We start from the raw sequence: 72,089 nt of genomic DNA on the forward strand, positions 1-72,089 counted from the left end.
AGTCTACCTGATTTGCTATTTAACCTGTAAATGGCTAAATATGCTTCTAGAAACCCCATATATTTTTAGGATGAATTTATCACTTTAATACATGGTCATCGCTTCACCTTTTTGAGTGTCAGTCTGTCATGTTTAATATTTTTCCCATACTTGCAACCTTAATGTTATTTTGAAATCACCATATCGAACACATTTTAAATTCATTTACCTACATCTTACTGTTTTCTAGAATCAAGTGAGACATGTTATATCTTTTCAGGTCTAACATTGTATCTGGAACAAAATGTTAGAGTTGGATCAGTTTGGAAGCTCTCCAGTAGTCCGGTGGTGATAGCAAGGTTTCATAAGGACATGTGAAGTGTACTGTCATAAGTGACCATGATTAGTTCATATCACCACACTGATATATAGCACCACAAAGACATGGCTTAGGTCTTCATGAGAGAGAATAACACCATTTTTCAGTAAGGTAGAGCCTCCCTAGAAACTGTATTTTCCTATCCCATTGTCACCTTTTGTAGTTATTGACATTGAAATGGAATGCATTTTTGCTATACAACATGGTAGTGGTCCCATCCGAACTTTAAATCTGAGTGCGCTATTACTTATACAAACAACTGCCTACGTACCTGACACAATATGTGGAACATAGCACCTGTCACTGTTTCTTTAGTGTCTACACCTATATGCATCTGGACAGGCATATTGCGGTTTGCTGCCAAAATCACTATGAGCTGTGTTGCTTCACTAACCCTGGGAAAAATGATATCACTTGTACAGACTTAAGCTACCATTTGTTTTAAATACCATGTATTAGTCAACTTTGCTGTCTAAAATTTGTCAAACTGAATTTTAAAACTTGTAGGAAAATTTATATTTTCAATAAAATGTAGTTTTTAAAATTTAAATGTTTATTTAAATTTCCTTTATCAATAATTTCAAATTGTAAACATATTCTCAGAGAGGCCTTGTACATTCAGGTTTTCATTGCATTGAAAAATTCTTATAATTAAGGAAGATATAGCAAATTAAGTTTTGGTTTCTCAAGAGCACTTGGACCAAAACTTGCACCCTGTGGAACACCAGCACTACACACTTTCTGAAAGGTGTCACGTGTCTTGTTTGTAATAAAATTCAAAAAGACTTCATGTATAAAATTGAAATAGGTGTGGCATGCAAATATAAAAGTTTGACTAAAATTGGCCATAACAAATTGGACCTGTCAGGAATCAGGTCACAATTAGTACATCCAGTTCAGTACCAATAGATGTAGTTCAAGTCTATTTTTAGAATATTTCTTCCTCTCATTTTGGTGGTGACAGAAGAGTTATATTTATGCATTTTTTAGGGATTTAAGAAGTATTGAGAAACAAATGTAGAGAACATAGAGTAAAATTAATTGTGTTCTATGTCCTTATGGATCTGACCTTGTTCGATTTATTGACAAATGGAGTTTATCAGGAATATTATGTTCCCTGAATATTACTGGACCAGAAGTATGTTAGTTATCACGTCACTTTCTCGCATCATACCTTCTATTTTGTCCTCTTTATCTCACATGTATATGGTATGCATGTGTGTTTGGAAGTAAGTAACATTATCTTATGTTTATGAATTTAGCATTTGATGTGATCTTATTCAAATACATGTATGTAGATGCACGTTTGCTTTTTAGACCAACAAGTAGATCTCCGCCTTTTCTTCTTTTTTCTCCCCTGACATTACCGGTAGTGTCAGAAAAAAACAAAAGAAGCGATGATCTACTTGCTGGTCTAGTTTGCGTGGAATATGTATGCAAATGTATGTACAAGTATTATATTTGCATATGGTCATCCAAAGTGTATCAATTTAGCGTTCATATATATACCAATCATGTGCTGCAAAATGGCATTAAACCCAGTAAAACCAATCTGAATAATCAATCCGCTAATAAAAAGAGGCGTGATCTAACGATTGTGGACTATATGTATCAAAGTTTTGGAAATTAAGATCTGTTAAGTGTATATTTGAAACTCGTCTGCAGTAAAAACGCCCTGTGTATATACATGCACGAGTGTGTGTGTGTGTGTGTGTGTGTGTGTGTGTGTGTGTGTGTGTGTTTTGACTGAAAATCAAAGAACCGAAGGTACTGTAATATTAATTGCATTTGAAAGATGCAAGTTGTTTTTTTTCTTGTTATTGTTGGAAAATGGCGTCAAACTCACAACATCACGCTGAATATGAGTAAACAGTGTGTGTGTGTGTGTGTGTGTGTGTCTAATATCAACGAACCTAAAGCACCATAAGCTTACGTCCATGTGCAAGTGGCAACATGGTTGGGGTTTTTTGTTTGTTTGTTGTGATCTGTTCATTATTTTTTTCTCTACCTATGAGCATGTGCCATGGTATATTTCATCTTCGAACTAATTCTAAGAAATTAATAAATTCTTTGGGAAAGGCTTATTACATCGGCTTTACAATTTCATTAATGATCAAAGCTGCTCAGATTTGCTCCTTGAGGCATCTAACGAAACCAAATTAAAGCAAAACAGACGAAATAACATTAAGGAAATTTTTTTGACTATGGCTGCCTAAAAATAATTCAAAAAGAACAATCTTAAAACCATTCACATGTCACAGAGTACCAGCAAGTTTTAATATGCAACTTTGGAGGCCTCGTATTTCTAGCTACTTTTATGTATTTGTGATTGAAAATCTCTAACGAAATCTGAGTTGTTACTTACATAAACTTTGTATTACTATTATTTTTGATGGATAGTAACACCGGCTGCATTCATTTAAACTCAAAACATACAAATCTATGAAAACGGCATGACACGTTTCCGACAGAAAATAATTTTCAATGCTGGCGATGTATCACAGCAGGTGACATATCTTAAAAGAAATGAAGAATTTACACGTAAGTATTAAGGTTTTAAATGCTAATTTTAAACTACATGGAATTAAACGGGAACCCGGATGGCCGAGTGTTCTAAAGCGCTCGACTTTACCAATCACTGCCATCTCATCTCGATCCACGTGGTTCGGGTCTCGGGGTCGGTCTATGTGTGTATATGAGAAAGGTTGCCATTAGCCTCTCGTGAGTCGGTGGCTCTTCCCGAGGTTTTCTCCAGTTTCTTATGCCACTATTTATACTGGCCGCCATGTATAGCCTATCACGTGCTGAAAAATGGCGTTATTCCCACAACAACAACATGGGAATATGTTATGCGCCTTTTTCGCGAGTTGGATCTAACAGAGAAGCAGTTTTAGCAGTAGGAAGAGAAACTCATTGATGCTCATTTTACAAAGAGTTTTCAATTTAATTTTCCTGAAATCTATACCTCAAAAGCCGAAATCTAAGCTGCGTACCACTACCGAAACGAGAGAGGAAACAATGCTCTAAATATAGACTGGGACTACTTTTGTGGGTACTGATCCGGAAGTAATAATTGCGACTCAATTTCATTAACGGCAGCCTAAACATGTCTGAATCTTTACTTAACCATGTGTGGACCACCTATTGGAATTGTACCAAACGCAATAAAGACAGTTAATGGTCTAAGCTTGGTATAACATACCCTAGTTTGCTAGTACATATGCCAGGTTTAAGGTCTACATTGCTCTCCTCGGAGAAGACAGATGATATCCCAAACATCTGAAACATCCACACGTTGCATTAATCTAAAATGGAATTTTTTTTCTTCAAGTAAATTTTGATTTCCTATATGAATAAAACACCTGTTATTTTTTTCCAAATTAGTAATCTTTTCCTGATGTATAAATAGGTAGTTATAATCCATCTCGATAACTCGAACATCTAACGAATGTGGATTACATCCCTTTTACTGTCAAATTAACTCCCCCTGCCTTTTCCACGACAAGAAATATAGAAATATTAATTAGTATCCTTTCTACCAGTATAAAGAAAATAAATGGGTTTCACTGAAATTCAAAATAGCCAATAGCAAAATGACACTGTATATTGAAAACTATGACCCTTTTGGATCTTTGTAGACATAACCATTCCACTATCGTCTTTACAAAAGCATTTGGAAAGTTCAAACTATTTCTCTTCAAAATAAAGCGTGAAAGTATAATGATTACTCTGGTTTCTCTTCACATCGTATTAATCTTTCGCCTTTTACTAAAGATTACCGTGGAGAGGAACATTTAATGAGTCTATAGACCATTCTTTGAAGCCTCACTTTGGTGAGGTACCAATTCAATTAAAGTAAACCTCTAGTTCAAATTTAGCATTTTGTTCTCTTTTCTTCTAACCAGATCCAAATGGAAGATAGTAACCGATGATTATATAATCAGGTCTCAGTACTTCCAGTTCGGTACTCACAAAGGTAGTTCTAGTCTATTGTTAGAACATTTATTCCTCTCTCATTGTCATGGTGATAGAAGAGTTATATTTATGCGATTTTGATAGGGATTTAAAGGTCATTGTTTATTCTTGAGAATATGAGCTCAGGTGTGGTTTTCCATGTGTATTTCCGCGATAGTGCATAGTCAGTAATAAGGCCATGGTGATGATCCGGAAGTGAAATATGTGTTCTGTTTACATACTGCTCTGTTGACAGTCCAGCCTCTCAAAAAAACCTTTGGCAAGAACTTCACCGTGAAGGTATTTTTAGATTAACATATGATTTGTACTGATTGTCACACAGTGGAAATGTCAGTCTCGAGAACCAAATGTAGAGAACATATAACAAAATTAATTGTGCTATGTCCTGTCAGTGCAGTATTTGAGTAAAGATTAAACTGGTATTAAATCTTTATTATTAATGAACGACACATGAAATTTCAATATGTTATGTATATTGACTTTGAAAAACAGTAGAATGAAATTAGAAATAAAAAGTTAAGTTTTATTTTGAAAAATTTAAATGAAATTTAAAAAGAAGTATAAAAAATTAAAACATTTACTCCAAAATATATAATATTTGTTGAAATGATATTAAATGATATCAGCATGTAAATATTCCTACACCATATATAAGTTCCAATGTTGGATATTTGTCAAATTTTGTCAGAGAAAATATCTTTGTAAGTCAAAATGAGACCATCATTTAAAATACACGAAGACAAAATTCCAATTTGTATTGGTCATTCAAAGTATTTATTAGGGGTCCAAGCAGTTAATTTATGTGTTTATCATGGGGTCACTTCCTGAGTAACACATATCTGCTTGTATGGCCTTCAGTAATTTTTTACAAACATAGTTATAGGGTATTTAGTGAGAGGACAGAGATGAAAACTTTATACTAGAACCTAGTCAAGTTCTCTACTAAATCATTTTAAACTGTCCCAGAATGAAATACAGTTCAAAGGGATAAAATATACTTTCCCCATGTATATTACCCTTGGATGTAAGAAAACAGCAAAATAATATAAGCTGAACACAAAATGCATTCCATTGTATTGTTCAGTTTGGTTACGATATTGATTGGTGTAGTGCAGCATTGTGGCCTATATGATGTTATGGGAATGCTGATGATCCATCTTGCTTTATGCATTATTAATTACTAATAATATTTGTTAACTGACACTCTAAAGATTGCATAAGAAATATTCAAACAGATTATTTGAATTTAACTTTGTACAACTGATTTTGCGATAGCTACATATCCCACATGAACAAATATTCATATATTTTAGAATGTTTGGGATCAAACGTTCACATTCAGTACATCATATAGGCTGACATTGTACATATAGTGAATCTGTAAGGCCCATTTCTGGCTGTGTGCGCTGAAAATATCCCAAAATGTTATTTTCATCATGAGTAGGCCTATGTATGATAACATATTTCAATTTAGTACTATGACAGTGTGCAGTATTGTAGCATCAGCTGATATCTGATTCCATTGAATCATTGAGTTTAATAATTGGTAACCAACACTCTTAATGATAAATGTTGAAACAGATCATTTGAATTTTGTTTGCACATTTGATCTTAACAAGTACATTGTATATGTCCCACATATGTAAATGTCCATCCTGGTTTTCACGTTTTGGGGATCAGAATTTCACATTTAGTTGACGATATAGGATTTATTGGTATCTATAGTTGATCTGTGTGGCCACATTTTGCTGTATTCATCTGCAATATCCAAAATTGTTATTTCCCTCATGAATAAGATCGCTTATAGTCATATATTTTAATTTATTACATTGTCGATTGACCTTCCTGTATACTGGTATGTACTAATGTTTGCACCAATGATCAAACCTCACCGCCCCAACATTGCCTTAAACTGTATGATACATAGTCTACCTGATTTGCTATTTAACCTGTAAATGGCTAAATATGCTTCTAGAAACCCCATATATTTTTAGGATGAATTTATCACTTTAATACATGGTCATCGCTTCACCTTTTTGAGTGTCAGTCTGTCATGTTTAATATTTTTCCCATGCTTGCAACCTTAATGTTATTTTGAAATCACCATATCGAACACATTTTAAATTCATTTACCTACATCTTACTGTTTTCTAGAATCAAGTGAGACATGTTATATCTTTTCAGGTCTAACATTGTATCTGGAACAAAATGTTAGAGTTGGATCAGTTTGGAAGCTCTCCAGTAGTCCGGTGGTGATAGCAAGGTTTCATAAGGACATGTGAAGTGTACTGTCATAAGTGACCATGATTAGTTCATATCACCACACTGATATATAGCACCACAAAGACATGGCTTAGGTCTTCATGAGAGAGAATAACACCATTTTTCAGTAAGGTAGAGCCTCCCTAGAAACTGTATTTTCCTATCCCATTGTCACCTTTTGTAGTTATTGACATTGAAATGGAATGCATTTTTGCTATACAACATGGTAGTGGTCCCATCCGAACTTTAAATCTGAGTGCGCTATTACTTATACAAACAACTGCCTACGTACCTGACACAATATGTGGAACATAGCACCTGTCACTGTTTCTTTAGTGTCTACACCTATATGCATCTGGACAGGCATATTGCGGTTTGCTGCCAAAATCACTATGAGCTGTGTTGCTTCACTAACCCTGGGAAAAATGATATCACTTGTACAGACTTAAGCTACCATTTGTTTTAAATACCATGTATTAGTCAACTTTGCTGTCTAAAATTTGTCAAACTGAATTTTAAAACTTGTAGGAAAATTTATATTTTCAATAAAATGTAGTTTTTAAAATTTAAATGTTTATTTAAATTTCCTTTATCAATAATTTCAAATTGTAAACATATTCTCAGAGAGGCCTTGTACATTCAGGTTTTCATTGCATTGAAAAATTCTTATAATTAAGGAAGATATAGCAAATTAAGTTTTGGTTTCTCAAGAGCACTTGGACCAAAACTTACACCCTGTGGAACACCAGCACTACACACTTTCTGAAAGGTGTCACGTGTCTTGTTTGTAATAAAATTCAAAAAGACTTCATGTATAAAATTGAAATAGGTGTGGCATGCAAATATAAAAGTTTGACTAAAATTGGCCATAACAAATTGGGCCTGTCAGGAATCAGGTCACAATTAGTACATCCAGTTCAGTACCAATAGATGTAGTTCAAGTCTATTTTTAGAATATTTTTTCCTCTCATTTTGGTGGTGACAGAAGAGTTATATTTATGCATTTTTTAGGGATTTAAGAAGTATTGAGAAAGAAATGTAGAGAACATAGAGTAAAATTAATTGTGTTCTATGTCCTTATGGATCTGACCTTGTTCGATTTATTGACAAATGGAGTTTATCAGGAATATTATGTTCCCTGAATATTACTGGACCAGAAGTATGTTAGTTATCACGTCACTTTCTCGCATCATACCTTCTATTTTGTCCTCTTTATCTCACATGTATATGGTATGCATGTGTGTTTGGAAGTAAGTAACATTATCTTATGTTTATGAATTTAGCATTTGATGTGATCTTATTCAAATACATGTATGTAGATGCACGTTTGCTTTTTAGACCAACAAGTAGATCTCCGCCTTTTCTTCTTTTTTCTCCCCTGACATTACCGGTAGTGTCAGAAAAAAACAAAAGAAGCGATGATCTACTTGCTGGTCTAGTTTGCGTGGAATATGTATGCAAATGTATGTACAAGTATTATATTTGCATATGGTCATCCAAAGTGTATCAATTTAGCGTTCATATATATACCAATCATGTGCTGCAAAATGGCATTAAACCCAGTAAAACCAATCTGAATAATCAATCCGCTAATAAAAAGAGGCGTGATCTAACGATTGTGGACTAGATGTATCAAAGTTTTGGAAATTAAGATCTGTTAAGTGTATATTTGAAACTCGTCTGCAGTAAAAACGCCCTGTGTATATACATGCACGAGTGTGTGTGTGTGTGTGTGTGTGTGTGTGTGTGTTTTGACTGAAAATCAAAGAACCGAAGGTACTGTAATATTAATTGCATTTGAAAGATGCAAGTTGTTTTTTTCTTGTTATTGTTGGAAAATGGCGTCAAACTCACAACATCACGCTGAATATGAGTAAACAGTGTGTGTGTGTGTGTGTGTGTGTGTCTAATATCAACGAACCTAAAGCACCATAAGCTTACGTCCATGTGCAAGTGGCAACATGGTTGGGGTTTTTTGTTTGTTTGTTGTGATCTGTTCATTATTTTTTTCTCTACCTATGAGCATGTGCCATGGTATATTTCATCTTCGAACTAATTCTAAGAAATTAATAAATTCTTTGGGAAAGGCTTATTACATCGGCTTTACAATTTCATTAATGATCAAAGCTGCTCAGATTTGCTCCTTGAGGCATCTAACGAAACCAAATTAAAGCAAAACAGACGAAATAACATTAAGGAAATTTTTTTGACTATGGCTGCCTAAAAATAATTCAAAAAGAACAATCTTAAAACCATTCACATGTCACAGAGTACCAGCAAGTTTTAATATGCAACTTTGGAGGCCTCGTATTTCTAGCTACTTTTATGTATTTGTGATTGAAAATCTCTAACGAAATCTGAGTTGTTACTTACATAAACTTTGTATTACTATTATTTTTGATGGATAGTAACACCGGCTGCATTCATTTAAACTCAAAACATACAAATCTATGAAAACGGCATGACACGTTTCCGACAGAAAATAATTTTCAATGCTGGCGATGTATCACAGCAGGTGACATATCTTAAAAGAAATGAAGAATTTACACGTAAGTATTAAGGTTTTAAATGCTAATTTTAAACTACATGGAATTAAACGGGAACCCGGATGGCCGAGTGTTCTAAAGCGCTCGACTTTACCAATCACTGCCATCTCATCTCGATCCACGTGGTTCGGGTCTCGGGGTCGGTCTATGTGTGTATATGAGAAAGGTTGCCATTAGCCTCTCGTGAGTCGGTGGCTCTTCCCGAGGTTTTCTCCAGTTTCTTATGCCACTATTTATACTGGCCGCCATGTATAGCCTATCACGTGCTGAAAAATGGCGTTATTCCCACAACAACAACATGGGAATATGTTATGCGCCTTTTTCGCGAGTTGGATCTAACAGAGAAGCAGTTTTAGCAGTAGGAAGAGAAACTCATTGATGCTCATTTTACAAAGAGTTTTCAATTTAATTTTCCTGAAATCTATACCTCAAAAGCCGAAATCTAAGCTGCGTACCACTACCGAAACGAGAGAGGAAACAATGCTCTAAATATAGACTGGGACTACTTTTGTGGGTACTGATCCGGAAGTAATAATTGCGACTCAATTTCATTAACGGCAGCCTAAACATGTCTGAATCTTTACTTAACCATGTGTGGACCACCTATTGGAATTGTACCAAACGCAATAAAGACAGTTAATGGTCTAAGCTTGGTATAACATACCCTAGTTTGCTAGTACATATGCCAGGTTTAAGGTCTACATTGCTCTCCTCGGAGAAGACAGATGATATCCCAAACATCTGAAACATCCACACGTTGCATTAATCTAAAATGGAATTTTTTTTCTTCAAGTAAATTTTGATTTCCTATATGAATAAAACACCTGTTATTTTTTTCCAAATTAGTAATCTTTTCCTGATGTATAAATAGGTAGTTATAATCCATCTCGATAACTCGAACATCTAACGAATGTGGATTACATCCCTTTTACTGTCAAATTAACTCCCCCTGCCTTTTCCACGACAAGAAATATAGAAATATTAATTAGTATCCTTTCTACCAGTATAAAGAAAATAAATGGGTTTCACTGAAATTCAAAATAGCCAATAGCAAAATGACACTGTATATTGAAAACTATGACCCTTTTGGATCTTTGTAGACATAACCATTCCACTATCGTCTTTACAAAAGCATTTGGAAAGTTCAAACTATTTCTCTTCAAAATAAAGCGTGAAAGTATAATGATTACTCTGGTTTCTCTTCACATCGTATTAATCTTTCGCCTTTTACTAAAGATTACCGTGGAGAGGAACATTTAATGAGTCTATAGACCATTCTTTGAAGCCTCACTTTGGTGAGGTACCAATTCAATTAAAGTAAACCTCTAGTTCAAATTTAGCATTTTGTTCTCTTTTCTTCTAACCAGATCCAAATGGAAGATAGTAACCGATGATTATATAATCAGGTCTCAGTACTTCCAGTTCGGTACTCACAAAGGTAGTTCTAGTCTATTGTTAGAACATTTATTCCTCTCTCATTGTCATGGTGATAGAAGAGTTATATTTATGCGATTTTGATAGGGATTTAAAGGTCATTGTTTATTCTTGAGAATATGAGCTCAGGTGTGGTTTTCCATGTGTATTTCGGCGATAGTGCATAGTCAGTAATAAGGCCATGGTGATGATCCGGAAGTGAAATATGTGTTCTGTTTACATACTGCTCTGTTGACAGTCCAGCCTCTCAAAAAAACCTTTGGCAAGAACTTCACCGTGAAGGTATTTTTAGATTAACATATGATTTGTACTGATTGTCACACAGTGGAAATGTCAGTCTCGAGAACCAAATGTAGAGAACATATAACAAAATTAATTGTGCTATGTCCTGTCAGTGCAGTATTTGAGTAAAGATTAAACTGGTATTAAATCTTTATTATTAATGAACGACACATGAAATTTCAATATGTTATGTATATTGACTTTGAAAAACAGTAGAATGAAATTAGAAATAAAAAGTTAAGTTTTATTTTGAAAAATTTAAATGAAATTTAAAAAGAAGTATAAAAAATTAAAACATTTACTCCAAAATATATAATATTTGTTGAAATGATATTAAATGATATCAGCATGTAAATATTCCTACACCATATATAAGTTCCAATGTTGGATATTTGTCAAATTTTGTCAGAGAAAATATCTTTGTAAGTCAAAATGAGACCATCATTTAAAATACACGAAGACAAAATTCCAATTTGTATTGGTCATTCAAAGTATTTATTAGGGGTCCAAGCAGTTAATTTATGTGTTTATCATGGGGTCACTTCCTGAGTAACACATATCTGCTTGTATGGCCTTCAGTAATTTTTTACAAACATAGTTATAGGGTATTTAGTGAGAGGACAGAGATGAAAACTTTATACTAGAACCTAGTCAAGTTCTCTACTAAATCATTTTAAACTGTCCCAGAATGAAATACAGTTCAAAGGGATAAAATATACTTTCCCCATGTATATTACCCTTGGATGTAAGAAAACAGCAAAATAATATAAGCTGAACACAAAATGCATTCCATTGTATTGTTCAGTTTGGTTACGATATTGATTGGTGTAGTGCAGCATTGTGGCCTATATGATGTTATGGGAATGCTGATGATCCATCTTGCTTTATGCATTATTAATTACTAATAATATTTGTTAACTGACACTCTAAAGATTGCATAAGAAATATTCAAACAGATTATTTGAATTTAACTTTGTACAACTGATTTTGCGATAGCTACATATCCCACATGAACAAATATTCATATATTTTAGAATGTTTGGGATCAAACGTTCACATTCAGTACATCATATAGGCTGACATTGTACATATAGTGAATCTGTAAGGCCCATTTCTGGCTGTGTGCGCTGAAAATATCCCAAAATGTTATTTTCATCATGAGTAGGCCTATGTATGATAACATATTTCAATTTAGTACTATGACAGTGTGCAGTATTGTAGCATCAGCTGATATCTGATTCCATTGAATCATTGAGTTTAATAATTGGTAACCAACACTCTTAATGATAAATGTTGAAACAGATCATTTGAATTTTGTTTGCACATTTGATCTTAACAAGTACATTGTATATGTCCCACATATGTAAATGTCCATCCTGGTTTTCACGTTTTGGGGATCAGAATTTCACATTTAGTTGACGATATAGGATTTATTGGTATCTATAGTTGATCTGTGTGGCCACATTTTGCTGTATTCATCTGCAATATCCAAAATTGTTATTTCCCTCATGAATAAGATCGCTTATAGTCATATATTTTAATTTATTACATTGTCGATTGACCTTCCTGTATACTGGTATGTACTAATGTTTGCACCAATGATCAAACCTCACCGCCCCAACATTGCCTTAAACTGTATGATACATAGTCTACCTGATTTGCTATTTAACCTGTAAATGGCTAAATATGCTTCTAGAAACCCCATATATTTTTAGGATGAATTTATCACTTTAATACATGGTCATCGCTTCACCTTTTTGAGTGTCAGTCTGTCATGTTTAATATTTTTCCCATGCTTGCAACCTTAATGTTATTTTGAAATCACCATATCGAACACATTTTAAATTCATTTACCTACATCTTACTGTTTTCTAGAATCAAGTGAGACATGTTATATCTTTTCAGGTCTAACATTGTATCTGGAACAAAATGTTAGAGTTGGATCAGTTTGGAAGCTCTCCAGTAGTCCGGTGGTGATAGCAAGGTTTCATAAGGACATGTGAAGTGTACTGTCATAAGTGACCATGATTAGTTCATATCACCACACTGATATATAGCACCACAAAGACATGGCTTAGGTCTTCATGAGAGAGAATAACACCATTTTTCAGTAAGGTAGAGCCTCCCTAGAAACTGTATTTTCCTATCCCATTGTCACCTTTTGTAGTTATTGACATTGAAATGGAATGCATTTTTGCTATACAACATGGTAGTGGTCCCATCCGAACTTTAAATCTGAGTGCGCTATTACTTATACAAACAACTGCCTACGTACCTGACACAATATGTGGAACATAGCACCTGTCACTGTTTCTTTAGTGTCTACACCTATATGCATCTGGACAGGCATATTGCGGTTTGCTGCCAAAATCACTATGAGCTGTGTTGCTTCACTAACCCTGGGAAAAATGATATCACTTGTACAGACTTAAGCTACCATTTGTTTTAAATACCATGTATTAGTCAACTTTGCTGTCTAAAATTTGTCAAACTGAATTTTAAAACTTGTAGGAAAATTTATATTTTCAATAAAATGTAGTTTTTAAAATTTAAATGTTTATTTAAATTTCCTTTATCAATAATTTCAAATTGTAAACATATTCTCAGAGAGGCCTTGTACATTCAGGTTTTCATTGCATTGAAAAATTCTTATAATTAAGGAAGATATAGCAAATTAAGTTTTGGTTTCTCAAGAGCACTTGGACCAAAACTTGCACCCTGTGGAACACCAGCACTACACACTTTCTGAAAGGTGTCACGTGTCTTGTTTGTAATAAAATTCAAAAAGACTTCATGTATAAAATTGAAATAGGTGTGGCATGCAAATATAAAAGTTTGACTAAAATTGGCCATAACAAATTGGGCCTGTCAGGAATCAGGTCACAATTAGTACATCCAGTTCAGTACCAATAGATGTAGTTCAAGTCTATTTTTAGAATATTTTTTCCTCTCATTTTGGTGGTGACAGAAGAGTTATATTTATGCATTTTTTAGGGATTTAAGAAGTATTGAGAAAGAAATGTAGAGAACATAGAGTAAAATTAATTGTGTTCTATGTCCTTATGGATCTGACCTTGTTCGATTTATTGACAAATGGAGTTTATCAGGAATATTATGTTCCCTGAATATTACTGGACCAGAAGTATGTTAGTTATCACGTCACTTTCTCGCATCATACCTTCTATTTTGTCCTCTTTATCTCACATGTATATGGTATGCATGTGTGTTTGGAAGTAAGTAACATTATCTTATGTTTATGAATTTAGCATTTGATGTGATCTTATTCAAATACATGTATGTAGATGCACGTTTGCTTTTTAGACCAACAAGTAGATCTCCGCCTTTTCTTCTTTTTTCTCCCCTGACATTACCGGTAGTGTCAGAAAAAAACAAAAGAAGCGATGATCTACTTGCTGGTCTAGTTTGCGTGGAATATGTATGCAAATGTATGTACAAGTATTATATTTGCATATGGTCATCCAAAGTGTATCAATTTAGCGTTCATATATATACCAATCATGTGCTGCAAAATGGCATTAAACCCAGTAAAACCAATCTGAATAATCAATCCGCTAATAAAAAGAGGCGTGATCTAACGATTGTGGACTAGATGTATCAAAGTTTTGGAAATTAAGATCTGTTAAGTGTATATTTGAAACTCGTCTGCAGTAAAAACGCCCTGTGTATATACATGCACGAGTGTGTGTGTGTGTGTGTGTGTGTGTTTTGACTGAAAATCAAAGAACCGAAGGTACTGTAATATTAATTGCATTTGAAAGATGCAAGTTGTTTTTTTCTTGTTATTGTTGGAAAATAGCGTCAAACTCACAACATCACGCTGAATATGAGTAAACAGTGTGTGTGTGTGTGTGTGTGTGTGTCTAATATCAACGAACCTAAAGCGCCATAAGCTTACGTCCATGTGCAAGTGGCAACATGGTTGGGGTTTTTTGTTTGTTTGTTGTGATCTGTTCATTCTTTTTTTCTCTACCTATGAGCATGTGCCATGGTATATTTCATCTTCGAACTAATTCTAAGAAATTAATAAATTCTTTGGGAAAGGCTTATTACATCGGCTTTACAATTTCATTAATGATCAAAGCTGCTCAGATTTGCTCCTTGAGGCATCTAACGAAACCAAATTAAAGCAAAACAGACGAAATAACATTAAGGAAATTTTTTTGACTATGGCTGCCTAAAAATAATTCAAAAAGAACAATCTTAAAACCATTCACATGTCACAGAGTACCAGCAAGTTTTAATATGCAACTTTGGAGGCCTCGTATTTCTAGCTACTTTTATGTATTTGTGATTGAAAATCTCTAACGAAATCTGAGTTGTTACTTACATAAACTTTGTATTACTATTATTTTTGATGGATAGTAACACCGGCTGCATTCATTTAAACTCAAAACATACAAATCTATGAAAACGGCATGACACGTTTCCGACAGAAAATAATTTTCAATGCTGGCGATGTATCACAGCAGGTGACATATCTTAAAAGAAATGAAGAATTTACACGTAAGTATTAAGGTTTTAAATGCTAATTTTAAACTACATGGAATTAAACGGGAACCCGGATGGCCGAGTGTTCTAAAGCGCTCGACTTTACCAATCACTGCCATCTCATCTCGATCCACGTGGTTCGGGTCTCGGGGTCGGTCTATGTGTGTATATGAGAAAGGTTGCCATTAGCCTCTCGTGAGTCGGTGGCTCTTCCCGAGGTTTTCTCCAGTTTCTTATGCCACTATTTATACTGGCCGCCATGTATAGCCTATCACGTGCTGAAAAATGGCGTTATTCCCACAACAACAACATGGGAATATGTTATGCGCCTTTTTCGCGAGTTGGATCTAACAGAGAAGCAGTTTTAGCAGTAGGAAGAGAAACTCATTGATGCTCATTTTACAAAGAGTTTTCAATTTAATTTTCCTGAAATCTATACCTCAAAAGCCGAAATCTAAGCTGCGTACCACTACCGAAACGAGAGAGGAAACAATGCTCTAAATATAGACTGGGACTACTTTTGTGGGTACTGATCCGGAAGTAATAATTGCGACTCAATTTCATTAACGGCAGCCTAAACATGTCTGAATCTTTACTTAACCATGTGTGGACCACCTATTGGAATTGTACCAAACGCAATAAAGACAGTTAATGGTCTAAGCTTGGTATAACATACCCTAGTTTGCTAGTACATATGCCAGGTTTAAGGTCTACATTGCTCTCCTCGGAGAAGACAGATGATATCCCAAACATCTGAAACATCCACACGTTGCATTAATCTAAAATGGAATTTTTTTTCTTCAAGTAAATTTTGATTTCCTATATGAATAAAACACCTGTTATTTTTTTCCAAATTAGTAATCTTTTCCTGATGTATAAATAGGTAGTTATAATCCATCTCGATAACTCGAACATCTAACGAATGTGGATTACATCCCTTTTACTGTCAAATTAACTCCCCCTGCCTTTTCCACGACAAGAAATATAGAAATATTAATTAGTATCCTTTCTACCAGTATAAAGAAAATAAATGGGTTTCACTGAAATTCAAAATAGCCAATAGCAAAATGACACTGTATATTGAAAACTATGACCCTTTTGGATCTTTGTAGACATAACCATTCCACTATCGTCTTTACAAAAGCATTTGGAAAGTTCAAACTATTTCTCTTCAAAATAAAGCGTGAAAGTATAATGATTACTCTGGTTTCTCTTCACATCGTATTAATCTTTCGCCTGTACACGGACAACATAGAGGATAAAAACTTATATGATGAGATAATTCAATACATAAATAATATCGTGCAAATTAGAAACGATAAAATATGGACTACCAAGCCATCCGAATAACATCCAACATGTACAAAGAACTAACACATACACACACGCATACATTAAAACAGTAGGCAGAAGGGGCAGCGGGCATAACTCTATTAAAGAGTTTATCCCAACGGAAACCCAAAACCCCATCCTGCGATCACAAACTAACTATAATCAGGACTGTCTACCATTATATATAAAATTCACCACCAAAACCATTCAACCAATTACGAAATTAAACAACACAGAAACAGTACACAGAGGAGGCGGTAGGCAAAAACCCTATTAAGGAGTTTATCCCAATGGAAACCCACCATCTCCAGCTGTGACTGTCTTATTTTGTGCAGATCCAATCCCTCCACCTATACATGTACGGTAAACCTGGCCATACTACAAAAACAACTATTTCATCCCGACTAGCGAATATAGCTCTAGGCATATAACAGAAACAGATGTGAGGGCTAGAGAATTAACTCTCTTCAAGGGTTTATCCCAAGGGAATCTCAGTCAACACATCTGTAACTGATACCCCCTCCCCCCTAAACACAAAATAAACAAAGACCCACCAGAATATACAACGCTCGCTAAACAGATATGGCCTGCTGGATAAAGTCGAGGAAAGAGACTGTCTAAATAGAGTCCATGAAGGTCCTGTCTGTACAAAATCCCACCGAAAACAACAATACAATAACCTAACCAGCCCACACACATAATTTCTATCTATAGGAACCCAACAATAAGCAGATAAGTATGCACAACAACAAAGTAAACTGCGTACATGCATACACAAACACAAAAAACCACACAAAATAAAAATAAAACAAAACTACAAAGTCCAATTTTTTAAAAGAATACATCTATTTTCATTTTTATATATAAGAAAAACAAACAAAAAAAGGAAGAAATTATAACTAAATATGATTAACCTCCTAAACAATACATCATATAATGAACCTGAATCCAAACTATCCCAGTAAAACCCTTTCTAGCTGATGTTCACACGAATCTTGGAACAATGACTACCAATGATTAATTACACCCCAGCCGGGATATCAATCAAACAATTCTCCAAGTACAGATAGACCTACACCACAGGGACTAAAACCAAGACTACCGTGCCACTAGTGAAAACTAGATAGTTAACCCAAAACTCTTAAGATATGATCTAGATATTGCCAGTCTATACACAAAATCAAATGCAGTTACAACACAACACACACAAACAGCACCACACCGGACTTTAATGACTATGGCAAGTCACTCAAAAATAATAACGATAACGAAATGGGGATGGGAACGGAAACTTTTACCCTGAACTTTCGTAAAGGGAAAACGAGTACGATCCTAAGTTTCATGCATGTCGGGTTCAAGGCAAGAAAACAATCACGAGCACTAGTGTTTGCAAGTATTGACCTGAGAATGGAAACCGACCTGCCTACCGAGTGGGAACGCAGTACAACTCAGAACCCGCATGCAGGGACAACTCGAGATATATGGCGAAACGAAACAAAGATCAACCCTGACGAAAAAAAGAGATAAATAAATAAATAAAAAACAAAACCAAACAAAAAAAAGAAAAAAAAAATATACAAATAAAATAAAAAAAATAATAAAATTAAAACTTTTATATAAAACGAAATGAATACAAAAAAAGCAATATCACATATGGAATCTACATATGGGAGGACGGGGGATACAAAAATCACAAACCATGACTTTTACAAACGAAAAACAGGGTGACACCTCCAACTCTTTACCAGCATCTGCTGGAACGGAGTCATGGGGTGCCAACATAAGTTACTAAAGATTACCGTGGAGAGGAACATTTAATGAGTCTATAGACCATTCTTTGAAGCCTCACTTTGGTGAGGTACCAATTCAATTAAAGTAAACCTCTAGTTCAAATTTAGCATTTTGTTCTCTTTTCTTCTAACCAGATCCAAATGGAAGATAGTAACCGATGATTATATAATCAGGTCTCAGTACTTCCAGTTCGGTACTCACAAAGGTAGTTCTAGTCTATTGTTAGAACATTTATTCCTCTCTCATTGTCATGGTGATAGAAGAGTTATATTTATGCGATTTTGATAGGGATTTAAAGGTCATTGTTTATTCTTGAGAATATGAGCTCAGGTGTGGTTTTCCATGTGTATTTCGGCGATAGTGCATAGTCAGTAATAAGGCCATGGTGATGATCCGGAAGTGAAATATGTGTTCTGTTTACATACTGCTCTGTTGACAGTCCAGCCTCTCAAAAAAACCTTTGGCAAGAACTTCACCGTGAAGGTATTTTTAGATTAACATATGATTTGTACTGATTGTCACACAGTGGAAATGTCAGTCTCGAGAACCAAATGTAGAGAACATATAACAAAATTAATTGTGCTATGTCCTGTCAGTGCAGTATTTGAGTAAAGATTAAACTGGTATTAAATCTTTATTATTAATGAACGACACATGAAATTTCAATATGTTATGTATATTGACTTTGAAAAACAGTAGAATGAAATTAGAAATAAAAAGTTAAGTTTTATTTTGAAAAATTTAAATGAAATTTAAAAAGAAGTATAAAAAATTAAAACATTTACTCCAAAATATATAATATTTGTTGAAATGATATTAAATGATATCAGCATGTAAATATTCCTACACCATATATAAGTTCCAATGTTGGATATTTGTCAAATTTTGTCAGAGAAAATATCTTTGTAAGTCAAAATGAGACCATCATTTAAAATACACGAAGACAAAATTCCAATTTGTATTGGTCATTCAAAGTAATTATTAGGGGTCCAAGCAGTTAATTTATGTGTTTATCATGGGGTCACTTCCTGAGTAACACATATCTGCTTGTATGGCCTTCAGTAATTTTTTACAAACATAGTTATAGGGTATTTAGTGAGAGGACAGAGATGAAAACTTTATACTAGAACCTAGTCAAGTTCTCTACTAAATCATTTTAAACTGTCCCAGAATGAAATACAGTTCAAAGGGATAAAATATACTTTCCCCATGTATATTACCCTTGGATGTAAGAAAACAGCAAAATAATATAAGCTGAACACAAAATGCATTCCATTGTATTGTTCAGTTTGGTTACGATATTGATTGGTGTAGTGCAGCATTGTGGCCTATATGATGTTATGGGAATGCTGATGATCCATCTTGCTTTATGCATTATTAATTACTAATAATATTTGTTAACTGACACTCTAAAGATTGCATAAGAAATATTCAAACAGATTATTTGAATTTAACTTTGTACAACTGATTTTGCGATAGCTACATATCCCACATGAACAAATATTCATATATTTTAGAATGTTTGGGATCAAACGTTCACATTCAGTACATCATATAGGCTGACATTGTACATATAGTGAATCTGTAAGGCCCATTTCTGGCTGTGTGCGCTGAAAATATCCCAAAATGTTATTTTCATCATGAGTAGGCCTATGTATGATAACATATTTCAATTTAGTACTATGACAGTGTGCAGTATTGTAGCATCAGCTGATATCTGATTCCATTGAATCATTGAGTTTAATAATTGGTAACCAACACTCTTAATGATAAATGTTGAAACAGATCATTTGAATTTTGTTTGCACATTTGATCTTAACAAGTACATTGTATATGTCCCACATATGTAAATGTCCATCCTGGTTTTCACGTTTTGGGGATCAGAATTTCACATTTAGTTGACGATATAGGATTTATTGGTATCTATAGTTGATCTGTGTGGCCACATTTTGCTGTATTCATCTGCAATATCCAAAATTGTTATTTCCCTCATGAATAAGATCGCTTATAGTCATATATTTTAATTTATTACATTGTCGATTGACCTTCCTGTATACTGGTATGTACTAATGTTTGCACCAATGATCAAACCTCACCGCCCCAACATTGCCTTAAACTGTATGATACATAGTCTACCTGATTTGCTATTTAACCTGTAAATGGCTAAATATGCTTCTAGAAACCCCATATATTTTTAGGATGAATTTATCACTTTAATACATGGTCATCGCTTCACCTTTTTGAGTGTCAGTCTGTCATGTTTAATATTTTTCCCATGCTTGCAACCTTAATGTTATTTTGAAATCACCATATCGAACACATTTTAAATTCATTTACCTACATCTTACTGTTTTCTAGAATCAAGTGAGACATGTTATATCTTTTCAGGTCTAACATTGTATCTGGAACAAAATGTTAGAGTTGGATCAGTTTGGAAGCTCTCCAGTAGTCCGGTGGTGATAGCAAGGTTTCATAAGGACATGTGAAGTGTACTGTCATAAGTGACCATGATTAGTTCATATCACCACACTGATATATAGCACCACAAAGACATGGCTTAGGTCTTCATGAGAGAGAATAACACCATTTTTCAGTAAGGTAGAGCCTCCCTAGAAACTGTATTTTCCTATCCCATTGTCACCTTTTGTAGTTATTGACATTGAAATGGAATGCATTTTTGCTATACAACATGGTAGTGGTCCCATCCGAACTTTAAATCTGAGTGCGCTATTACTTATACAAACAACTGCCTACGTACCTGACACAATATGTGGAACATAGCACCTGTCACTGTTTCTTTAGTGTCTACACCTATATGCATCTGGACAGGCATATTGCGGTTTGCTGCCAAAATCACTATGAGCTGTGTTGCTTCACTAACCCTGGGAAAAATGATATCACTTGTACAGACTTAAGCTACCATTTGTTTTAAATACCATGTATTAGTCAACTTTGCTGTCTAAAATTTGTCAAACTGAATTTTAAAACTTGTAGGAAAATTTATATTTTCAATAAAATGTAGTTTTTAAAATTTAAATGTTTATTTAAATTTCCTTTATCAATAATTTCAAATTGTAAACATATTCTCAGAGAGGCCTTGTACATTCAGGTTTTCATTGCATTGAAAAATTCTTATAATTAAGGAAGATATAGCAAATTAAGTTTTGGTTTCTCAAGAGCACTTGGACCAAAACTTGCACCCTGTGGAACACCAGCACTACACACTTTCTGAAAGGTGTCACGTGTCTTGTTTGTAATAAAATTCAAAAAGACTTCATGTATAAAATTGAAATAGGTGTGGCATGCAAATATAAAAGTTTGACTAAAATTGGCCATAACAAATTGGGCCTGTCAGGAATCAGGTCACAATTAGTACATCCAGTTCAGTACCAATAGATGTAGTTCAAGTCTATTTTTAGAATATTTTTTCCTCTCATTTTGGTGGTGACAGAAGAGTTATATTTATGCATTTTTTAGGGATTTAAGAAGTATTGAGAAAAAAATGTAGAGAACATAGAGTAAAATTAATTGTGTTCTATGTCCTTATGGATCTGACCTTGTTCGATTTATTGACAAATGGAGTTTATCAGGAATATTATGTTCCCTGAATATTACTGGACCAGAAGTATGTTAGTTATCACGTCACTTTCTCGCATCATACCTTCTATTTTGTCCTCTTTATCTCACATGTATATGGTATGCATGTGTGTTTGGAAGTAAGTAACATTATCTTATGTTTATGAATTTAGCATTTGATGTGATCTTATTCAAATACATGTATGTAGATGCACGTTTGCTTTTTAGACCAACAAGTAGATCTCCGCCTTTTCTTCTTTTTTCTCCCCTGACATTACCGGTAGTGTCAGAAAAAAACAAAAGAAGCGATGATCTACTTGCTGGTCTAGTTTGCGTGGAATATGTATGCAAATGTATGTACAAGTATTATATTTGCATATGGTCATCCAAAGTGTATCAATTTAGCGTTCATATATATACCAATCATGTGCTGCAAAATGGCATTAAACCCAGTAAAACCAATCTGAATAATCAATCCGCTAATAAAAAGAGGCGTGATCTAACGATTGTGGACTAGATGTATCAAAGTTTTGGAAATTAAGATCTGTTAAGTGTATATTTGAAACTCGTCTGCAGTAAAAACGCCCTGTGTATATACATGCACGAGTGTGTGTGTGTGTGTGTGTGTGTTTTGACTGAAAATCAAAGAACCGAAGGTACTGTAATATTAATTGCATTTGAAAGATGCAAGTTGTTTTTTTCTTGTTATTGTTGGAAAATGGCGTCAAACTCACAACATCACGCTGAATATGAGTAAACAGTGTGTGTGTGTGTGTGTGTGTGTGTCTAATATCAACGAACCTAAAGCACCATAAGCTTACGTCCATGTGCAAGTGGCAACATGGTTGGGGTTTTTTGTTTGTTTGTTGTGATCTGTTCATTCTTTTTTTCTCTACCTATGAGCATGTGCCATGGTATATTTCATCTTCGAACTAATTCTAAGAAATTAATAAATTCTTTGGGAAAGGCTTATTACATCGGCTTTACAATTTCATTAATGATCAAAGCTGCTCAGATTTGCTCCTTGAGGCATCTAACGAAACCAAATTAAAGCAAAACAGACGAAATAACATTAAGGAAATTTTTTTGACTATGGCTGCCTAAAAATAATTCAAAAAGAACAATCTTAAAACCATTCACATGTCACAGAGTACCAGCAAGTTTTAATATGCAACTTTGGAGGCCTCGTATTTCTAGCTACTTTTATGTATTTGTGATTGAAAATCTCTAACGAAATCTGAGTTGTTACTTACATAAACTTTGTATTACTATTATTTTTGATGGATAGTAACACCGGCTGCATTCATTTAAACTCAAAACATACAAATCTATGAAAACGGCATGACACGTTTCCGACAGAAAATAATTTTCAATGCTGGCGATGTATCACAGCAGGTGACATATCTTAAAAGAAATGAAGAATTTACACGTAAGTATTAAGGTTTTAAATGCTAATTTTAAACTACATGGAATTAAACGGGAACCCGGATGGCCGAGTGTTCTAAAGCGCTCGACTTTACCAATCACTGCCATCTCATCTCGATCCACGTGGTTCGGGTCTCGGGGTCGGTCTATGTGTGTATATGAGAAAGGTTGCCATTAGCCTCTCGTGAGTCGGTGGCTCTTCCCGAGGTTTTCTCCAGTTTCTTATGCCACTATTTATACTGGCCGCCATGTATAGCCTATCACGTGCTGAAAAATGGCGTTATTCCCACAACAACAACATGGGAATATGTTATGCGCCTTTTTCGCGAGTTGGATCTAACAGAGAAGCAGTTTTAGCAGTAGGAAGAGAAACTCATTGATGCTCATTTTACAAAGAGTTTTCAATTTAATTTTCCTGAAATCTATACCTCAAAAGCCGAAATCTAAGCTGCGTACCACTACCGAAACGAGAGAGGAAACAATGCTCTAAATATAGACTGGGACTACTTTTGTGGGTACTGATCCGGAAGTAATAATTGCGACTCAATTTCATTAACGGCAGCCTAAACATGTCTGAATCTTTACTTAACCATGTGTGGACCACCTATTGGAATTGTACCAAACGCAATAAAGACAGTTAATGGTCTAAGCTTGGTATAACATACCCTAGTTTGCTAGTACATATGCCAGGTTTAAGGTCTACATTGCTCTCCTCGGAGAAGACAGATGATATCCCAAACATCTGAAACATCCACACGTTGCATTAATCTAAAATGGAATTTTTTTTCTTCAAGTAAATTTTGATTTCCTATATGAATAAAACACCTGTTATTTTTTTCCAAATTAGTAATCTTTTCCTGATGTATAAATAGGTAGTTATAATCCATCTCGATAACTCGAACATCTAACGAATGTGGATTACATCCCTTTTACTGTCAAATTAACTCCCCCTGCCTTTTCCACGACAAGAAATATAGAAATATTAATTAGTATCCTTTCTACCAGTATAAAGAAAATAAATGGGTTTCACTGAAATTCAAAATAGCCAATAGCAAAATGACACTGTATATTGAAAACTATGACCCTTTTGGATCTTTGTAGACATAACCATTCCACTATCGTCTTTACAAAAGCATTTGGAAAGTTCAAACTATTTCTCTTCAAAATAAAGCGTGAAAGTATAATGATTACTCTGGTTTCTCTTCACATCGTATTAATCTTTCGCCTTTTACTAAAGATTACCGTGGAGAGGAACATTTAATGAGTCTATAGACCATTCTTTGAAGCCTCACTTTGGTGAGGTACCAATTCAATTAAAGTAAACCTCTAGTTCAAATTTAGCATTTTGTTCTCTTTTCTTCTAACCAGATCCAAATGGAAGATAGTAACCGATGATTATATAATCAGGTCTCAGTACTTCCAGTTCGGTACTCACAAAGGTAGTTCTAGTCTATTGTTAGAACATTTATTCCTCTCTCATTGTCATGGTGATAGAAGAGTTATATTTATGCGATTTTGATAGGGATTTAAAGGTCATTGTTTATTCTTGAGAATATGAGCTCAGGTGTGGTTTTCCATGTGTATTTCGGCGATAGTGCATAGTCAGTAATAAGGCCATGGTGATGATCCGGAAGTGAAATATGTGTTCTGTTTACATACTGCTCTGTTGACAGTCCAGCCTCTCAAAAAAACCTTTGGCAAGAACTTCACCGTGAAGGTATTTTTAGATTAACATATGATTTGTACTGATTGTCACACAGTGGAAATGTCAGTCTCGAGAACCAAATGTAGAGAACATATAACAAAATTAATTGTGCTATGTCCTGTCAGTGCAGTATTTGAGTAAAGATTAAACTGGTATTAAATCTTTATTATTAATGAACGACACATGAAATTTCAATATGTTATGTATATTGACTTTGAAAAACAGTAGAATGAAATTAGAAATAAAAAGTTAAGTTTTATTTTGAAAAATTTAAATGAAATTTAAAAAGAAGTATAAAAAATTAAAACATTTACTCCAAAATATATAATATTTGTTGAAATGATATTAAATGATATCAGCATGTAAATATTCCTACACCATATATAAGTTCCAATGTTGGATATTTGTCAAATTTTGTCAGAGAAAATATCTTTGTAAGTCAAAATGAGACCATCATTTAAAATACACGAAGACAAAATTCCAATTTGTATTGGTCATTCAAAGTATTTATTAGGGGTCCAAGCAGTTAATTTATGTGTTTATCATGGGGTCACTTCCTGAGTAACACATATCTGCTTGTATGGCCTTCAGTAATTTTTTACAAACATAGTTATAGGGTATTTAGTGAGAGGACAGAGATGAAAACTTTATACTAGAACCTAGTCAAGTTCTCTACTAAATCATTTTAAACTGTCCCAGAATGAAATACAGTTCAAAGGGATAAAATATACTTTCCCCATGTATATTACCCTTGGATGTAAGAAAACAGCAAAATAATATAAGCTGAACACAAAATGCATTCCATTGTATTGTTCAGTTTGGTTACGATATTGATTGGTGTAGTGCAGCATTGTGGCCTATATGATGTTATGGGAATGCTGATGATCCATCTTGCTTTATGCATTATTAATTACTAATAATATTTGTTAACTGACACTCTAAAGATTGCATAAGAAATATTCAAACAGATTATTTGAATTTAACTTTGTACAACTGATTTTGCGATAGCTACATATCCCACATGAACAAATATTCATATATTTTAGAATGTTTGGGATCAAACGTTCACATTCAGTACATCATATAGGCTGACATTGTACATATAGTGAATCTGTAAGGCCCATTTCTGGCTGTGTGCGCTGAAAATATCCCAAAATGTTATTTTCATCATGAGTAGGCCTATGTATGATAACATATTTCAATTTAGTACTATGACAGTGTGCAGTATTGTAGCATCAGCTGATATCTGATTCCATTGAATCATTGAGTTTAATAATTGGTAACCAACACTCTTAATGATAAATGTTGAAACAGATCATTTGAATTTTGTTTGCACATTTGATCTTAACAAGTACATTGTATATGTCCCACATATGTAAATGTCCATCCTGGTTTTCACGTTTTGGGGATCAGAATTTCACATTTAGTTGACGATATAGGATTTATTGGTATCTATAGTTGATCTGTGTGGCCACATTTTGCTGTATTCATCTGCAATATCCAAAATTGTTATTTCCCTCATGAATAAGATCGCTTATAGTCATATATTTTAATTTATTACATTGTCGATTGACCTTCCTGTATACTGGTATGTACTAATGTTTGCACCAATGATCAAACCTCACCGCCCCAACATTGCCTTAAACTGTATGATACATAGTCTACCTGATTTGCTATTTAACCTGTAAATGGCTAAATATGCTTCTAGAAACCCCATATATTTTTAGGATGAATTTATCACTTTAATACATGGTCATCGCTTCACCTTTTTGAGTGTCAGTCTGTCATGTTTAATATTTTTCCCATGCTTGCAACCTTAATGTTATTTTGAAATCACCATATCGAACACATTTTAAATTCATTTACCTACATCTTACTGTTTTCTAGAATCAAGTGAGACATGTTATATCTTTTCAGGTCTAACATTGTATCTGGAACAAAATGTTAGAGTTGGATCAGTTTGGAAGCTCTCCAGTAGTCCGGTGGTGATAGCAAGGTTTCATAAGGACATGTGAAGTGTACTGTCATAAGTGACCATGATTAGTTCATATCACCACACTGATATATAGCACCACAAAGACATGGCTTAGGTCTTCATGAGAGAGAATAACACCATTTTTCAGTAAGGTAGAGCCTCCCTAGAAACTGTATTTTCCTATCCCATTGTCACCTTTTGTAGTTATTGACATTGAAATGGAATGCATTTTTGCTATACAACATGGTAGTGGTCCCATCCGAACTTTAAATCTGAGTGCGCTATTACTTATACAAACAACTGCCTACGTACCTGACACAATATGTGGAACATAGCACCTGTCACTGTTTCTTTAGTGTCTACACCTATATGCATCTGGACAGGCATATTGCGGTTTGCTGCCAAAATCACTATGAGCTGTGTTGCTTCACTAACCCTGGGAAAAATGATATCACTTGTACAGACTTAAGCTACCATTTGTTTTAAATACCATGTATTAGTCAACTTTGCTGTCTAAAATTTGTCAAACTGAATTTTAAAACTTGTAGGAAAATTTATATTTTCAATAAAATGTAGTTTTTAAAATTTAAATGTTTATTTAAATTTCCTTTATCAATAATTTCAAATTGTAAACATATTCTCAGAGAGGCCTTGTACATTCAGGTTTTCATTGCATTGAAAAATTCTTATAATTAAGGAAGATATAGCAAATTAAGTTTTGGTTTCTCAAGAGCACTTGGACCAAAACTTGCACCCTGTGGAACACCAGCACTACACACTTTCTGAAAGGTGTCACGTGTCTTGTTTGTAATAAAATTCAAAAAGACTTCATGTATAAAATTGAAATAGGTGTGGCATGCAAATATAAAAGTTTGACTAAAATTGGCCATAACAAATTGGGCCTGTCAGGAATCAGGTCACAATTAGTACATCCAGTTCAGTACCAATAGATGTAGTTCAAGTCTATTTTTAGAATATTTTTTCCTCTCATTTTGGTGGTGACAGAAGAGTTATATTTATGCATTTTTTAGGGATTTAAGAAGTATTGAGAAACAAATGTAGAGAACATAGAGTAAAATTAATTGTGTTCTATGTCCTTATGGATCTGACCTTGTTCGATTTATTGACAAATGGAGTTTATCAGGAATATTATGTTCCCTGAATATTACTGGACCAGAAGTATGTTAGTTATCACGTCACTTTCTCGCATCATACCTTCTATTTTGTCCTCTTTATCTCACATGTATATGGTATGCATGTGTGTTTGGAAGTAAGTAACATTATCTTATGTTTATGAATTTAGCATTTGATGTGATCTTATTCAAATACATGTATGTAGATGCACGTTTGCTTTTTAGACCAACAAGTAGATCTCCGCCTTTTCTTCTTTTTTCTCCCCTGACATTACCGGTAGTGTCAGAAAAAAACAAAAGAAGCGATGATCTACTTGCTGGTCTAGTTTGCGTGGAATATGTATGCAAATGTATGTACAAGTATTATATTTGCATATGGTCATCCAAAGTGTATCAATTTAGCGTTCATATATATACCAATCATGTGCTGCAAAATGGCATTAAACCCAGTAAAACCAATCTGAATAATCAATCCGCTAATAAAAAGAGGCGTGATCTAACGATTGTGGACTAGATGTATCAAAGTTTTGGAAATTAAGATCTGTTAAGTGTATATTTGAAACTCGTCTGCAGTAAAAACGCCCTGTGTATATACATGCACGAGTGTGTGTGTGTGTGTGTGTGTGTGTGTGTGTGTTTTGACTGAAAATCAAAGAACCGAAGGTACTGTAATATTAATTGCATTTGAAAGATGCAAGTTGTTTTTTTCTTGTTATTGTTGGAAAATAGCGTCAAACTCACAACATCACGCTGAATATGAGTAAACAGTGTGTGTGTGTGTGTGTGTGTGTGTGTCTAATATCAACGAACCTAAAGCACCGTAAGCTTACGTCCATGTGCAAGTGGCAACATGGTTGGGGTTTTTTGTTTGTTTGTTGTGATCTGTTCATTCTTTTTTTCTCTACCTATGAGCATGTGCCATGGTATATTTCATCTTCGAACTAATTCTAAGAAATTAATAAATTCTTTGGGAAAGGCTTATTACATCGGCTTTACAATTTCATTAATGATCAAAGCTGCTCAGATTTGCTCCTTGAGGCATCTAACGAAACCAAATTAAAGCAAAACAGACGAAATAACATTAAGGAAATTTTTTTGACTATGGCTGCCTAAAAATAATTCAAAAAGAACAATCTTAAAACCATTCACATGTCACAGAGTACCAGCAAGTTTTAATATGCAACTTTGGAGGCCTCGTATTTCTAGCTACTTTTATGTATTTGTGATTGAAAATCTCTAACGAAATCTGAGTTGTTACTTACATAAACTTTGTATTACTATTATTTTTGATGGATAGTAACACCGGCTGCATTCATTTAAACTCAAAACATACAAATCTATGAAAACGGCATGACACGTTTCCGACAGAAAATAATTTTCAATGCTGGCGATGTATCACAGCAGGTGACATATCTTAAAAGAAATGAAGAATTTACACGTAAGTATTAAGGTTTTAAATGCTAATTTTAAACTACATGGAATTAAACGGGAACCCGGATGGCCGAGTGTTCTAAAGCGCTCGACTTTACCAATCACTGCCATCTCATCTCGATCCACGTGGTTCGGGTCTCGGGGTCGGTCTATGTGTGTATATGAGAAAGGTTGCCATTAGCCTCTCGTGAGTCGGTGGCTCTTCCCGAGGTTTTCTCCAGTTTCTTATGCCACTATTTATACTGGCCGCCATGTATAGCCTATCACGTGCTGAAAAATGGCGTTATTCCCACAACAACAACATGGGAATATGTTATGCGCCTTTTTCGCGAGTTGGATCTAACAGAGAAGCAGTTTTAGCAGTAGGAAGAGAAACTCATTGATGCTCATTTTACAAAGAGTTTTCAATTTAATTTTCCTGAAATCTATACCTCAAAAGCCGAAATCTAAGCTGCGTACCACTACCGAAACGAGAGAGGAAACAATGCTCTAAATATAGACTGGGACTACTTTTGTGGGTACTGATCCGGAAGTAATAATTGCGACTCAATTTCATTAACGGCAGCCTAAACATGTCTGAATCTTTACTTAACCATGTGTGGACCACCTATTGGAATTGTACCAAACGCAATAAAGACAGTTAATGGTCTAAGCTTGGTATAACATACCCTAGTTTGCTAGTACATATGCCAGGTTTAAGGTCTACATTGCTCTCCTCGGAGAAGACAGATGATATCCCAAACATCTGAAACATCCACACGTTGCATTAATCTAAAATGGAATTTTTTTTCTTCAAGTAAATTTTGATTTCCTATATGAATAAAACACCTGTTATTTTTTTCCAAATTAGTAATCTTTTCCTGATGTATAAATAGGTAGTTATAATCCATCTCGATAACTCGAACATCTAACGAATGTGGATTACATCCCTTTTACTGTCAAATTAACTCCCCCTGCCTTTTCCACGACAAGAAATATAGAAATATTCATTAGTATCCTTTCTACCAGTATAAAGAAAATAAATGGGTTTCACTGAAATTCAAAATAGCCAATAGCAAAATGACACTGTATATTGAAAACTATGACCCTTTTGGATCTTTGTAGACATAACCATTCCACTATCGTCTTTACAAAAGCATTTGGAAAGTTCAAACTATTTCTCTTCAAAATAAAGCGTGAAAGTATAATGATTACTCTGGTTTCTCTTCACATCGTATTAATCTTTCGCCTTTTACTAAAGATTACCGTGGAGAGGAACATTTAATGAGTCTATAGACCATTCTTTGAAGCCTCACTTTGGTGAGGTACCAATTCAATTAAAGTAAACCTCTAGTTCAAATTTAGCATTTTGTTCTCTTTTCTTCTAACCAGATCCAAATGGAAGATAGTAACCGATGATTATATAATCAGGTCTCAGTACTTCCAGTTCGGTACTCACAAAGGTAGTTCTAGTCTATTGTTAGAACATTTATTCCTCTCTCATTGTCATGGTGATAGAAGAGTTATATTTATGCGATTTTGATAGGGATTTAAAGGTCATTGTTTATTCTTGAGAATATGAGCTCAGGTGTGGTTTTCCATGTGTATTTCGGCGATAGTGCATAGTCAGTAAAAAGGCCATGGTGATGATCCGGAAGTGAAATATGTGTTCTGTTTACATACTGCTCTGTTGACAGTCCAGCCTCTCAAAAAAACCTTTGGCAAGAACTTCACCGTGAAGGTATTTTTAGATTAACATATGATTTGTACTGATTGTCACACAGTGGAAATGTCAGTCTCGAGAACCAAATGTAGAGAACATATAACAAAATTAATTGTGCTATGTCCTGTCAGTGCAGTATTTGAGTAAAGATTAAACTGGTATTAAATCTTTATTATTAATGAACGACACATGAAATTTCAATATGTTATGTATATTGACTTTGAAAAACAGTAGAATGAAATTAGAAATAAAAAGTTAAGTTTTATTTTGAAAAATTTAAATGAAATTTAAAAAGAAGTATAAAAAATTAAAACATTTACTCCAAAATATATAATATTTGTTGAAATGATATTAAATGATATCAGCATGTAAATATTCCTACACCATATATAAGTTCCAATGTTGGATATTTGTCAAATTTTGTCAGAGAAAATATCTTTGTAAGTCAAAATGAGACCATCATTTAAAATACACGAAGACAAAATTCCAATTTGTATTGGTCATTCAAAGTAATTATTAGGGGTCCAAGCAGTTAATTTATGTGTTTATCATGGGGTCACTTCCTGAGTAACACATATCTGCTTGTATGGCCTTCAGTAATTTTTTACAAACATAGTTATAGGGTATTTAGTGAGAGGACAGAGATGAAAACTTTATACTAGAACCTAGTCAAGTTCTCTACTAAATCATTTTAAACTGTCCCAGAATGAAATACAGTTCAAAGGGATAAAATATACTTTCCCCATGTATATTACCCTTGGATGTAAGAAAACAGCAAAATAATATAAGCTGAACACAAAATGCATTCCATTGTATTGTTCAGTTTGGTTACGATATTGATTGGTGTAGTGCAGCATTGTGGCCTATATGATGTTATGGGAATGCTGATGATCCATCTTGCTTTATGCATTATTAATTACTAATAATATTTGTTAACTGACACTCTAAAGATTGCATAAGAAATATTCAAACAGATTATTTGAATTTAACTTTGTACAACTGATTTTGCGATAGCTACATATCCCACATGAACAAATATTCATATATTTTAGAATGTTTGGGATCAAACGTTCACATTCAGTACATCATATAGGCTGACATTGTACATATAGTGAATCTGTAAGGCCCATTTCTGGCTGTGTGCGCTGAAAATATCCCAAAATGTTATTTTCATCATGAGTAGGCCTATGTATGATAACATATTTCAATTTAGTACTATGACAGTGTGCAGTATTGTAGCATCAGCTGATATCTGATTCCATTGAATCATTGAGTTTAATAATTGGTAACCAACACTCTTAATGATAAATGTTGAAACAGATCATTTGAATTTTGTTTGCACATTTGATCTTAACAAGTACATTGTATATGTCCCACATATGTAAATGTCCATCCTGGTTTTCACGTTTTGGGGATCAGAATTTCACATTTAGTTGACGATATAGGATTTATTGGTATCTATAGTTGATCTGTGTGGCCACATTTTGCTGTATTCATCTGCAATATCCAAAATTGTTATTTCCCTCATGAATAAGATCGCTTATAGTCATATATTTTAATTTATTACATTGTCGATTGACCTTCCTGTATACTGGTATGTACTAATGTTTGCACCAATGATCAAACCTCACCGCCCCAACATTGCCTTAAACTGTATGATACATAGTCTACCTGATTTGCTATTTAACCTGTAAATGGCTAAATATGCTTCTAGAAACCCCATATATTTTTAGGATGAATTTATCACTTTAATACATGGTCATCGCTTCACCTTTTTGAGTGTCAGTCTGTCATGTTTAATATTTTTCCCATGCTTGCAACCTTAATGTTATTTTGAAATCACCATATCGAACACATTTTAAATTCATTTACCTACATCTTACTGTTTTCTAGAATCAAGTGAGACATGTTATATCTTTTCAGGTCTAACATTGTATCTGGAACAAAATGTTAGAGTTGGATCAGTTTGGAAGCTCTCCAGTAGTCCGGTGGTGATAGCAAGGTTTCATAAGGACATGTGAAGTGTACTGTCATAAGTGACCATGATTAGTTCATATCACCACACTGATATATAGCACCACAAAGACATGGCTTAGGTCTTCATGAGAGAGAATAACACCATTTTTCAGTAAGGTAGAGCCTCCCTAGAAACTGTATTTTCCTATCCCATTGTCACCTTTTGTAGTTATTGACATTGAAATGGAATGCATTTTTGCTATACAACATGGTAGTGGTCCCATCCGAACTTTAAATCTGAGTGCGCTATTACTTATACAAACAACTGCCTACGTACCTGACACAATATGTGGAACATAGCACCTGTCACTGTTTCTTTAGTGTCTACACCTATATGCATCTGGACAGGCATATTGCGGTTTGCTGCCAAAATCACTATGAGCTGTGTTGCTTCACTAACCCTGGGAAAAATGATATCACTTGTACAGACTTAAGCTACCATTTGTTTTAAATACCATGTATTAGTCAACTTTGCTGTCTAAAATTTGTCAAACTGAATTTTAAAACTTGTAGGAAAATTTATATTTTCAATAAAATGTAGTTTTTAAAATTTAAATGTTTATTTAAATTTCCTTTATCAATAATTTCAAATTGTAAACATATTCTCAGAGAGGCCTTGTACATTCAGGTTTTCATTGCATTGAAAAATTCTTATAATTAAGGAAGATATAGCAAATTAAGTTTTGGTTTCTCAAGAGCACTTGGACCAAAACTTGCACCCTGTGGAACACCAGCACTACACACTTTCTGAAAGGTGTCACGTGTCTTGTTTGTAATAAAATTCAAAAAGACTTCATGTATAAAATTGAAATAGGTGTGGCATGCAAATATAAAAGTTTGACTAAAATTGGCCATAACAAATTGGGCCTGTCAGGAATCAGGTCACAATTAGTACATCCAGTTCAGTACCAATAGATGTAGTTCAAGTCTATTTTTAGAATATTTCTTCCTCTCATTTTGGTGGTGACAGAAGAGTTATATTTATGCATTTTTTAGGGATTTAAGAAGTATTGAGAAACAAATGTAGAGAACATAGAGTAAAATTAATTGTGTTCTATGTCCTTATGGATCTGACCTTGTTCGATTTATTGACAAATGGAGTTTATCAGGAATATTATGTTCCCTGAATATTACTGGACCAGAAGTATGTTAGTTATCACGTCACTTTCTCGCATCATACCTTCTATTTTGTCCTCTTTATCTCACATGTATATGGTATGCATGTGTGTTTGGAAGTAAGTAACATTATCTTATGTTTATGAATTTAGCATTTGATGTGATCTTATTCAAATACATGTATGTAGATGCACGTTTGCTTTTTAGACCAACAAGTAGATCTCCGCCTTTTCTTTTTTTTTCTCCCCTGACATTACCGGTAGTGTCAGAAAAAAACAAAAGAAGCGATGATCTACTTGCTGGTCTAGTTTGCGTGGAATATGTATGCAAATGTATGTACAAGTATTATATTTGCATATGGTCATCCAAAGTGTATCAATTTAGCGTTCATATATATACCAATCATGTGCTGCAAAATGGCATTAAACCCAGTAAAACCAATCTGAATAATCAATCCGCTAATAAAAAGAGGCGTGATCTAACGATTGTGGACTATATGTATCAAAGTTTTGGAAATTAAGATCTGTTAAGTGTATATTTGAAACTCGTCTGCAGTAAAAACGCCCTGTGTATATACATGCACGAGTGTGTGTGTGTGTGTGTGTGTGTGTGTTTTGACTGAAAATCAAAGAACCGAAGGTACTGTAATATTAATTGCATTTGAAAGATGCAAGTTGTTTTTTTCTTGTTATTGTTGGAAAATGGCGTCAAACTCACAACATCACGCTGAATATGAGTAAACAGTGTGTGTGTGTGTGTGTGTGTGTGTCTAATATCAACGAACCTAAAGCACCATAAGCTTACGTCCATGTGCAAGTGGCAACATGGTTGGGGTTTTTTGTTTGTTTGTTGTGATCTGTTCATTATTTTTTTCTCTACCTATGAGCATGTGCCATGGTATATTTCATCTTCGAACTAATTCTAAGAAATTAATAAATTCTTTGGGAAAGGCTTATTACATCGGCTTTACAATTTCATTAATGATCAAAGCTGCTCAGATTTGCTCCTTGAGGCATCTAACGAAACCAAATTAAAGCAAAACAGACGAAATAACATTAAGGAAATTTTTTTGACTATGGCTGCCTAAAAATAATTCAAAAAGAACAATCTTAAAACCATTCACATGTCACAGAGTACCAGCAAGTTTTAATATGCAACTTTGGAGGCCTCGTATTTCTAGCTACTTTTATGTATTTGTGATTGAAAATCTCTAACGAAATCTGAGATGTTACTTACATAAACTTTGTATTACTATTATTTTTGATGGATAGTAACACCGGCTGCATTCATTTAAACTCAAAACATACAAATCTATGAAAACGGCATGACACGTTTCCGACAGAAAATAATTTTCAATGCTGGCGATGTATCACAGCAGGTGACATATCTTAAAAGAAATGAAGAATTTACACGTAAGTATTAAGGTTTTAAATGCTAATTTTAAACTACATGGAATTAAACGGGAACCCGGATGGCCGAGTGTTCTAAAGCGCTCGACTTTACCAATCACTGCCATCTCATCTCGATCCACGTGGTTCGGGTCTCGGGGTCGGTCTATGTGTGTATATGAGAAAGGTTGCCATTAGCCTCTCGTGAGTCGGTGGCTCTTCCCGAGGTTTTCTCCAGTTTCTTATGCCACTATTTATACTGGCCGCCATGTATAGCCTATCACGTGCTGAAAAATGGCGTTATTCCCACAACAACAACATGGGAATATGTTATGCGCCTTTTTCGCGAGTTAGATCTAACAGAGAAGCAGTTTTAGCAGTAGGAAGAGAAACTCATTGATGCTCATTTTACAAAGAGTTTTCAATTTAATTTTCCTGAAATCTATACCTCAAAAGCCGAAATCTAAGCTGCGTACCACTACCGAAACGAGAGAGGAAACAATGCTCTAAATATAGACTGGGACTACTTTTGTGGGTACTGATCCGGAAGTAATAATTGCGACTCAATTTCATTAACGGCAGCCTAAACATGTCTGAATCTTTACTTAACCATGTGTGGACCACCTATTGGAATTGTACCAAACGCAATAAAGACAGTTAATGGTCTAAGCTTGGTATAACATACCCTAGTTTGCTAGTACATATGCCAGGTTTAAGGTCTACATTGCTCTCCTCGGAGAAGACAGATGATATCCCAAACATCTGAAACATCCACACGTTGCATTAATCTAAAATGGAATTTTTTTTCTTCAAGTAAATTTTGATTTCCTATATGAATAAAACACCTGTTATTTTTTTCCAAATTAGTAATCTTTTCCTGATGTATAAATAGGTAGTTATAATCCATCTCGATAACTCGAACATCTAACGAATGTGGATTACATCCCTTTTACTGTCAAATTAACTCCCCCTGCCTTTTCCACGACAAGAAATATAGAAATATTAATTAGTATCCTTTCTACCAGTATAAAGAAAATAAATGGGTTTCACTGAAATTCAAAATAGCCAATAGCAAAATGACACTGTATATTGAAAACTATGACCCTTTTGGATCTTTGTAGACATAACCATTCCACTATCGTCTTTACAAAAGCATTTGGAAAGTTCAAACTATTTCTCTTCAAAATAAAGCGTGAAAGTATAATGATTACTCTGGTTTCTCTTCACATCGTATTAATCTTTCGCCTTTTACTAAAGATTACCGTGGAGAGGAACATTTAATGAGTCTATAGACCATTCTTTGAAGCCTCACTTTGGTGAGGTACCAATTCAATTAAAGTAAACCTCTAGTTCAAATTTAGCATTTTGTTCTCTTTTCTTCTAACCAGATCCAAATGGAAGATAGTAACCGATGATTATATAATCAGGTCTCAGTACTTCCAGTTCGGTACTCACAAAGGTAGTTCTAGTCTATTGTTAGAACATTTATTCCTCTCTCATTGTCATGGTGATAGAAGAGTTATATTTATGCGATTTTGATAGGGATTTAAAGGTCATTGTTTATTCTTGACAATATGAGCTCAGGTGTGGTTTTCCATGTGTATTTCGGCGATAGTGCATAGTCAGTAATAAGGCCATGGTGATGATCCGGAAGTGAAATATGTGTTCTGTTTACATACTGCTCTGTTGACAGTCCAGCCTCTCAAAAAAACCTTTGGCAAGAACTTCACCGTGAAGGTATTTTTAGATTAACATATGATTTGTACTGATTGTCACACAGTGGAAATGTCAGTCTCGAGAACCAAATGTAGAGAACATATAACAAAATTAATTGTGCTATGTCCTGTCAGTGCAGTATTTGAGTAAAGATTAAACTGGTATTAAATCTTTATTATTAATGAACGACACATGAAATTTCAATATGTTATGTATATTGACTTTGAAAAACAGTAGAATGAAATTAGAAATAAAAAGTTAAGTTTTATTTTGAAAAATTTAAATGAAATTTAAAAAGAAGTATAAAAAATTAAAACATTTACTCCAAAATATATAATATTTGTTGAAATGATATTAAATGATATCAGCATGTAAATATTCCTACACCATATATAAGTTCCAATGTTGGATATTTGTCAAATTTTGTCAGAGAAAATATCTTTGTAAGTCAAAATGAGACCATCATTTAAAATACACGAAGACAAAATTCCAATTTGTATTGGTCATTCAAAGTATTTATTAGGGGTCCAAGCAGTTAATTTATGTGTTTATCATGGGGTCACTTCCTGAGTAACACATATCTGCTTGTATGGCCTTCAGTAATTTTTTACAAACATAGTTATAGGGTATTTAGTGAGAGGACAGAGATGAAAACTTTATACTAGAACCTAGTCAAGTTCTCTACTAAATCATTTTAAACTGTCCCAGAATGAAATACAGTTCAAAGGGATAAAATATACTTTCCCCATGTATATTACCCTTGGATGTAAGAAAACAGCAAAATAATATAAGCTGAACACAAAATGCATTCCATTGTATTGTTCAGTTTGGTTACGATATTGATTGGTGTAGTGCAGCATTGTGGCCTATATGATGTTATGGGAATGCTGATGATCCATCTTGCTTTATGCATTATTAATTACTAATAATATTTGTTAACTGACACTCTAAAGATTGCATAAGAAATATTCAAACAGATTATTTGAATTTAACTTTGTACAACTGATTTTGCGATAGCTACATATCCCACATGAACAAATATTCATATATTTTAGAATGTTTGGGATCAAACGTTCACATTCAGTACATCATATAGGCTGACATTGTACATATAGTGAATCTGTAAGGCCCATTTCTGGCTGTGTGCGCTGAAAATATCCCAAAATGTTATTTTCATCATGAGTAGGCCTATGTATGATAACATATTTCAATTTAGTACTATGACAGTGTGCAGTATTGTAGCATCAGCTGATATCTGATTCCATTGAATCATTGAGTTTAATAATTGGTAACCAACACTCTTAATGATAAATGTTGAAACAGATCATTTGAATTTTGTTTGCACATTTGATCTTAACAAGTACATTGTATATGTCCCACATATGTAAATGTCCATCCTGGTTTTCACGTTTTGGGGATCAGAATTTCACATTTAGTTGACGATATAGGATTTATTGGTATCTATAGTTGATCTGTGTGGCCACATTTTGCTGTATTCATCTGCAATATCCAAAATTGTTATTTCCCTCATGAATAAGATCGCTTATAGTCATATATTTTAATTTATTACATTGTCGATTGACCTTCCTGTATACTGGTATGTACTAATGTTTGCACCAATGATCAAACCTCACCGCCCCAACATTGCCTTAAACTGTATGATACATAGTCTACCTGATTTGCTATTTAACCTGTAAATGGCTAAATATGCTTCTAGAAACCCCATATATTTTTAGGATGAATTTATCACTTTAATACATGGTCATCGCTTCACCTTTTTGAGTGTCAGTCTGTCATGTTTAATATTTTTCCCATGCTTGCAACCTTAATGTTATTTTGAAATCACCATATCGAACACATTTTAAATTCATTTACCTACATCTTACTGTTTTCTAGAATCAAGTGAGACATGTTATATCTTTTCAGGTCTAACATTGTATCTGGAACAAAATGTTAGAGTTGGATCAGTTTGGAAGCTCTCCAGTAGTCCGGTGGTGATAGCAAGGTTTCATAAGGACATGTGAAGTGTACTGTCATAAGTGACCATGATTAGTTCATATCACCACACTGATATATAGCACCACAAAGACATGGCTTAGGTCTTCATGAGAGAGAATAACACCATTTTTCAGTAAGGTAGAGCCTCCCTAGAAACTGTATTTTCCTATCCCATTGTCACCTTTTGTAGTTATTGACATTGAAATGGAATGCATTTTTGCTATACAACATGGTAGTGGTCCCATCCGAACTTTAAATCTGAGTGCGCTATTACTTATACAAACAACTGCCTACGTACCTGACACAATATGTGGAACATAGCACCTGTCACTGTTTCTTTAGTGTCTACACCTATATGCATCTGGACAGGCATATTGCGGTTTGCTGCCAAAATCACTATGAGCTGTGTTGCTTCACTAACCCTGGGAAAAATGATATCACTTGTACAGACTTAAGCTACCATTTGTTTTAAATACCATGTATTAGTCAACTTTGCTGTCTAAAATTTGTCAAACTGAATTTTAAAACTTGTAGGAAAATTTATATTTTCAATAAAATGTAGTTTTTAAAATTTAAATGTTTATTTAAATTTCCTTTATCAATAATTTCAAATTGTAAACATATTCTCAGAGAGGCCTTGTACATTCAGGTTTTCATTGCATTGAAAAATTCTTATAATTAAGGAAGATATAGCAAATTAAGTTTTGGTTTCTCAAGAGCACTTGGACCAAAACTTGCACCCTGTGGAACACCAGCACTACACACTTTCTGAAAGGTGTCACGTGTCTTGTTTGTAATAAAATTCAAAAAGACTTCATGTATAAAATTGAAATAGGTGTGGCATGCAAATATAAAAGTTTGACTAAAATTGGCCATAACAAATTGGGCCTGTCAGGAATCAGGTCACAATTAGTACATCCAGTTCAGTACCAATAGATGTAGTTCAAGTCTATTTTTAGAATATTTTTTCCTCTCATTTTGGTGGTGACAGAAGAGTTATATTTATGCATTTTTTAGGGATTTAAGAAGTATTGAGAAAGAAATGTAGAGAACATAGAGTAAAATTAATTGTGTTCTATGTCCTTATGGATCTGACCTTGTTCGATTTATTGACAAATGGAGTTTATCAGGAATATTATGTTCCCTGAATATTACTGGACCAGAAGTATGTTAGTTATCACGTCACTTTCTCGCATCATACCTTCTATTTTGTCCTCTTTATCTCACATGTATATGGTATGCATGTGTGTTTGGAAGTAAGTAACATTATCTTATGTTTATGAATTTAGCATTTGATGTGATCTTATTCAAATACATGTATGTAGATGCACGTTTGCTTTTTAGACCAACAAGTAGATCTCCGCCTTTTCTTCTTTTTTCTCCCCTGACATTACCGGTAGTGTCAGAAAAAAACAAAAGAAGCGATGATCTACTTGCTGGTCTAGTTTGCGTGGAATATGTATGCAAATGTATGTACAAGTATTATATTTGCATATGGTCATCCAAAGTGTATCAATTTAGCGTTCATATATATACCAATCATGTGCTGCAAAATGGCATTAAACCCAGTAAAACCAATCTGAATAATCAATCCGCTAATAAAAAGAGGCGTGATCTAACGATTGTGGACTAGATGTATCAAAGTTTTGGAAATTAAGATCTGTTAAGTGTATATTTGAAACTCGTCTGCAGTAAAAACGCCCTGTGTATATACATGCACGAGTGTGTGTGTGTGTGTGTGTGTGTGTGTTTTGACTGAAAATCAAAGAACCGAAGGTACTGTAATATTAATTGCATTTGAAAGATGCAAGTTGTTTTTTTCTTGTTATTGTTGGAAAATAGCGTCAAACTCACAACATCACGCTGAATATGAGTAAACAGTGTGTGTGTGTGTGTGTGTGTGTGTCTAATATCAACGAACCTAAAGCACCATAAGCTTACGTCCATGTGCAAGTGGCAACATGGTTGGGGTTTTTTGTTTGTTTGTTGTGATCTGTTCATTCTTTTTTTCTCTACCTATGAGCATGTGCCATGGTATATTTCATCTTCGAACTAATTCTAAGAAATTAATAAATTCTTTGGGAAAGGCTTATTACATCGGCTTTACAATTTCATTAATGATCAAAGCTGCTCAGATTTGCTCCTTGAGGCATCTAACGAAACCAAATTAAAGCAAAACAGACGAAATAACATTAAGGAAATTTTTTTGACTATGGCTGCCTAAAAATAATTCAAAAAGAACAATCTTAAAACCATTCACATGTCACAGAGTACCAGCAAGTTTTAATATGCAACTTTGGAGGCCTCGTATTTCTAGCTACTTTTATGTATTTGTGATTGAAAATCTCTAACGAAATCTGAGTTGTTACTTACATAAACTTTGTATTACTATTATTTTTGATGGATAGTAACACCGGCTGCATTCATTTAAACTCAAAACATACAAATCTATGAAAACGGCATGACACGTTTCCGACAGAAAATAATTTTCAATGCTGGCGATGTATCACAGCAGGTGACATATCTTAAAAGAAATGAAGAATTTACACGTAAGTATTAAGGTTTTAAATGCTAATTTTAAACTACATGGAATTAAACGGGAACCCGGATGGCCGAGTGTTCTAAAGCGCTCGACTTTACCAATCACTGCCATCTCATCTCGATCCACGTGGTTCGGGTCTCGGGGTCGGTCTATGTGTGTATATGAGAAAGGTTGCCATTAGCCTCTCGTGAGTCGGTGGCTCTTCCCGAGGTTTTCTCCAGTTTCTTATGCCACTATTTATACTGGCCGCCATGTATAGCCTATCACGTGCTGAAAAATGGCGTTATTCCCACAACAACAACATGGGAATATGTTATGCGCCTTTTTCGCGAGTTGGATCTAACAGAGAAGCAGTTTTAGCAGTAGGAAGAGAAACTCATTGATGCTCATTTTACAAAGAGTTTTCAATTTAATTTTCCTGAAATCTATACCTCAAAAGCCGAAATCTAAGCTGCGTACCACTACCGAAACGAGAGAGGAAACAATGCTCTAAATATAGACTGGGACTACTTTTGTGGGTACTGATCCGGAAGTAATAATTGCGACTCAATTTCATTAACGGCAGCCTAAACATGTCTGAATCTTTACTTAACCATGTGTGGACCACCTATTGGAATTGTACCAAACGCAATAAAGACAGTTAATGGTCTAAGCTTGGTATAACATACCCTAGTTTGCTAGTACATATGCCAGGTTTAAGGTCTACATTGCTCTCCTCGGAGAAGACAGATGATATCCCAAACATCTGAAACATCCACACGTTGCATTAATCTAAAATGGAATTTTTTTTCTTCAAGTAAATTTTGATTTCCTATATGAATAAAACACCTGTCATTTTTTTCCAAATTAGTAATCTTTTCCTGATGTATAAATAGGTAGTTATAATCCATCTCGATAACTCGAACATCTAACGAATGTGGATTACATCCCTTTTACTGTCAAATTAACACCCCCTGCCTTTTCCACGACAAGAAATATAGAAATATTAATTAGTATCCTTTCTACCAGTATAAAGAAAATAAATGGGTTTCACTGAAATTCAAAATAGCCAATAGCAAAATGACACTGTATATTGAAAACTATGACCCTTTTGGATCTTTGTAGACATAACCATTCCACTATCGTCTTTACAAAAGCATTTGGAAAGTTCAAACTATTTCTCTTCAAAATAAAGCGTGAAAGTATAATGATTACTCTGGTTTCTCTTCACACCGTATTAATCTTTCGCCTTTTACTAAAAATCTTATATGATGAGATAATTCAATACATAAATAATATCGTGCAAATTAGAAACGATAAAATATGGACTACCAAGCCATCCGAATAACATCCAACATGTACAAAGAACTAACACATACACACACGCATACATTAAAACAGTAGGCAGAAGGGGCAGCGGGCATAACTCTATTAAAGAGTTTATCCCAACGGAAACCCAAAACCCCATTCTGCGATCACAAACTAACCATAATCAGGACTGTCTACCATTATATGTAAAATTCACCACCAAAACCATTCAACCAATTACGAAATTAAACAACACAGAAACAGTACACAGAGGAGGCGGTAGGCAAAAACCCTATTAAGGAGTTTATCCCAATGGAAACCCATCATCTCCAGCTGTGTCTGTCTTATTTTGTGCAGATCCAATCCCTCCACGTATACATGTACGGTAAACCTGGCCATACTACAAAAACAACTATTTCATCCCGACTAGCGAATATAGCTATAGGCATATAACAGAAACAGATGTGAGGGCTAGAGAATTAACTCTCTTCAAGAGTTTATCCCAAGGGAATCTTAGTCAACACATCTGTAACTGATACCCCCTCCCCCCAAACACAAAATAAACAAAGACCCACCAGAATATGCAACGCTCGCTAAACAGATATGGCCTGCTGGATAAAGTCGAGGAAAGAGACTGTCTAAATAGAGTCCATGAAGGTCCTGTCTGTACAAAATCCCACCGAAAACAACAATACAATAACCTAACCAGCCCACACACATCATTTCTATCTATAGGAACCCAACAATAAGCAGATAAGTATGCACAACAACAAAGTAAACTGCGTACATGCATACACAAACACACAAATCCACACAAAATAAAAATAAAACATAAATAAAAAGTCAAATTTTAAAAAAAAAATACATCTATTTTCATTTTTATATATAAGAAAATCAAACAAAAAAGGAAGAAATTATAACTAAATATGTTTAACCTCCTAAACAATACATCATATAATGAACCTGAATCCAAACTATCCCAGTAAAATCCTTTCTAGCTGATGTTCACACGAATCTTGGAACAATGACTACCAATGATTAATTACACCCCAGCCGGGATATCAATCAAACAATTCTCCAAGTACAGATAGACCTACACCACAGGGACTAAAACCAAGACTACCGTGCCACTACTGAAAACTAGATAGTTAACCCCAAACTCTTAAGATATGATCTAGATATTGCCAGTCTATACACAAAATCAAATGCAGTTACAACACAACACACACAAACAGCACCACACCGGACTTTAATGACTATGGCAAGTCACTCAAAAATAATAACGATAACGAAATGGGGATGGGAACGGAAACTTTTACCCTGAACTTTCGTAAAGGGAAAACGAGTACGATCCTAAGTTTCATGCATGTCGGGTTCAAGGCAAGAAAACAATCACGAGCACTAGTGTTTGCAAGTATTGACCTGAGAATGGAAACCGACCTGCCTACCGAGTTGGAACGCAGTACAACTCAGAACCCGCATGCAGGGACAACTCGAGATATATGGCGAAACGAAACAAAGATCAACCCTGACGAAAAAAAGAGATAAATAAATTAATTAAAAAAAAAAAAAAAAAAAAAAAATACAAATAAAATAAAAAAAAATAATAAAATTAAAACTTTTATATAAAACGAAATGAATACAAAAAAAGCAATATCACATGGAATCTACATATGGGAGGACGGGGGATACAAAAATCACAAACCATGACTTTTAGAAACGAAAAACAGGGTGACACCTCCAACTCTTTACCAGCATCTGCTGGAACGGAGTCATGGGGTGCCAACATAAGTTACTAAAGATTACCGTGGAGAGGAACATTTAATGAGTCTATAGACCATTCTTTGAAGCCTCACTTTGGTGAGGTACCAATTCAATTAAAGTAAACCTCTAGTTCAAATTTAGCATTTTGTTCTCTTTTCTTCTAACCAGATCCAAATGGAAGATAGTAACCGATGATTATATAATCAGGTCTCAGTACTTCCAGTTCGGTACTCACAAAGGTAGTTCTAGTCTATTGTTAGAACATTTATTCCTCTCTCATTGTCATGGTGATAGAAGAGTTATATTTATGCGATTTTGATAGGGATTTAAAGGTCATTGTTTATTCTTGAGAATATGAGCTCAGGTGTGGTTTTCCATGTGTATTTCGGCGATAGTGCATAGTCAGTAATAAGGCCATGGTGATGATCCGGAAGTGAAATATGTGTTCTGTTTACATACTGCTCTGTTGACAGTCCAGCCTCTCAAAAAAACCTTTGGCAAGAACTTCACCGTGAAGGTATTTTTAGATTAACATATGATTTGTACTGATTGTCACACAGTGGAAATGTCAGTCTCGAGAACCAAATGTAGAGAACATATAACAAAATTAATTGTGCTATGTCCTGTCAGTGCAGTATTTGAGTAAAGATTAAACTGGTATTAAATCTTTATTATTAATGAACGACACATGAAATTTCAATATGTTATGTATATTGACTTTGAAAAACAGTAGAATGAAATTAGAAATAAAAAGTTAAGTTTTATTTTGAAAAATTTAAATGAAATTTAAAAAGAAGTATAAAAAATTAAAACATTTACTCCAAAATATATAATATTTGTTGAAATGATATTAAATGATATCAGCATGTAAATATTCCTACACCATATATAAGTTCCAATGTTGGATATTTGTCAAATTTTGTCAGAGAAAATATCTTTGTAAGTCAAAATGAGACCATCATTTAAAATACACGAAGACAAAATTCCAATTTGTATTGGTCATTCAAAGTATTTATTAGGGGTCCAAGCAGTTAATTTATGAGTTTATCATGGGGTCAATTCCTGAGTAACACATATCTGCTTGTATGGCCTTCAGTAATTTTTTACAAACATAGTTATAGGGTATTTAGTGAGAGGACAGAGATGAAAACTTTATACTAGAACCTAGTCAAGTTCTCTACTAAATCATTTTAAACTGTCCCAGAATGAAATACAGTTCAAAGGGATAAAATATACTTTCCCCATGTATATTACCCTTGGATGTAAGAAAACAGCAAAATAATATAAGCTGAACACAAAATGCATTCCATTGTATTGTTCAGTTTGGTTACGATATTGATTGGTGTAGTGCAGCATTGTGGCCTATATGATGTTATGGGAATGCTGATGATCCATCTTGCTTTATGCATTATTAATTACTAATAATATTTGTTAACTGACACTCTAAAGATTGCATAAGAAATATTCAAACAGATTATTTGAATTTAACTTTGTACAACTGATTTTGCGATAGCTACATATCCCACATGAACAAATATTCATATATTTTAGAATGTTTGGGATCAAACGTTCACATTCAGTACATCATATAGGCTGACATTGTACATATAGTGAATCTGTAAGGCCCATTTCTGGCTGTGTGCGCTGAAAATATCCCAAAATGTTATTTTCATCATGAGTAGGCCTATGTATGATAACATATTTCAATTTAGTACTATGACAGTGTGCAGTATTGTAGCATCAGCTGATATCTGATTCCATTGAATCATTGAGTTTAATAATTGGTAACCAACACTCTTAATGATAAATGTTGAAACAGATCATTTGAATTTTGTTTGCACATTTGATCTTAACAAGTACATTGTATATGTCCCACATATGTAAATGTCCATCCTGGTTTTCACGTTTTGGGGATCAGAATTTCACATTTAGTTGACGATATAGGATTTATTGGTATCTATAGTTGATCTGTGTGGCCACATTTTGCTGTATTCATCTGCAATATCCAAAATTGTTATTTCCCTCATGAATAAGATCGCTTATAGTCATATATTTTAATTTATTACATTGTCGCTTGACCTTCCTGTATACTGGTATGTACTAATGTTTGCACCAATGATCAAACCTCACCGCCCCAACATTGCCTTAAACTGTATGATACATAGTCTACCTGATTTGCTATTTAACCTGTAAATGGCTAAATATGCTTCTAGAAACCCCATATATTTTTAGGATGAATTTATCACTTTAATACATGGTCATCGCTTCACCTTTTTGAGTGTCAGTCTGTCATGTTTAATATTTTTCCCATACTTGCAACCTTAATGTTATTTTGAAATCACCATATCGAACACATTTTAAATTCATTTACCTACATCTTACTGTTTTCTAGAATCAAGTGAGACATGTTATATCTTTTCAGGTCTAACATTGTATCTGGAACAAAATGTTAGAGTTGGATCAGTTTGGAAGCTCTCCAGTAGTCCGGTGGTGATAGCAAGGTTTCATAAGGACATGTGAAGTGTACTGTCATAAGTGACCATGATTAGTTCATATCACCACACTGATATATAGCACCACAAAGACATGGCTTAGGTCTTCATGAGAGAGAATAACACCATTTTTCAGTAAGGTAGAGCCTCCCTAGAAACTGTATTTTCCTATCCCATTGTCACCTTTTGTAGTTATTGACATTGAAATGGAATGCATTTTTGCTATACAACATGGTAGTGGTCCCATCCGAACTTTAAATCTGAGTGCGCTATTACTTATACAAACAACTGCCTACGTACCTGACACAATATGTGGAACATAGCACCTGTCACTGTTTCTTTAGTGTCTACACCTATATGCATCTGGACAGGCATATTGCGGTTTGCTGCCAAAATCACTATGAGCTGTGTTGCTTCACTAACCCTGGGAAAAATGATATCACTTGTACAGACTTAAGCTACCATTTGTTTTAAATACCATGTATTAGTCAACTTTGCTGTCTAAAATTTGTCAAACTGAATTTTAAAACTTGTAGGAAAATTTATATTTTCAATAAAATGTAGTTTTTAAAATTTAAATGTTTATTTAAATTTCCTTTATCAATAATTTCAAATTGTAAACATATTCTCAGAGAGGCCTTGTACATTCAGGTTTTCATTGCATTGAAAAATTCTTATAATTAAGGAAGATATAGCAAATTAAGTTTTGGTTTCTCAAGAGCACTTGGACCAAAACTTGCACCCTGTGGAACACCAGCACTACACACTTTCTGAAAGGTGTCACGTGTCTTGTTTGTAATAAAATTCAAAAAGACTTCATGTATAAAATTGAAATAGGTGTGGCATGCAAATATAAAAGTTTGACTAAAATTGGCCATAACAAATTGGACCTGTCAGGAATCAGGTCACAATTAGTACATCCAGTTCAGTACCAATAGATGTAGTTCAAGTCTATTTTTAGAATATTTCTTCCTCTCATTTTGGTGGTGACAGAAGAGTTATATTTATGCATTTTTTAGGGATTTAAGAAGTATTGAGAAACAAATGTAGAGAACATAGAGTAAAATTAATTGTGTTCTATGTCCTTATGGATCTGACCTTGTTCGATTTATTGACAAATGGAGTTTATCAGGAATATTATGTTCCCTGAATATTACTGGACCAGAAGTATGTTAGTTATCACGTCACTTTCTCGCATCATACCTTCTATTTTGTCCTCTTTATCTCACATGTATATGGTATGCATGTGTGTTTGGAAGTAAGTAACATTATCTTATGTTTATGAATTTAGCATTTGATGTGATCTTATTCAAATACATGTATGTAGATGCACGTTTGCTTTTTAGACCAACAAGTAGATCTCCGCCTTTTCTTCTTTTTTCTCCCCTGACATTACCGGTAGTGTCAGAAAAAAACAAAAGAAGCGATGATCTACTTGCTGGTCTAGTTTGCGTGGAATATGTATGCAAATGTATGTACAAGTATTATATTTGCATATGGTCATCCAAAGTGTATCAATTTAGCGTTCATATATATACCAATCATGTGCTGCAAAATGGCATTAAACCCAGTAAAACCAATCTGAATAATCAATCCGCTAATAAAAAGAGGCGTGATCTAACGATTGTGGACTATATGTATCAAAGTTTTGGAAATTAAGATCTGTTAAGTGTATATTTGAAACTCGTCTGCAGTAAAAACGCCCTGTGTATATACATGCACGAGTGTGTGTGTGTGTGTGTGTGTGTGTGTGTGTGTGTGTGTGTGTGTTTTGACTGAAAATCAAAGAACCGAAGGTACTGTAATATTAATTGCATTTGAAAGATGCAAGTTGTTTTTTTTCTTGTTATTGTTGGAAAATGGCGTCAAACTCACAACATCACGCTGAATATGAGTAAACAGTGTGTGTGTGTGTGTGTGTGTGTGTCTAATATCAACGAACCTAAAGCACCATAAGCTTACGTCCATGTGCAAGTGGCAACATGGTTGGGGTTTTTTGTTTGTTTGTTGTGATCTGTTCATTATTTTTTTCTCTACCTATGAGCATGTGCCATGGTATATTTCATCTTCGAACTAATTCTAAGAAATTAATAAATTCTTTGGGAAAGGCTTATTACATCGGCTTTACAATTTCATTAATGATCAAAGCTGCTCAGATTTGCTCCTTGAGGCATCTAACGAAACCAAATTAAAGCAAAACAGACGAAATAACATTAAGGAAATTTTTTTGACTATGGCTGCCTAAAAATAATTCAAAAAGAACAATCTTAAAACCATTCACATGTCACAGAGTACCAGCAAGTTTTAATATGCAACTTTGGAGGCCTCGTATTTCTAGCTACTTTTATGTATTTGTGATTGAAAATCTCTAACGAAATCTGAGTTGTTACTTACATAAACTTTGTATTACTATTATTTTTGATGGATAGTAACACCGGCTGCATTCATTTAAACTCAAAACATACAAATCTATGAAAACGGCATGACACGTTTCCGACAGAAAATAATTTTCAATGCTGGCGATGTATCACAGCAGGTGACATATCTTAAAAGAAATGAAGAATTTACACGTAAGTATTAAGGTTTTAAATGCTAATTTTAAACTACATGGAATTAAACGGGAACCCGGATGGCCGAGTGTTCTAAAGCGCTCGACTTTACCAATCACTGCCATCTCATCTCGATCCACGTGGTTCGGGTCTCGGGGTCGGTCTATGTGTGTATATGAGAAAGGTTGCCATTAGCCTCTCGTGAGTCGGTGGCTCTTCCCGAGGTTTTCTCCAGTTTCTTATGCCACTATTTATACTGGCCGCCATGTATAGCCTATCACGTGCTGAAAAATGGCGTTATTCCCACAACAACAACATGGGAATATGTTATGCGCCTTTTTCGCGAGTTGGATCTAACAGAGAAGCAGTTTTAGCAGTAGGAAGAGAAACTCATTGATGCTCATTTTACAAAGAGTTTTCAATTTAATTTTCCTGAAATCTATACCTCAAAAGCCGAAATCTAAGCTGCGTACCACTACCGAAACGAGAGAGGAAACAATGCTCTAAATATAGACTGGGACTACTTTTGTGGGTACTGATCCGGAAGTAATAATTGCGACTCAATTTCATTAACGGCAGCCTAAACATGTCTGAATCTTTACTTAACCATGTGTGGACCACCTATTGGAATTGTACCAAACGCAATAAAGACAGTTAATGGTCTAAGCTTGGTATAACATACCCTAGTTTGCTAGTACATATGCCAGGTTTAAGGTCTACATTGCTCTCCTCGGAGAAGACAGATGATATCCCAAACATCTGAAACATCCACACGTTGCATTAATCTAAAATGGAATTTTTTTTCTTCAAGTAAATTTTGATTTCCTATATGAATAAAACACCTGTTATTTTTTTCCAAATTAGTAATCTTTTCCTGATGTATAAATAGGTAGTTATAATCCATCTCGATAACTCGAACATCTAACGAATGTGGATTACATCCCTTTTACTGTCAAATTAACTCCCCCTGCCTTTTCCACGACAAGAAATATAGAAATATTAATTAGTATCCTTTCTACCAGTATAAAGAAAATAAATGGGTTTCACTGAAATTCAAAATAGCCAATAGCAAAATGACACTGTATATTGAAAACTATGACCCTTTTGGATCTTTGTAGACATAACCATTCCACTATCGTCTTTACAAAAGCATTTGGAAAGTTCAAACTATTTCTCTTCAAAATAAAGCGTGAAAGTATAATGATTACTCTGGTTTCTCTTCACATCGTATTAATCTTTCGCCTTTTACTAAAGATTACCGTGGAGAGGAACATTTAATGAGTCTATAGACCATTCTTTGAAGCCTCACTTTGGTGAGGTACCAATTCAATTAAAGTAAACCTCTAGTTCAAATTTAGCATTTTGTTCTCTTTTCTTCTAACCAGATCCAAATGGAAGATAGTAACCGATGATTATATAATCAGGTCTCAGTACTTCCAGTTCGGTACTCACAAAGGTAGTTCTAGTCTATTGTTAGAACATTTATTCCTCTCTCATTGTCATGGTGATAGAAGAGTTATATTTATGCGATTTTGATAGGGATTTAAAGGTCATTGTTTATTCTTGAGAATATGAGCTCAGGTGTGGTTTTCCATGTGTATTTCCGCGATAGTGCATAGTCAGTAATAAGGCCATGGTGATGATCCGGAAGTGAAATATGTGTTCTGTTTACATACTGCTCTGTTGACAGTCCAGCCTCTCAAAAAAACCTTTGGCAAGAACTTCACCGTGAAGGTATTTTTAGATTAACATATGATTTGTACTGATTGTCACACAGTGGAAATGTCAGTCTCGAGAACCAAATGTAGAGAACATATAACAAAATTAATTGTGCTATGTCCTGTCAGTGCAGTATTTGAGTAAAGATTAAACTGGTATTAAATCTTTATTATTAATGAACGACACATGAAATTTCAATATGTTATGTATATTGACTTTGAAAAACAGTAGAATGAAATTAGAAATAAAAAGTTAAGTTTTATTTTGAAAAATTTAAATGAAATTTAAAAAGAAGTATAAAAAATTAAAACATTTACTCCAAAATATATAATATTTGTTGAAATGATATTAAATGATATCAGCATGTAAATATTCCTACACCATATATAAGTTCCAATGTTGGATATTTGTCAAATTTTGTCAGAGAAAATATCTTTGTAAGTCAAAATGAGACCATCATTTAAAATACACGAAGACAAAATTCCAATTTGTATTGGTCATTCAAAGTATTTATTAGGGGTCCAAGCAGTTAATTTATGTGTTTATCATGGGGTCACTTCCTGAGTAACACATATCTGCTTGTATGGCCTTCAGTAATTTTTTACAAACATAGTTATAGGGTATTTAGTGAGAGGACAGAGATGAAAACTTTATACTAGAACCTAGTCAAGTTCTCTACTAAATCATTTTAAACTGTCCCAGAATGAAATACAGTTCAAAGGGATAAAATATACTTTCCCCATGTATATTACCCTTGGATGTAAGAAAACAGCAAAATAATATAAGCTGAACACAAAATGCATTCCATTGTATTGTTCAGTTTGGTTACGATATTGATTGGTGTAGTGCAGCATTGTGGCCTATATGATGTTATGGGAATGCTGATGATCCATCTTGCTTTATGCATTATTAATTACTAATAATATTTGTTAACTGACACTCTAAAGATTGCATAAGAAATATTCAAACAGATTATTTGAATTTAACTTTGTACAACTGATTTTGCGATAGCTACATATCCCACATGAACAAATATTCATATATTTTAGAATGTTTGGGATCAAACGTTCACATTCAGTACATCATATAGGCTGACATTGTACATATAGTGAATCTGTAAGGCCCATTTCTGGCTGTGTGCGCTGAAAATATCCCAAAATGTTATTTTCATCATGAGTAGGCCTATGTATGATAACATATTTCAATTTAGTACTATGACAGTGTGCAGTATTGTAGCATCAGCTGATATCTGATTCCATTGAATCATTGAGTTTAATAATTGGTAACCAACACTCTTAATGATAAATGTTGAAACAGATCATTTGAATTTTGTTTGCACATTTGATCTTAACAAGTACATTGTATATGTCCCACATATGTAAATGTCCATCCTGGTTTTCACGTTTTGGGGATCAGAATTTCACATTTAGTTGACGATATAGGATTTATTGGTATCTATAGTTGATCTGTGTGGCCACATTTTGCTGTATTCATCTGCAATATCCAAAATTGTTATTTCCCTCATGAATAAGATCGCTTATAGTCATATATTTTAATTTATTACATTGTCGATTGACCTTCCTGTATACTGGTATGTACTAATGTTTGCACCAATGATCAAACCTCACCGCCCCAACATTGCCTTAAACTGTATGATACATAGTCTACCTGATTTGCTATTTAACCTGTAAATGGCTAAATATGCTTCTAGAAACCCCATATATTTTTAGGATGAATTTATCACTTTAATACATGGTCATCGCTTCACCTTTTTGAGTGTCAGTCTGTCATGTTTAATATTTTTCCCATACTTGCAACCTTAATGTTATTTTGAAATCACCATATCGAACACATTTTAAATTCATTTACCTACATCTTACTGTTTTCTAGAATCAAGTGAGACATGTTATATCTTTTCAGGTCTAACATTGTATCTGGAACAAAATGTTAGAGTTGGATCAGTTTGGAAGCTCTCCAGTAGTCCGGTGGTGATAGCAAGGTTTCATAAGGACATGTGAAGTGTACTGTCATAAGTGACCATGATTAGTTCATATCACCACACTGATATATAGCACCACAAAGACATGGCTTAGGTCTTCATGAGAGAGAATAACACCATTTTTCAGTAAGGTAGAGCCTCCCTAGAAACTGTATTTTCCTATCCCATTGTCACCTTTTGTAGTTATTGACATTGAAATGGAATGCATTTTTGCTATACAACATGGTAGTGGTCCCATCCGAACTTTAAATCTGAGTGCGCTATTACTTATACAAACAACTGCCTACGTACCTGACACAATATGTGGAACATAGCACCTGTCACTGTTTCTTTAGTGTCTACACCTATATGCATCTGGACAGGCATATTGCGGTTTGCTGCCAAAATCACTATGAGCTGTGTTGCTTCACTAACCCTGGGAAAAATGATATCACTTGTACAGACTTAAGCTACCATTTGTTTTAAATACCATGTATTAGTCAACTTTGCTGTCTAAAATTTGTCAAACTGAATTTTAAAACTTGTAGGAAAATTTATATTTTCAATAAAATGTAGTTTTTAAAATTTAAATGTTTATTTAAATTTCCTTTATCAATAATTTCAAATTGTAAACATATTCTCAGAGAGGCCTTGTACATTCAGGTTTTCATTGCATTGAAAAATTCTTATAATTAAGGAAGATATAGCAAATTAAGTTTTGGTTTCTCAAGAGCACTTGGACCAAAACTTACACCCTGTGGAACACCAGCACTACACACTTTCTGAAAGGTGTCACGTGTCTTGTTTGTAATAAAATTCAAAAAGACTTCATGTATAAAATTGAAATAGGTGTGGCATGCAAATATAAAAGTTTGACTAAAATTGGCCATAACAAATTGGGCCTGTCAGGAATCAGGTCACAATTAGTACATCCAGTTCAGTACCAATAGATGTAGTTCAAGTCTATTTTTAGAATATTTTTTCCTCTCATTTTGGTGGTGACAGAAGAGTTATATTTATGCATTTTTTAGGGATTTAAGAAGTATTGAGAAAGAAATGTAGAGAACATAGAGTAAAATTAATTGTGTTCTATGTCCTTATGGATCTGACCTTGTTCGATTTATTGACAAATGGAGTTTATCAGGAATATTATGTTCCCTGAATATTACTGGACCAGAAGTATGTTAGTTATCACGTCACTTTCTCGCATCATACCTTCTATTTTGTCCTCTTTATCTCACATGTATATGGTATGCATGTGTGTTTGGAAGTAAGTAACATTATCTTATGTTTATGAATTTAGCATTTGATGTGATCTTATTCAAATACATGTATGTAGATGCACGTTTGCTTTTTAGACCAACAAGTAGATCTCCGCCTTTTCTTCTTTTTTCTCCCCTGACATTACCGGTAGTGTCAGAAAAAAACAAAAGAAGCGATGATCTACTTGCTGGTCTAGTTTGCGTGGAATATGTATGCAAATGTATGTACAAGTATTATATTTGCATATGGTCATCCAAAGTGTATCAATTTAGCGTTCATATATATACCAATCATGTGCTGCAAAATGGCATTAAACCCAGTAAAACCAATCTGAATAATCAATCCGCTAATAAAAAGAGGCGTGATCTAACGATTGTGGACTAGATGTATCAAAGTTTTGGAAATTAAGATCTGTTAAGTGTATATTTGAAACTCGTCTGCAGTAAAAACGCCCTGTGTATATACATGCACGAGTGTGTGTGTGTGTGTGTGTGTGTGTGTGTGTGTTTTGACTGAAAATCAAAGAACCGAAGGTACTGTAATATTAATTGCATTTGAAAGATGCAAGTTGTTTTTTTCTTGTTATTGTTGGAAAATGGCGTCAAACTCACAACATCACGCTGAATATGAGTAAACAGTGTGTGTGTGTGTGTGTGTGTGTGTCTAATATCAACGAACCTAAAGCACCATAAGCTTACGTCCATGTGCAAGTGGCAACATGGTTGGGGTTTTTTGTTTGTTTGTTGTGATCTGTTCATTATTTTTTTCTCTACCTATGAGCATGTGCCATGGTATATTTCATCTTCGAACTAATTCTAAGAAATTAATAAATTCTTTGGGAAAGGCTTATTACATCGGCTTTACAATTTCATTAATGATCAAAGCTGCTCAGATTTGCTCCTTGAGGCATCTAACGAAACCAAATTAAAGCAAAACAGACGAAATAACATTAAGGAAATTTTTTTGACTATGGCTGCCTAAAAATAATTCAAAAAGAACAATCTTAAAACCATTCACATGTCACAGAGTACCAGCAAGTTTTAATATGCAACTTTGGAGGCCTCGTATTTCTAGCTACTTTTATGTATTTGTGATTGAAAATCTCTAACGAAATCTGAGTTGTTACTTACATAAACTTTGTATTACTATTATTTTTGATGGATAGTAACACCGGCTGCATTCATTTAAACTCAAAACATACAAATCTATGAAAACGGCATGACACGTTTCCGACAGAAAATAATTTTCAATGCTGGCGATGTATCACAGCAGGTGACATATCTTAAAAGAAATGAAGAATTTACACGTAAGTATTAAGGTTTTAAATGCTAATTTTAAACTACATGGAATTAAACGGGAACCCGGATGGCCGAGTGTTCTAAAGCGCTCGACTTTACCAATCACTGCCATCTCATCTCGATCCACGTGGTTCGGGTCTCGGGGTCGGTCTATGTGTGTATATGAGAAAGGTTGCCATTAGCCTCTCGTGAGTCGGTGGCTCTTCCCGAGGTTTTCTCCAGTTTCTTATGCCACTATTTATACTGGCCGCCATGTATAGCCTATCACGTGCTGAAAAATGGCGTTATTCCCACAACAACAACATGGGAATATGTTATGCGCCTTTTTCGCGAGTTGGATCTAACAGAGAAGCAGTTTTAGCAGTAGGAAGAGAAACTCATTGATGCTCATTTTACAAAGAGTTTTCAATTTAATTTTCCTGAAATCTATACCTCAAAAGCCGAAATCTAAGCTGCGTACCACTACCGAAACGAGAGAGGAAACAATGCTCTAAATATAGACTGGGACTACTTTTGTGGGTACTGATCCGGAAGTAATAATTGCGACTCAATTTCATTAACGGCAGCCTAAACATGTCTGAATCTTTACTTAACCATGTGTGGACCACCTATTGGAATTGTACCAAACGCAATAAAGACAGTTAATGGTCTAAGCTTGGTATAACATACCCTAGTTTGCTAGTACATATGCCAGGTTTAAGGTCTACATTGCTCTCCTCGGAGAAGACAGATGATATCCCAAACATCTGAAACATCCACACGTTGCATTAATCTAAAATGGAATTTTTTTTCTTCAAGTAAATTTTGATTTCCTATATGAATAAAACACCTGTTATTTTTTTCCAAATTAGTAATCTTTTCCTGATGTATAAATAGGTAGTTATAATCCATCTCGATAACTCGAACATCTAACGAATGTGGATTACATCCCTTTTACTGTCAAATTAACTCCCCCTGCCTTTTCCACGACAAGAAATATAGAAATATTAATTAGTATCCTTTCTACCAGTATAAAGAAAATAAATGGGTTTCACTGAAATTCAAAATAGCCAATAGCAAAATGACACTGTATATTGAAAACTATGACCCTTTTGGATCTTTGTAGACATAACCATTCCACTATCGTCTTTACAAAAGCATTTGGAAAGTTCAAACTATTTCTCTTCAAAATAAAGCGTGAAAGTATAATGATTACTCTGGTTTCTCTTCACATCGTATTAATCTTTCGCCTTTTACTAAAGATTACCGTGGAGAGGAACATTTAATGAGTCTATAGACCATTCTTTGAAGCCTCACTTTGGTGAGGTACCAATTCAATTAAAGTAAACCTCTAGTTCAAATTTAGCATTTTGTTCTCTTTTCTTCTAACCAGATCCAAATGGAAGATAGTAACCGATGATTATATAATCAGGTCTCAGTACTTCCAGTTCGGTACTCACAAAGGTAGTTCTAGTCTATTGTTAGAACATTTATTCCTCTCTCATTGTCATGGTGATAGAAGAGTTATATTTATGCGATTTTGATAGGGATTTAAAGGTCATTGTTTATTCTTGAGAATATGAGCTCAGGTGTGGTTTTCCATGTGTATTTCGGCGATAGTGCATAGTCAGTAATAAGGCCATGGTGATGATCCGGAAGTGAAATATGTGTTCTGTTTACATACTGCTCTGTTGACAGTCCAGCCTCTCAAAAAAACCTTTGGCAAGAACTTCACCGTGAAGGTATTTTTAGATTAACATATGATTTGTACTGATTGTCACACAGTGGAAATGTCAGTCTCGAGAACCAAATGTAGAGAACATATAACAAAATTAATTGTGCTATGTCCTGTCAGTGCAGTATTTGAGTAAAGATTAAACTGGTATTAAATCTTTATTATTAATGAACGACACATGAAATTTCAATATGTTATGTATATTGACTTTGAAAAACAGTAGAATGAAATTAGAAATAAAAAGTTAAGTTTTATTTTGAAAAATTTAAATGAAATTTAAAAAGAAGTATAAAAAATTAAAACATTTACTCCAAAATATATAATATTTGTTGAAATGATATTAAATGATATCAGCATGTAAATATTCCTACACCATATATAAGTTCCAATGTTGGATATTTGTCAAATTTTGTCAGAGAAAATATCTTTGTAAGTCAAAATGAGACCATCATTTAAAATACACGAAGACAAAATTCCAATTTGTATTGGTCATTCAAAGTATTTATTAGGGGTCCAAGCAGTTAATTTATGTGTTTATCATGGGGTCACTTCCTGAGTAACACATATCTGCTTGTATGGCCTTCAGTAATTTTTTACAAACATAGTTATAGGGTATTTAGTGAGAGGACAGAGATGAAAACTTTATACTAGAACCTAGTCAAGTTCTCTACTAAATCATTTTAAACTGTCCCAGAATGAAATACAGTTCAAAGGGATAAAATATACTTTCCCCATGTATATTACCCTTGGATGTAAGAAAACAGCAAAATAATATAAGCTGAACACAAAATGCATTCCATTGTATTGTTCAGTTTGGTTACGATATTGATTGGTGTAGTGCAGCATTGTGGCCTATATGATGTTATGGGAATGCTGATGATCCATCTTGCTTTATGCATTATTAATTACTAATAATATTTGTTAACTGACACTCTAAAGATTGCATAAGAAATATTCAAACAGATTATTTGAATTTAACTTTGTACAACTGATTTTGCGATAGCTACATATCCCACATGAACAAATATTCATATATTTTAGAATGTTTGGGATCAAACGTTCACATTCAGTACATCATATAGGCTGACATTGTACATATAGTGAATCTGTAAGGCCCATTTCTGGCTGTGTGCGCTGAAAATATCCCAAAATGTTATTTTCATCATGAGTAGGCCTATGTATGATAACATATTTCAATTTAGTACTATGACAGTGTGCAGTATTGTAGCATCAGCTGATATCTGATTCCATTGAATCATTGAGTTTAATAATTGGTAACCAACACTCTTAATGATAAATGTTGAAACAGATCATTTGAATTTTGTTTGCACATTTGATCTTAACAAGTACATTGTATATGTCCCACATATGTAAATGTCCATCCTGGTTTTCACGTTTTGGGGATCAGAATTTCACATTTAGTTGACGATATAGGATTTATTGGTATCTATAGTTGATCTGTGTGGCCACATTTTGCTGTATTCATCTGCAATATCCAAAATTGTTATTTCCCTCATGAATAAGATCGCTTATAGTCATATATTTTAATTTATTACATTGTCGATTGACCTTCCTGTATACTGGTATGTACTAATGTTTGCACCAATGATCAAACCTCACCGCCCCAACATTGCCTTAAACTGTATGATACATAGTCTACCTGATTTGCTATTTAACCTGTAAATGGCTAAATATGCTTCTAGAAACCCCATATATTTTTAGGATGAATTTATCACTTTAATACATGGTCATCGCTTCACCTTTTTGAGTGTCAGTCTGTCATGTTTAATATTTTTCCCATGCTTGCAACCTTAATGTTATTTTGAAATCACCATATCGAACACATTTTAAATTCATTTACCTACATCTTACTGTTTTCTAGAATCAAGTGAGACATGTTATATCTTTTCAGGTCTAACATTGTATCTGGAACAAAATGTTAGAGTTGGATCAGTTTGGAAGCTCTCCAGTAGTCCGGTGGTGATAGCAAGGTTTCATAAGGACATGTGAAGTGTACTGTCATAAGTGACCATGATTAGTTCATATCACCACACTGATATATAGCACCACAAAGACATGGCTTAGGTCTTCATGAGAGAGAATAACACCATTTTTCAGTAAGGTAGAGCCTCCCTAGAAACTGTATTTTCCTATCCCATTGTCACCTTTTGTAGTTATTGACATTGAAATGGAATGCATTTTTGCTATACAACATGGTAGTGGTCCCATCCGAACTTTAAATCTGAGTGCGCTATTACTTATACAAACAACTGCCTACGTACCTGACACAATATGTGGAACATAGCACCTGTCACTGTTTCTTTAGTGTCTACACCTATATGCATCTGGACAGGCATATTGCGGTTTGCTGCCAAAATCACTATGAGCTGTGTTGCTTCACTAACCCTGGGAAAAATGATATCACTTGTACAGACTTAAGCTACCATTTGTTTTAAATACCATGTATTAGTCAACTTTGCTGTCTAAAATTTGTCAAACTGAATTTTAAAACTTGTAGGAAAATTTATATTTTCAATAAAATGTAGTTTTTAAAATTTAAATGTTTATTTAAATTTCCTTTATCAATAATTTCAAATTGTAAACATATTCTCAGAGAGGCCTTGTACATTCAGGTTTTCATTGCATTGAAAAATTCTTATAATTAAGGAAGATATAGCAAATTAAGTTTTGGTTTCTCAAGAGCACTTGGACCAAAACTTGCACCCTGTGGAACACCAGCACTACACACTTTCTGAAAGGTGTCACGTGTCTTGTTTGTAATAAAATTCAAAAAGACTTCATGTATAAAATTGAAATAGGTGTGGCATGCAAATATAAAAGTTTGACTAAAATTGGCCATAACAAATTGGGCCTGTCAGGAATCAGGTCACAATTAGTACATCCAGTTCAGTACCAATAGATGTAGTTCAAGTCTATTTTTAGAATATTTTTTCCTCTCATTTTGGTGGTGACAGAAGAGTTATATTTATGCATTTTTTAGGGATTTAAGAAGTATTGAGAAAGAAATGTAGAGAACATAGAGTAAAATTAATTGTGTTCTATGTCCTTATGGATCTGACCTTGTTCGATTTATTGACAAATGGAGTTTATCAGGAATATTATGTTCCCTGAATATTACTGGACCAGAAGTATGTTAGTTATCACGTCACTTTCTCGCATCATACCTTCTATTTTGTCCTCTTTATCTCACATGTATATGGTATGCATGTGTGTTTGGAAGTAAGTAACATTATCTTATGTTTATGAATTTAGCATTTGATGTGATCTTATTCAAATACATGTATGTAGATGCACGTTTGCTTTTTAGACCAACAAGTAGATCTCCGCCTTTTCTTCTTTTTTCTCCCCTGACATTACCGGTAGTGTCAGAAAAAAACAAAAGAAGCGATGATCTACTTGCTGGTCTAGTTTGCGTGGAATATGTATGCAAATGTATGTACAAGTATTATATTTGCATATGGTCATCCAAAGTGTATCAATTTAGCGTTCATATATATACCAATCATGTGCTGCAAAATGGCATTAAACCCAGTAAAACCAATCTGAATAATCAATCCGCTAATAAAAAGAGGCGTGATCTAACGATTGTGGACTAGATGTATCAAAGTTTTGGAAATTAAGATCTGTTAAGTGTATATTTGAAACTCGTCTGCAGTAAAAACGCCCTGTGTATATACATGCACGAGTGTGTGTGTGTGTGTGTGTGTGTGTTTTGACTGAAAATCAAAGAACCGAAGGTACTGTAATATTAATTGCATTTGAAAGATGCAAGTTGTTTTTTTCTTGTTATTGTTGGAAAATAGCGTCAAACTCACAACATCACGCTGAATATGAGTAAACAGTGTGTGTGTGTGTGTGTGTGTGTGTGTCTAATATCAACGAACCTAAAGCACCATAAGCTTACGTCCATGTGCAAGTGGCAACATGGTTGGGGTTTTTTGTTTGTTTGTTGTGATCTGTTCATTCTTTTTTTCTCTACCTATGAGCATGTGCCATGGTATATTTCATCTTCGAACTAATTCTAAGAAATTAATAAATTCTTTGGGAAAGGCTTATTACATCGGCTTTACAATTTCATTAATGATCAAAGCTGCTCAGATTTGCTCCTTGAGGCATCTAACGAAACCAAATTAAAGCAAAACAGACGAAATAACATTAAGGAAATTTTTTTGACTATGGCTGCCTAAAAATAATTCAAAAAGAACAATCTTAAAACCATTCACATGTCACAGAGTACCAGCAAGTTTTAATATGCAACTTTGGAGGCCTCGTATTTCTAGCTACTTTTATGTATTTGTGATTGAAAATCTCTAACGAAATCTGAGTTGTTACTTACATAAACTTTGTATTACTATTATTTTTGATGGATAGTAACACCGGCTGCATTCATTTAAACTCAAAACATACAAATCTATGAAAACGGCATGACACGTTTCCGACAGAAAATAATTTTCAATGCTGGCGATGTATCACAGCAGGTGACATATCTTAAAAGAAATGAAGAATTTACACGTAAGTATTAAGGTTTTAAATGCTAATTTTAAACTACATGGAATTAAACGGGAACCCGGATGGCCGAGTGTTCTAAAGCGCTCGACTTTACCAATCACTGCCATCTCATCTCGATCCACGTGGTTCGGGTCTCGGGGTCGGTCTATGTGTGTATATGAGAAAGGTTGCCATTAGCCTCTCGTGAGTCGGTGGCTCTTCCCGAGGTTTTCTCCAGTTTCTTATGCCACTATTTATACTGGCCGCCATGTATAGCCTATCACGTGCTGAAAAATGGCGTTATTCCCACAACAACAACATGGGAATATGTTATGCGCCTTTTTCGCGAGTTGGATCTAACAGAGAAGCAGTTTTAGCAGTAGGAAGAGAAACTCATTGATGCTCATTTTACAAAGAGTTTTCAATTTAATTTTCCTGAAATCTATACCTCAAAAGCCGAAATCTAAGCTGCGTACCACTACCGAAACGAGAGAGGAAACAATGCTCTAAATATAGACTGGGACTACTTTTGTGGGTACTGATCCGGAAGTAATAATTGCGACTCAATTTCATTAACGGCAGCCTAAACATGTCTGAATCTTTACTTAACCATGTGTGGACCACCTATTGGAATTGTACCAAACGCAATAAAGACAGTTAATGGTCTAAGCTTGGTATAACATACCCTAGTTTGCTAGTACATATGCCAGGTTTAAGGTCTACATTGCTCTCCTCGGAGAAGACAGATGATATCCCAAACATCTGAAACATCCACACGTTGCATTAATCTAAAATGGAATTTTTTTTCTTCAAGTAAATTTTGATTTCCTATATGAATAAAACACCTGTTATTTTTTTCCAAATTAGTAATCTTTTCCTGATGTATAAATAGGTAGTTATAATCCATCTCGATAACTCGAACATCTAACGAATGTGGATTACATCCCTTTTACTGTCAAATTAACTCCCCCTGCCTTTTCCACGACAAGAAATATAGAAATATTAATTAGTATCCTTTCTACCAGTATAAAGAAAATAAATGGGTTTCACTGAAATTCAAAATAGCCAATAGCAAAATGACACTGTATATTGAAAACTATGACCCTTTTGGATCTTTGTAGACATAACCATTCCACTATCGTCTTTACAAAAGCATTTGGAAAGTTCAAACTATTTCTCTTCAAAATAAAGCGTGAAAGTATAATGATTACTCTGGTTTCTCTTCACATCGTATTAATCTTTCGCCTGTACACGGACAACATAGAGGATAAAAACTTATATGATGAGATAATTCAATACATAAATAATATCGTGCAAATTAGAAACGATAAAATATGGACTACCAAGCCATCCGAATAACATCCAACATGTACAAAGAACTAACACATACACACACGCATACATTAAAACAGTAGGCAGAAGGGGCAGCGGGCATAACTCTATTAAAGAGTTTATCCCAACGGAAACCCAAAACCCCATCCTGCGATCACAAACTAACTATAATCAGGACTGTCTACCATTATATATAAAATTCACCACCAAAACCATTCAACCAATTACGAAATTAAACAACACAGAAACAGTACACAGAGGAGGCGGTAGGCAAAAACCCTATTAAGGAGTTTATCCCAATGGAAACCCACCATCTCCAGCTGTGACTGTCTTATTTTGTGCAGATCCAATCCCTCCACCTATACATGTACGGTAAACCTGGCCATACTACAAAAACAACTATTTCATCCCGACTAGCGAATATAGCTCTAGGCATATAACAGAAACAGATGTGAGGGCTAGAGAATTAACTCTCTTCAAGGGTTTATCCCAAGGGAATCTCAGTCAACACATCTGTAACTGATACCCCCTCCCCCCTAAACACAAAATAAACAAAGACCCACCAGAATATACAACGCTCGCTAAACAGATATGGCCTGCTGGATAAAGTCGAGGAAAGAGACTGTCTAAATAGAGTCCATGAAGGTCCTGTCTGTACAAAATCCCACCGAAAACAACAATACAATAACCTAACCAGCCCACACACATAATTTCTATCTATAGGAACCCAACAATAAGCAGATAAGTATGCACAACAACAAAGTAAACTGCGTACATGCATACACAAACACAAAAAACCACACAAAATAAAAATAAAACAAAACTACAAAGTCCAATTTTTTAAAAGAATACATCTATTTTCATTTTTATATATAAGAAAAACAAACAAAAAAAGGAAGAAATTATAACTAAATATGATTAACCTCCTAAACAATACATCATATAATGAACCTGAATCCAAACTATCCCAGTAAAACCCTTTCTAGCTGATGTTCACACGAATCTTGGAACAATGACTACCAATGATTAATTACACCCCAGCCGGGATATCAATCAAACAATTCTCCAAGTACAGATAGACCTACACCACAGGGACTAAAACCAAGACTACCGTGCCACTAGTGAAAACTAGATAGTTAACCCAAAACTCTTAAGATATGATCTAGATATTGCCAGTCTATACACAAAATCAAATGCAGTTACAACACAACACACACAAACAGCACCACACCGGACTTTAATGACTATGGCAAGTCACTCAAAAATAATAACGATAACGAAATGGGGATGGGAACGGAAACTTTTACCCTGAACTTTCGTAAAGGGAAAACGAGTACGATCCTAAGTTTCATGCATGTCGGGTTCAAGGCAAGAAAACAATCACGAGCACTAGTGTTTGCAAGTATTGACCTGAGAATGGAAACCGACCTGCCTACCGAGTGGGAACGCAGTACAACTCAGAACCCGCATGCAGGGACAACTCGAGATATATGGCGAAACGAAACAAAGATCAACCCTGACGAAAAAAAGAGATAAATAAATAAATAAAAAACAAAACCAAACAAAAAAAAGAAAAAAAAATATACAAATAAAATAAAAAAAATAATAAAATTAAAACTTTTATATAAAACGAAATGAATACAAAAAAAGCAATATCACATATGGAATCTACATATGGGAGGACGGGGGATACAAAAATCACAAACCATGACTTTTACAAACGAAAAACAGGGTGACACCTCCAACTCTTTACCAGCATCTGCTGGAACGGAGTCATGGGGTGCCAACATAAGTTACTAAAGATTACCGTGGAGAGGAACATTTAATGAGTCTATAGACCATTCTTTGAAGCCTCACTTTGGTGAGGTACCAATTCAATTAAAGTAAACCTCTAGTTCAAATTTAGCATTTTGTTCTCTTTTCTTCTAACCAGATCCAAATGGAAGATAGTAACCGATGATTATATAATCAGGTCTCAGTACTTCCAGTTCGGTACTCACAAAGGTAGTTCTAGTCTATTGTTAGAACATTTATTCCTCTCTCATTGTCATGGTGATAGAAGAGTTATATTTATGCGATTTTGATAGGGATTTAAAGGTCATTGTTTATTCTTGAGAATATGAGCTCAGGTGTGGTTTTCCATGTGTATTTCGGCGATAGTGCATAGTCAGTAATAAGGCCATGGTGATGATCCGGAAGTGAAATATGTGTTCTGTTTACATACTGCTCTGTTGACAGTCCAGCCTCTCAAAAAAACCTTTGGCAAGAACTTCACCGTGAAGGTATTTTTAGATTAACATATGATTTGTACTGATTGTCACACAGTGGAAATGTCAGTCTCGAGAACCAAATGTAGAGAACATATAACAAAATTAATTGTGCTATGTCCTGTCAGTGCAGTATTTGAGTAAAGATTAAACTGGTATTAAATCTTTATTATTAATGAACGACACATGAAATTTCAATATGTTATGTATATTGACTTTGAAAAACAGTAGAATGAAATTAGAAATAAAAAGTTAAGTTTTATTTTGAAAAATTTAAATGAAATTTAAAAAGAAGTATAAAAAATTAAAACATTTACTCCAAAATATATAATATTTGTTGAAATGATATTAAATGATATCAGCATGTAAATATTCCTACACCATATATAAGTTCCAATGTTGGATATTTGTCAAATTTTGTCAGAGAAAATATCTTTGTAAGTCAAAATGAGACCATCATTTAAAATACACGAAGACAAAATTCCAATTTGTATTGGTCATTCAAAGTAATTATTAGGGGTCCAAGCAGTTAATTTATGTGTTTATCATGGGGTCACTTCCTGAGTAACACATATCTGCTTGTATGGCCTTCAGTAATTTTTTACAAACATAGTTATAGGGTATTTAGTGAGAGGACAGAGATGAAAACTTTATACTAGAACCTAGTCAAGTTCTCTACTAAATCATTTTAAACTGTCCCAGAATGAAATACAGTTCAAAGGGATAAAATATACTTTCCCCATGTATATTACCCTTGGATGTAAGAAAACAGCAAAATAATATAAGCTGAACACAAAATGCATTCCATTGTATTGTTCAGTTTGGTTACGATATTGATTGGTGTAGTGCAGCATTGTGGCCTATATGATGTTATGGGAATGCTGATGATCCATCTTGCTTTATGCATTATTAATTACTAATAATATTTGTTAACTGACACTCTAAAGATTGCATAAGAAATATTCAAACAGATTATTTGAATTTAACTTTGTACAACTGATTTTGCGATAGCTACATATCCCACATGAACAAATATTCATATATTTTAGAATGTTTGGGATCAAACGTTCACATTCAGTACATCATATAGGCTGACATTGTACATATAGTGAATCTGTAAGGCCCATTTCTGGCTGTGTGCGCTGAAAATATCCCAAAATGTTATTTTCATCATGAGTAGGCCTATGTATGATAACATATTTCAATTTAGTACTATGACAGTGTGCAGTATTGTAGCATCAGCTGATATCTGATTCCATTGAATCATTGAGTTTAATAATTGGTAACCAACACTCTTAATGATAAATGTTGAAACAGATCATTTGAATTTTGTTTGCACATTTGATCTTAACAAGTACATTGTATATGTCCCACATATGTAAATGTCCATCCTGGTTTTCACGTTTTGGGGATCAGAATTTCACATTTAGTTGACGATATAGGATTTATTGGTATCTATAGTTGATCTGTGTGGCCACATTTTGCTGTATTCATCTGCAATATCCAAAATTGTTATTTCCCTCATGAATAAGATCGCTTATAGTCATATATTTTAATTTATTACATTGTCGATTGACCTTCCTGTATACTGGTATGTACTAATGTTTGCACCAATGATCAAACCTCACCGCCCCAACATTGCCTTAAACTGTATGATACATAGTCTACCTGATTTGCTATTTAACCTGTAAATGGCTAAATATGCTTCTAGAAACCCCATATATTTTTAGGATGAATTTATCACTTTAATACATGGTCATCGCTTCACCTTTTTGAGTGTCAGTCTGTCATGTTTAATATTTTTCCCATGCTTGCAACCTTAATGTTATTTTGAAATCACCATATCGAACACATTTTAAATTCATTTACCTACATCTTACTGTTTTCTAGAATCAAGTGAGACATGTTATATCTTTTCAGGTCTAACATTGTATCTGGAACAAAATGTTAGAGTTGGATCAGTTTGGAAGCTCTCCAGTAGTCCGGTGGTGATAGCAAGGTTTCATAAGGACATGTGAAGTGTACTGTCATAAGTGACCATGATTAGTTCATATCACCACACTGATATATAGCACCACAAAGACATGGCTTAGGTCTTCATGAGAGAGAATAACACCATTTTTCAGTAAGGTAGAGCCTCCCTAGAAACTGTATTTTCCTATCCCATTGTCACCTTTTGTAGTTATTGACATTGAAATGGAATGCATTTTTGCTATACAACATGGTAGTGGTCCCATCCGAACTTTAAATCTGAGTGCGCTATTACTTATACAAACAACTGCCTACGTACCTGACACAATATGTGGAACATAGCACCTGTCACTGTTTCTTTAGTGTCTACACCTATATGCATCTGGACAGGCATATTGCGGTTTGCTGCCAAAATCACTATGAGCTGTGTTGCTTCACTAACCCTGGGAAAAATGATATCACTTGTACAGACTTAAGCTACCATTTGTTTTAAATACCATGTATTAGTCAACTTTGCTGTCTAAAATTTGTCAAACTGAATTTTAAAACTTGTAGGAAAATTTATATTTTCAATAAAATGTAGTTTTTAAAATTTAAATGTTTATTTAAATTTCCTTTATCAATAATTTCAAATTGTAAACATATTCTCAGAGAGGCCTTGTACATTCAGGTTTTCATTGCATTGAAAAATTCTTATAATTAAGGAAGATATAGCAAATTAAGTTTTGGTTTCTCAAGAGCACTTGGACCAAAACTTGCACCCTGTGGAACACCAGCACTACACACTTTCTGAAAGGTGTCACGTGTCTTGTTTGTAATAAAATTCAAAAAGACTTCATGTATAAAATTGAAATAGGTGTGGCATGCAAATATAAAAGTTTGACTAAAATTGGCCATAACAAATTGGGCCTGTCAGGAATCAGGTCACAATTAGTACATCCAGTTCAGTACCAATAGATGTAGTTCAAGTCTATTTTTAGAATATTTTTTCCTCTCATTTTGGTGGTGACAGAAGAGTTATATTTATGCATTTTTTAGGGATTTAAGAAGTATTGAGAAAAAAATGTAGAGAACATAGAGTAAAATTAATTGTGTTCTATGTCCTTATGGATCTGACCTTGTTCGATTTATTGACAAATGGAGTTTATCAGGAATATTATGTTCCCTGAATATTACTGGACCAGAAGTATGTTAGTTATCACGTCACTTTCTCGCATCATACCTTCTATTTTGTCCTCTTTATCTCACATGTATATGGTATGCATGTGTGTTTGGAAGTAAGTAACATTATCTTATGTTTATGAATTTAGCATTTGATGTGATCTTATTCAAATACATGTATGTAGATGCACGTTTGCTTTTTAGACCAACAAGTAGATCTCCGCCTTTTCTTCTTTTTTCTCCCCTGACATTACCGGTAGTGTCAGAAAAAAACAAAAGAAGCGATGATCTACTTGCTGGTCTAGTTTGCGTGGAATATGTATGCAAATGTATGTACAAGTATTATATTTGCATATGGTCATCCAAAGTGTATCAATTTAGCGTTCATATATATACCAATCATGTGCTGCAAAATGGCATTAAACCCAGTAAAACCAATCTGAATAATCAATCCGCTAATAAAAAGAGGCGTGATCTAACGATTGTGGACTAGATGTATCAAAGTTTTGGAAATTAAGATCTGTTAAGTGTATATTTGAAACTCGTCTGCAGTAAAAACGCCCTGTGTATATACATGCACGAGTGTGTGTGTGTGTGTGTGTGTGTTTTGACTGAAAATCAAAGAACCGAAGGTACTGTAATATTAATTGCATTTGAAAGATGCAAGTTGTTTTTTTCTTGTTATTGTTGGAAAATGGCGTCAAACTCACAACATCACGCTGAATATGAGTAAACAGTGTGTGTGTGTGTGTGTGTGTGTGTGTCTAATATCAACGAACCTAAAGCACCATAAGCTTACGTCCATGTGCAAGTGGCAACATGGTTGGGGTTTTTTGTTTGTTTGTTGTGATCTGTTCATTCTTTTTTTCTCTACCTATGAGCATGTGCCATGGTATATTTCATCTTCGAACTAATTCTAAGAAATTAATAAATTCTTTGGGAAAGGCTTATTACATCGGCTTTACAATTTCATTAATGATCAAAGCTGCTCAGATTTGCTCCTTGAGGCATCTAACGAAACCAAATTAAAGCAAAACAGACGAAATAACATTAAGGAAATTTTTTTGACTATGGCTGCCTAAAAATAATTCAAAAAGAACAATCTTAAAACCATTCACATGTCACAGAGTACCAGCAAGTTTTAATATGCAACTTTGGAGGCCTCGTATTTCTAGCTACTTTTATGTATTTGTGATTGAAAATCTCTAACGAAATCTGAGTTGTTACTTACATAAACTTTGTATTACTATTATTTTTGATGGATAGTAACACCGGCTGCATTCATTTAAACTCAAAACATACAAATCTATGAAAACGGCATGACACGTTTCCGACAGAAAATAATTTTCAATGCTGGCGATGTATCACAGCAGGTGACATATCTTAAAAGAAATGAAGAATTTACACGTAAGTATTAAGGTTTTAAATGCTAATTTTAAACTACATGGAATTAAACGGGAACCCGGATGGCCGAGTGTTCTAAAGCGCTCGACTTTACCAATCACTGCCATCTCATCTCGATCCACGTGGTTCGGGTCTCGGGGTCGGTCTATGTGTGTATATGAGAAAGGTTGCCATTAGCCTCTCGTGAGTCGGTGGCTCTTCCCGAGGTTTTCTCCAGTTTCTTATGCCACTATTTATACTGGCCGCCATGTATAGCCTATCACGTGCTGAAAAATGGCGTTATTCCCACAACAACAACATGGGAATATGTTATGCGCCTTTTTCGCGAGTTGGATCTAACAGAGAAGCAGTTTTAGCAGTAGGAAGAGAAACTCATTGATGCTCATTTTACAAAGAGTTTTCAATTTAATTTTCCTGAAATCTATACCTCAAAAGCCGAAATCTAAGCTGCGTACCACTACCGAAACGAGAGAGGAAACAATGCTCTAAATATAGACTGGGACTACTTTTGTGGGTACTGATCCGGAAGTAATAATTGCGACTCAATTTCATTAACGGCAGCCTAAACATGTCTGAATCTTTACTTAACCATGTGTGGACCACCTATTGGAATTGTACCAAACGCAATAAAGACAGTTAATGGTCTAAGCTTGGTATAACATACCCTAGTTTGCTAGTACATATGCCAGGTTTAAGGTCTACATTGCTCTCCTCGGAGAAGACAGATGATATCCCAAACATCTGAAACATCCACACGTTGCATTAATCTAAAATGGAATTTTTTTTCTTCAAGTAAATTTTGATTTCCTATATGAATAAAACACCTGTTATTTTTTTCCAAATTAGTAATCTTTTCCTGATGTATAAATAGGTAGTTATAATCCATCTCGATAACTCGAACATCTAACGAATGTGGATTACATCCCTTTTACTGTCAAATTAACTCCCCCTGCCTTTTCCACGACAAGAAATATAGAAATATTAATTAGTATCCTTTCTACCAGTATAAAGAAAATAAATGGGTTTCACTGAAATTCAAAATAGCCAATAGCAAAATGACACTGTATATTGAAAACTATGACCCTTTTGGATCTTTGTAGACATAACCATTCCACTATCGTCTTTACAAAAGCATTTGGAAAGTTCAAACTATTTCTCTTCAAAATAAA

General features: G+C 34.3%; 7 non-coding genes across 7 annotated transcripts; all 7 read left to right on the top strand.

Annotated features, from left to right (window-relative positions):
- The first annotated feature begins 4,082 nt into the window (after positions 1 to 4,082).
- LOC149777100 (U5 spliceosomal RNA) lies at positions 4,083 to 4,198 on the top strand. Its single transcript, XR_016416375.1, has one exon. It is a non-coding gene; the product is annotated as a U5 spliceosomal RNA (small nuclear RNA).
- Positions 4,199 to 10,327: 6,129 nt separating this feature from the next.
- LOC149777101 (U5 spliceosomal RNA) lies at positions 10,328 to 10,443 on the top strand. Its single transcript, XR_016416376.1, has one exon. It is a non-coding gene; the product is annotated as a U5 spliceosomal RNA (small nuclear RNA).
- Positions 10,444 to 24,677: 14,234 nt separating this feature from the next.
- On the top strand, positions 24,678 to 24,793 carry LOC149777102 (U5 spliceosomal RNA). Its single transcript, XR_016416377.1, has one exon. It is a non-coding gene; the product is annotated as a U5 spliceosomal RNA (small nuclear RNA).
- A 6,131-nt stretch (positions 24,794 to 30,924) lies between these two features.
- Positions 30,925 to 31,040, top strand: LOC149777103 (U5 spliceosomal RNA). Its single transcript, XR_016416379.1, has one exon. It is a non-coding gene; the product is annotated as a U5 spliceosomal RNA (small nuclear RNA).
- Positions 31,041 to 37,163: 6,123 nt separating this feature from the next.
- LOC149777104 (U5 spliceosomal RNA) lies at positions 37,164 to 37,279 on the top strand. Its single transcript, XR_016416380.1, has one exon. It is a non-coding gene; the product is annotated as a U5 spliceosomal RNA (small nuclear RNA).
- Positions 37,280 to 51,508: 14,229 nt separating this feature from the next.
- On the top strand, positions 51,509 to 51,624 carry LOC149777105 (U5 spliceosomal RNA). The gene has a single exon (XR_016416381.1). It is a non-coding gene; the product is annotated as a U5 spliceosomal RNA (small nuclear RNA).
- Positions 51,625 to 57,753: 6,129 nt separating this feature from the next.
- LOC149777106 (U5 spliceosomal RNA) lies at positions 57,754 to 57,869 on the top strand. Its single transcript, XR_016416382.1, has one exon. It is a non-coding gene; the product is annotated as a U5 spliceosomal RNA (small nuclear RNA).
- The last annotated feature ends 14,220 nt before the right edge of the window (positions 57,870 to 72,089 follow it).

The sequence above is a fragment of the Sinohyriopsis cumingii genome, chromosome 18, assembly GCF_028554795.1.
Source record: "Sinohyriopsis cumingii isolate HCF-2022 chromosome 18, ASM2855479v2, whole genome shotgun sequence".
NCBI classification, from domain to species: Eukaryota; Metazoa; Mollusca; class Bivalvia; order Unionida; family Unionidae; genus Sinohyriopsis; species Sinohyriopsis cumingii.